General features: G+C 37.2%; 1 protein-coding gene across 1 annotated transcript; it reads right to left on the bottom strand.

Annotated features, from left to right (window-relative positions):
• Nucleotides 1–23,157: 23,157 nt before the first annotated feature.
• Nucleotides 23,158–28,361, bottom strand: MSTN (myostatin). The gene is made up of 3 exons (XM_082658960.1): nucleotides 27,883–28,361; nucleotides 25,622–25,995; nucleotides 23,158–23,567 (listed from the first exon to the last, which is right to left on the bottom strand). The coding sequence occupies exons 1-3, from the start codon at nucleotides 28,253–28,255 to the stop codon at nucleotides 23,187–23,189; spliced, it is 1,128 nt and encodes a 375-aa protein (XP_082515086.1). The 5' UTR covers nucleotides 28,256–28,361; the 3' UTR covers nucleotides 23,158–23,186.
• Nucleotides 28,362–68,451: the final 40,090 nt, after the last annotated feature.

Genomic DNA, 68,451 nt, shown 5'->3' with positions numbered 1-68,451 from the left:
AATTTCATATCTAATTTATGAGACCAGCAAGAACTGCCTGCTTTTGTTTAGTAGAGTGTTAAAACAATAATAAAAAACCACTATTTTTCCTTTATGTCCTATTGCTTATAGTTTTCTGTTAAGGAGATTTAAAAAACTGAACACTAGGCATTTTCTCACATTTCAAGAATAGTACTAGAATTGACATAACTTTAAATTACATTATAAAGGAAGCTAAAGAACATATAAATCATGCCAAAAATACTTAGGATTGGGAGGACTGGATGCCTCAGGGAATTGGTAATTTGATCCAAAGCCTGTCACCTGTTAAAATGTATCCTGGGTCAGTACTGACTGAAAAATCATCACGACCTGACAGGTGTTCAGGATTGTGTGTAAAATGAAGTGGCAGGCTCAGTATAGTTCCTATTTGACACGTGTATGCATTACTGAAACCACTGCAACATTAATTGATAACTATGCTGGCAATCTTGATTGAGGTGCCAAGGACTAACTGACCTGAACTCTCTTCACCCCTACTAATGTTCCTTTTTAAATAGGCTCAAGTGTGCTTGTGTAGTAGAAAAGTGTCTTTGGGCCTGCTCCTTTGACTAGATTACTTTACTCCTAAAATTGACCATGTGTGGTTTTTCACAGTAGAGTCCTTTATTATTACATCTGAGGTTTTTTTTGTTGGTGAAATGTTTTGTCTATCTTTTGAACCATCAAATAATATAAAGCATCAAGTTGCTACTTCTTATCACCTACAGGGATTAGTAGACTCATTCCTCTAATTTATTCTCTCCTTGGAATTTAATTTAGAAGCATCAAGATGCTCTTAAATGTTTAAGAATTTACCTCATTCATAATTAAATATTACTGAAAGAATTGTCTTCCAGTGTAGTTAACATTTGTCATTCAAAGATTGTTGCTTTAGATAATAGAGAGTCAGAAATAATACCAGCCCACTTAATCCTCCCTAGTTGGTAGCGGGTGAAGGAGAGGAGAAAGAAAAGTGTTCATCCTCACTGGTATCATATAGTGAAAATAATTCTTTTTCCTCAGTAAAGGAGCATGATGGTATGCGGGGCTATATTCATGAATTTAGTCTCAACCCTGCCAACAACAAGATTTTAGCTGGGTGGAACAAAGAAGCCAATTGGTACTTTAATGCTAATCTAATAATTTTGTCAGTTGCAAGTTTCTACTCTCATGATTGTCTGCTTAGGAAGTGACTTAGTAGTACTCCTAGTTAGTGGTTATGTAGTCTCTTAAATTTAACTAGCAAATTATTCTCTCCTTCTACAACTCCTTCCAGAATGCTAAGGAAAGGCTAAGAAGAACAAATCTTAAATACATGCATTCAGAGGCAAAAATAATGATGGCATGAAGTTTTCATTGGTTTTCCAACAGAGGCAATAAATGTATATCCAGAGTCTTGCCTCAAGGTTAGTAGCATACTTTCATAGACTAGCTGACAAGAGTTGTGGACAGGGCTTCCCTGGTGGCGCAGTGGTTGAGAGTCTGCCTGCCGATGCAGGGGACACGAGTTCGTGCCCCGGTCCGGGAAGATCCCACATGCCGCGGAGCGGCTAGACCCGTGAGCCATGGCCACTGAGCCTGTGTGTCCAGAGCCTGTGCTCCGCAACGGGAGAGGCCACAACAGTGAGAGGCTCGTGTACCGCAAAAAAAAAAAAAAAAAAGTTGTGGACATATCTTGTGACCATGGGACAAAACCAATTTATCTGTGGAATAAATTCATGAATTCATTAGCAATATGCACTTATAAATTGCACAGTTCATGGACTTGACAGTAACAGATTGGGCTGATTATAAATGAATTATTCAGTTTTGCTTTGCTGCTTCTGTGTAATTACTCCAAGCAGTCCCCAGATGTGCTTTGTGCTTCTGACTTCATATCTCTCTAGAATCTGCTCCCTTTCTTTCTCCCTTCTTCCCTACCCTCCCATCCACACCTCTCTCCTGGCCAAGTAAAATTCTAGCTCAAATTTCTAGGTTTAGAGTGTCTGTAGATTCTTTTCTGGTCCTCTCACCATCTCTCCTCAACCATATCCACTCTGCACTCTAGGTAGTATTAATTTTTCTTTCCACACACTCAGCAATTGTGTTGTAGCTGGTTGTATTTTGTATTTATGGGTTCCTTGAAGGAGCTATTACTATGTGTTTAACATGTAGTAGACACTTAAGAGCTGTATATTGAATGAATGGTTGCATGAATAATTACAGCTTAATTCTTTTCATTTCTGTTGCATTTAAATAAATGTTTTGTGGGAGTTCCCTGGCTATCCAGTGGTTAGGACTTGGCTCTTTCACTGTGGCCTGGGTTCAATCTCTGGTCGGGGAACTAAGATTCTGTAAGCTCCACAGCACAGCCAAAAAAATAAAAATAAATATTCAGTAAATAAATAAATAAATGTTTTGTCTCATACATAGATGAATTCTGAAAGACCTGTAGGTAGGTTTAGATAGGTTTAAACCTACCTAGGAGGCAAAAGACCTATACTCCAAAAACTATATAACACAGTGATGAGAGAAATTGAAGACCACACAAATGGAAAGATATACTGTGTTCTTGGATTGAAAGAATCAGTATTGTTAGAATGACCATAATACCCAGGCAATCTACAGATTCAGTACAATCCTTATCAAATTACTAATGGCATTTTTCACAGAACTAGAACAAAAAAATTTTTAATTTGTGTGGAAACACAAAAGACCCTGAAAAGCCAAAGTAATCTTGAGAAAGAAGAATGGAGCTGGAGGAATTGGGTGTCCTGACTTCAGACTATACTATAAAGCTACAGTAATCAAAACAGTGTGGTACTGGCACAAAATCAGAAATATAGATCAATGGTACAGGATAGAAAGACTAGAAATAAATGCAGGCACTTATGGTCAATTAATCTATGACAAAGGAGGCAAGAATATACAATGGAGAAAAGAGAGTCTCTTCAATAAGTGGTGCTGGGAAAACTGGACAGCTACATGTAAAAGAATGAAATTAGAACATCCTCTAACACTATATACAAAAATAAACTCAAAATGGATTAAAAACCTAAATATAAGACTGGATACTATAAAACTACTAGAGGAAAACATAGGCAGGACACTTGACGTAAATTGCAGCAATATTTTTTTTGGATCCGACTCCTAGAGAAATGGAAACAAAAATAAACAAATAAAACCTAATTAAACTTAAAAGCTTTTGCACAGCAAAGGAAACCATACACAAAACAGACAACCTATGGAATAGGAGAAAATATTTGCAATGATGTCACCAACAAGGGATTAATCTCCAAAATATATTCAATACAAACAACTCATACAGCTCAACATTTAAAAAAAAATCCAATTAAAAAATTTGCAGAAGACCTAAATAGAAACTTTTCCAAAGAAGACATACAGATAACCAACAGGCACATGAAAGAATGCTCAATATCACTAATTATTAGAGAAATGCAAATCAAAACCACAATGAGGTATCACCTCACACTGGTCAGAATGGCCATCATCAAAAAGTCTATAAATAGGGACTTCCCTGGTGGTTCAGTGGATTGGACTCAGCGCTCCCAGTGCAGGGGGCCCAGGTTCGATTTCTGGTCAGGGAACTAGATCCCACATGGATGCCACAACTAAGAGTTCACATGTCACAACTAAGGAGACTTCATGCTGCAACTAAGGAGCCCACCTGCCACAACTAAGACACCATGCAACCAAATAAATAAATATTTTTAAAAGTCTATAAATAATAAATGCTGGAGAGGGTGTAGAGAAAAGGGAACCCCGCTACATTGTTGGTGGGAATGTAAACTGGTGCAGACACTATGGAGAACACTATGGAGGTTCCTTAAAAAACTACAAACAGAGTTACTATATCGTCCAGCAATCGCACTCCTGGGCATATATATCTAGAGAAAACTCTAACTCGAAAAGATACACATACCCCAGTATTCATACCAGCACTATTTACAACAGCCAAGACATGGAAACAGCCTAAATGTCCAACAGATTAATGGATAAAGAAGATGTGGTATATACATACAACTGAGTATTACTCAGCCATAAAAAAGAATGACATAATGCCTTTTGCAGCAACATGGGTGGAGCTAGAGATTATCATACTAAGTGAAGTAAGACAGAGAAAGGCAAATACTGTATGATATCACTTATATGTGGAATCTAAAAAAAATGATACAAATGAACTTATTTACAAAACAGAAGTAGACTCACAGACATAGAAAACAAACTTATGGTTACCAAAGAAGAAAAGGAGGAGGGATAAATTTGGAATTTGGGATTAACAGATACACACTACTATATATAAAATAGATAAACATGGACCTGCTATATAGCACAGGGAACTATATTCAATATCTTGTAATAACCGATAATGGAAAAGAAACTGAAAAAGAATAGATAAATATATGTATAACTGAATTACTTTGCTGTACATCTGAAACATTGTAAATCAACTATACTTCAATAAAAATGTAAAAATGAAAAAAAGAAATACATGTTTCAATAAAACTTTTTAAATCAACTAACTTAAAAAAATTTTTAGGGCTTCCCTTCTGGTGCAGCAGTTAAGAATCCACCTGCCGATGCAGAGACATGGGTTTGAGCCCTGGTCTGGGAAGATCCCACATGCTGCAGAGCAACTAAGCCCATGTGCCACAACTACTGAGCCTGTGCTCTAGAGCTTGTGAACCATAACTACTCACCGCAATGAAGAGTAGCCCCCACTCGCTGCAACTAGAGAAAGTCCACGTACAGCAACGAAGACCCAATGCAGCCAAAAATAAATAAATAAATAAATAACTTTTTTACAAAATTTAAAGACCTATAGCAATAAATATAGAGGTGTATTTACGTATTTTTGCCTCTAATGAACTTAATTTAAAAAATCCTGACCATAATTTAATTGACTGTGTCTTTTAAGGTAGTTTTCATGATTGTTAATTTGTATATGTGTGTGTGTGTGTGTGTATGTGTGTGTGTGCTTGTATATATATGTATTTGTATATATACATATACAAATGTTGAAAAAATAGCTAATGGACTTTTTTCTTTGATCAGTTGTGTGGGGTTCCACAAGTTTTATTCTTTGGCACAGGGAAAAGTGGGGCAAGATGATTGGAGGACTATAAATGACACAAGCCTAGCAGTCTATGGTGCAAAAAAATTTTTAACTGTTAATTATTGAAAAGTTTAAACATATTCAGAAGTAGAATAGTTTAGTGAATCCCCAGTGACCTATTACCCAGATTTAATCATTTCGGCCCATGGCCAGTCTTGTTTCATCTATTCCCCAACTCATTGTCCCTACCCAATTTTCCAAAAGGCAGATTTATTGAGGTCTTATTTGTATGAAATAAATGTACCCTTTTAAAGTGTAAAGTTTGAAGAGTTGGGACACACATACACAGTTGTGCATGTGTTTAAGATATAGAATATTTCCATTACCATAAAAATTTCCCTCCCGCCACTTTGCGGTCAATCTCTTTACCCACCCTCACCTTCTAGCAACCACTGATTTGTTTCTGTTCCTAGTATACTGCCTTTGTCTAGAATGTAATATAAGTGGATTCAAACAGTATGGAGCCTTTTGTGTCTGGCTTCTTCCATTTAACGTAAGAGATTATGTTATGAGATTCCTCCACGTTGCTGCATGTATCAGTCATTGTTCAGTTGTTCTCTGTTTTATGGATGTACCACAATTAGTTTATCCTTTCAGCAGGTAATGGACATTGAGGTTGTTTCCTGTTTTAGGCTATCATGAGTGAAACAACTTTGAATGTTCGCATTTGGGCTTTTCCGTAGATATGTGTATTTATTTCTCTTGGGTAAATGGAATTTCTAGCTCATAGGATGAATAAGTTTACTTTTATAAGAAATGGACAAACTGTTTTCCAAAGTGGGCACACCACTGCAGTGAAAAATTCAGTGCACTTCAGTGCAAAAGTTTAAGAAAATTATCTAATTTTTTTGAGTTTTACATTTCTGTTATAATAAATCTTTGATCTAAAGTGCTTGGTTATTTTTATTACTCCAAGCAATAAGACTCACTGAGGCAACTATCAAGACATATTGCTGCCTACTGCTGGCAAGATCCTGGCTAGAGTTGTCTTGGACAGAGCACAGTGCAACCTGGCCAACTATGTGCTCCCCAAATCACAATGTGGCGGTGAGCCACAGCACAGCGCAGCTGACTTGATCTTTGTAGCGTGTTTGGATTTAGGAAAGTCAGGGCTTGCATCAGGCTATATCCTACAAGACTGCAGAACCCAGAAGATTCATTTTTCTGGTTAAATGAAGCTGACACTGAAGAAACAAGCCTTATTTGTAGCGTTAAAATAGGTTCTTTTTACATTAAAAACTATCATTTTCATTAAGTATTTTGGAAAGAAAGTGTAAACAGTGGCATCCTAGTACATTATCCTTTGACGTGGTGAAATAATTTGATTAAGTCAAGAGTTCCAGATTCTTGACAGTATTTCTTTTTTGTCATCAAAGTTTTGAAAGGTCCTGGATTTAAGACTATGACCTATTTTCAATTTTATTAGAAAATTAAAAGTGCTTTATTTAGTTATTCCTTTGGTATGGTGTAGAATGGATTCAGATGTATTATTATTAGCAAAATTTCATTTTCAACTGCCATTACTTGAGTACTACAGACCATAAAACCTTTGCAAGATCTGTATCTAGTGTACCTTCTAAACATAACAGATAAAATTAAAACTGCTGGAACTGCAAGGTGAAGCATTATTTAATCTGCAATATAAACGCACAGGAATTACTCTCTGCTATTAAATACATTTTGGCAATTTATAAAAGAAACATTTATATATTATATCTATCTTTGAAATCCATAGCACAACGCAACTGTCAACTAAGAAGGTATGAAGTCTCATTTTATTTTCAGAGAAGGCCAAATGATTCCTTTAACTGAGAGAAAGTTCCAGTGAGACCTGAAATGACTCAACCCCCAGGGATCAGACATCCTTGAAGTCTACCCACAGAGTAATCAGACTTGATTGGCTTTCTAAGACTTGATCTGATTCTTTGCCATAGCTACATAGACTGGAAGATGGACACAGTCCCACAGTAATATTTATTTACACCAAATGCTGTAGTCATTTAGAACCTCTCTAGGATGCCCAAGATTTTAGACACAGCCTACATCTGCAACATAGAGTGATTATAAATCTTAGAGATCCAAGTCATCCTGAGGCCAGGGCCAGAAATTTGGGGGAAAAAAATCCTATGGGGAACTTGGACCTTTGCTTGGACACTGCATTTTCAAAGTATTGAGACTTTTTGAGGGGGAAGGCAGAGACAGCTAAAGTCTTAAATGCAGTGAATTGGGACATATTTAGAGAATGAATTCCAAAGCAAGGGTAGAAGGAATACCTACAGCTAGTAATGTGGGAGTTAAAAAACAGTTTAAAAGGACTGAAAAAACGATAGTGGAGCTATGTTAGCTTCACATGAGACAGGGCTCAGTGATATTCATGCTGCTCTTGAGCCTGAGAGTCAAGCACCAGAGTTTGATGAATCACTTTCTTTCTTAGGGTCCGTGATGTGACCCCACATCTAGTGGGCTAGAGTTGTAATGTCAGAAACTGGGGTTGAAGAGATGTAGCTTTCGTTATTTTCTTTATCTGATCTCATCTTGCTTTTAAACCTCCTCTCCTTCTAATGATGGAAAATGCTTAAGCTTGCCAATCAAAGTTACCTGTTTTCTAGGGAAATTTTTAGGCTTTTTAAAGATAAGTACTGGGGACTTCCCTGGCAGCCCAGTGGTTAAGACTTCACCTTCCAATGCAGGGGGTGTGTGTTCGATCCCTGGTCGGGGAGCTAGGATCCCACATGCCTTGCTGCCAAATAAACAAAACAGAAGCAATATTGTAACAAATTCAATAAAGACTTTAAAAAAAAAGATAAATACTGTATGATTCCACTTATACGACATATCTAAAGTACTCAAAACTCATAGAAACAGAAAGTAGAATGGTGTTGGCCAGAGGTTGTAGGTGGTGGTGGTGGGGACGGTGATGGGAATAGGGAGTTGTTCAATGTGTATAAAGTTTCCGTTTTTATGAGATAAAAAAAAATTCTAGAGATCGTTGCATAACATGTGAATATAGTTAACTTTACCGAAATGCACAATTAAAAATGCTAAGGTGGTAAATTTTTTTAAATTTAATTTTATTTATTTTTTTATACAGCAGGTCTTTGTTAGTCATCCATTTTATACACATCAGTGTCTACATGTCAATCCCAATCTCCCATTTCATCCACCACCACCACCCTCCTCTGCCGCTTCCCCGCCCTTGGTGTCCATAGGTTTGTTCTCTACATCTGTGTCTCTATTTCTGCCCTGCAAACGGGTTCATCTGTACCTTTTTTCTAGGTTCCACATATATGCGTTAATATATGATGTTTGTTTTTCTCTTTCTGATTTACTTTACTCTGTATGACAGACTCTAGATCCATCCACGTCTCTACAAATGACTCAATTTCGTTCCTTTTTATGGCTGAGTAATATTGCATTGTATATATGTATAAGGTGGTAAATTTTTTTAAAAAAATATTTATTTATTTATTTTTGGCTGTGTTGGGTCTTCGTTTCTGTGCGAGGGCTTTCTCTAGTTGCGGCAAGCGGGGGCCACTCTTCATCACAGTGCGCGGGCCTCTCACTACTGCGGCCTCTCTTGTTGCGGAGCATAGGCTCCAGATGCGCAGGCTCAGTAGCTGTGGCTCACGGGCCTAGTTGCTCCGGCATGTTGGATCTTCCCAGACCAGGGCTCGAACCTGTGTCCCCTGCATTGGCAGGCAGATTCTCAACCACTGCGCCACCAGAGAAGCCAAGGTGGTAAATTTTATGTTACGTGTTTTTTTTTAACCACAATTTAAAAAATACAACTAAATTAGACATCACAAAAAATTTAGGGTTTGGGGGGGGCTTATTACTTTTTCAGTGTTTCTCACTTCAGAAGGGCTCTCCCCCTCCCCCTATTCTGCTTTTCTAAATGAATCTGAGCAGAGAAGCTCACCCAGCTTCCTGGCATTAAAGAGTGTTTTCTGGTCCTCCCTCCTAGCCTTCTTCTTTACATGGTTTGTGTTGCCTGGTCTCAGGGCCTCATCTTTTCCTCTTGCATCTGCTTTAATTTAGCTGGGCTCCCTGGTGACTGAGCATCCTGTATGTATGGGCACTGATATATTGCTGTTTTCACCTGGTGTTTGGAGCATTGTTCTGACACGTGTTATTGATGACAGTACTATTGACTTCAGTTAAGACGCCCCTGTACTTTGTCATCCTCATCTCTACCTAGCAACCAATCCAGCAGCACATTCAACAAGCTGTCCTCCCCTGGAGACCTGGTGGCTCTTGGATACTTTCTCACAAACTATCTGGAGAGTTCAGGATCAAATGTGGATGCCCTTAGTCTAGGTACCTTCTTAGTCATTGCTACTCAACTGCTCTGACATCACATTAGATATAGGACCATGTCAAGCAGAGGAATTCTCTTAAAGCTTTCTGACCTTCCATTGCTACATAGGAATCAGGGCACCAGCCCCAACGTTCTTTGATTCTCTCAGATTTGTCTGGATTTTTCTACTCTACTTACCTCTTTCAGCCAATTTTTGACCCCCAAAAGGAGCAAGCGTATTTGGATGCGATTTCTCCCTTTTTCACTGCCTTTCTCTCTCCTTTGGTCCAGAAAAAAAATAATATCATATCTCAATTTCCTAGTTAGTATTTTCTCGACTTTTCCAGGAGCAATAATCCTTAGCCTCATGATTTACCCTTAATGCCTAAATGGGTGAGGGGAGGGAAGGATTACCAAGAAGGAAAAAAAATGGGTGGCAAATATTTTTACAATGTCCCCACTTCACCTGGACTTCTCTGTAGATTCCCCTCTCTCCCTCCTTCTCTGGGTCTTGTTCATCCTATTTCCCATATGCTTCTAATTCATTTTCTACCACTATTTCTACTGCCCCAGTAGTGGATAAGAGTGAGGTTCTGGAGTCAAATTATCCCAGTTCAAAACCTAGTTCTGCTACTAACTAGCTGTGTGAACTGAATAAATTTCCTTAGCACTCTGTTCTTCTGTCTCTTTGCCTGTAAAATACAGGTTAATAATGGCCCTAAATCTGTAGATGAAATACCATATAAAGCACTTTGAACAGTGCCTGGAATATAGTAATTGCTCAATTAATATTAGCTATTACTACTCATACCATCATCACTTCTCCTCTAGACTAGTCAGATAGATTTCTAATTGAATTCATTGTCCCTATTTCCACCCCTAGACTCCTTAATTTATACTATTGTGTAGAATTCAGAGGATCTGAGAGTTGGATGGGAAAAATTATATCTTTATTTTTGCTCACATTTAATTAAAATTTAGTATTTCTTTCCATTTTGAATATAGGCTTGAAAGCACAAAACTCTTCATAATATCTAACACCATGTCACCAACATAAATCACAAATATTTCATATCAAATTGTAGCTGTTGCAGGTATCTCATATATGCTCATCACTACTTTTATTTATTTAATTTATTTATCTTTATTGAAGCATAATTGATTTACAATATTATATTAGTTTTAGGTGTACAACATAGTGATTCAGTGTTTTATAGATTATACTCTATTTAAAGTTATTATAAAATATTGGCTATATTCTCTGTCTGTGCAATATATCCTTGTAACTTATTTCTTTTATACATAGTAGTTTGTACTTCTTAATCCCCTACCTCTATCTTCCCTCTCCACCTTGGTAACCACTAGCTTGTTCTCTATATCTGTGAGTTTTTCTGTTTTGTTATATTCATTTGTTTGTTGTATTTTTTATATTCCACATACGAGTGATACCATACAGTACTTGTGTTTCTCTGTCCAACTTATTTCATTAAACATAGTGCTCTCCAGGTCCATTCATGTTGTTGCAAGTGGCAAAATTTCATTTTTTTTTTAATGTCTGAGTAATGGTCTATTGTATAGATGTACCACATCTTCTTTATCCATTTATCTGTCACTGGACACTTAGGTTTCTTCCATATCTTGGCTATTGTAAATAATGTTGCTATAAACTTTGGGGTGCATGTATCTTCGAATTAGTGTTTTTATCTTCTACAGATATATACCCAGGAGTGGAATTTCTGGATCATGTGATAGTTCTATTTTTAGGTTTTTAAGGAACCTCCGTACTGTTTTCCATAGTGGCTGCAGCAATTTACACTCCCAACAAACAGTGTGCAAGGGTTCCCTTTTCTCTACATCCTCACCAACATTTGTTGTTTGTGGTCTTTTTTACATCTTTATTGGAGTATAATTGCTTTACAATGGTGTGTTAGTTTCTGCTTTATAACAAAGTGAATCAGTTATACATATATATATGTTCCCATATCTCTTCCCTATTGCGTCTCCCTCCCTCCCACCCTCCCTGTCCCACCCCTCCAGGCTTTTTGATGATAGTCGTTTTGACAGGTATGAGGTGATATCTCATTGTGGTTTTGGTTTGCATTTCTCTGATGATTAGCAATGTTGAGCATCTTTTCATGTGCCTGTTGATTATCTGTATATCTTCTTCACAAAATGTCTATTCAGATCTTCTGCCCATTTTTTAATTAGGTTGTTTGTGTTTTGGATGTTGAGCTGTATGAATTGTTTATGTATTTGGGGTATTAACTCCTTTCGGTCATGTCACTGCTTTTCAATTATTATGGTTATTCAACTAACTACTAGATGTTGTTATTCATTTTAGTAAGTTTCTGTGCTATCAGATTTTATTATATGACACATTTAAAATATTTTAAAATTATATACATAATTATATATTATAATTTAAACGATTTATTTAAACAATTAAAAATAATTTAAATCATTATTCTGAGGAGGGATATATAGGCTTCATCTGACATTGAAAGGGAGAGACCTTGGCACAAAATATTGTAAATACCTTATTTAAAGTGGGTTTTTTACTCTGGCTCTTGTCTTCCGTGTTCTCAGGACCTGTGGGTAGACAGACAAAGCTTGATGATTTCAGAGCAGGTACAGGCCAAGAAACCATGGCATTGAGTGTGCTGAGTCCAGACAAATGCTATTTATATACACATCCAAATTTGAAGAAAAAATGTATTTCATTAGGTTTCAAACACTGTAATAGATATAAAGCAAAAATAAAAACCTGTTGCAAAGTTCAAAAAAAATGAGTTTAAAAAAAAAGGCACTTCTAACCATGTTGCTCCCTATGTAAAAAGTTTCACTAGCTCTCGTCACTGACAATATCAAGTACAAACTCCAAAGAAAGACATACAAGGCATGTCCTGGTTCAGTCTATTCAGTCTTCCCCTAGAGCCTCATTGCTTGTCACTCACTGCCCAAGGCCCTATCCATCCAACCATTCTGAAATACTCACAGGACCTGGCAGGCATCATGCTCTTTCATGCCTGCATTCATGTGTATGTGTGTTGGAGGGGGCGGCCTTGCTTTGGAATGCCCTTCTTCCTTTTTCTTTCTCACTTATCTTATTCTCCTTACTCATCCATCAAACTTTTATTCATTATTAAAGACATTGCTAATGTCACCTTCTCCTTTAAGTCTTCGGTGAACTCCCAGTGTGGCTGAGATGACTTTCCTCTTCTCTCCCACAGCACCCTGTGTAAACCATTTGTCACATTTTAGTAAAGTTGACTGTGTGCTTTTCTGCTCTCACTAGACTGTGAGTTCCTCGAAAAAGAAGCATGATTTATTCCTCTCCTCTCCTCTCTCTACAGTTCCTACAGTAGTATTTAGGACTCAATGAATGGGTAAAATTTGATAGGATATCACACAACTATGAACAGAATTACTATGTTATTTCAGAGGAAAAGTACCAGAGACATTCTGAATAATTTTCTTGCCCTCCTCTTCTGATGACAGTGGAGGGAAAAATATTGCTCCTTCAGGAGGCTGAATGATATATTGGGTGGCGTGACTGAGAAGTCTTTGTGACTGGGGGAGGAGGGATGTATACTTTTTCCCTGGAGAGTAGGGCTCTTAGCTTCAGGAGAGGTGAGGGACACTGTCCTGGATAGACTTGGTTGTTGTGGGCTAAATGTCCCACACCTAAAATGAAGCAGGAATTAAAATATGACAATACCAGACTCTTAAAAATTTTGATGGAATAAATGCGTGAATATGAATATGCATGAATACATCTGGTCATTTTTGACTGGACAGAAAACCTGTTATCATCAATCATGCTACTGTTTTCATATTCATCTGTACTGATTGTAGTTAGATTTCAAGAGGATGACTGATTTGACCCTAGGCATCCTCTATTATTGCTAAATTCTATAAAAATGACTTTTTGCCTCTAAGGATCCATGTGGTCAGGGTAAGTGGCCAGTTAGCACCATTCCACATTTCAAATCACTAGGGGAAAGATAGTATTGTAAATGGTGACAAATGGATAGTCATCTGAAGAAAAATAAATTGGATTCCTACATCACACTATGATGAAATAAGAGTTGAGATGGATTAAAGAATTCAAAAGTAAATAACAAGCCGTAAATGTATTAGAAGAAATTATAAGATACATTAAAAATATAAACACATAGTATAAAAAGCTCTAAGTATGGCAAAAGAAATGGAAGCCAGGGAATTCCCCTGGCTGTCCAGTGGTTAAGACTCAGCACTTTCACTGCCGTGGCCCAGGTTCAATCCGTGGTCTGGAAACTAAGAACCTGCAAGCCACGTGGCATGGCCAAAAAGAAGAAAAAGAAAAAAATTGGAAACCATAAAAAAAGACTAAAATATGTAACATCATACAAACATTTTAAATTCTGCATTAAAAAACAAGAAACCACAAAGTCAAAAGACAGATGAAAATCTGGGAAGAAATAGTTGTAGCTAATTTTTTTTTTTTTTGACTGGACCCTGGGGCTTGTGAACGCTTAGTTCCCCGACCACAGATTTAACACGGCCCCAGCAGTGAAAGTGCTGAGTCCTAAGCACTGGGCCACCAGGGAATTCCCCAATAGTAGCTAATTTCCTAAGAACATATATATATAGGTTTTGTTTTAATATTAACAACGTAATAGAAAAAATAAGCAAAGGATAAAAGCAAATAGTTAACAGAAAAGGAAATACAGATAATCCTTAAATATAAAAAGATTAATAACCTCACTCAAAATAAGAAAAGTGCCGTGAAAATCGTGATCATTTTTTACCTATCATACTGGAACTAGGAATGATGAGGGTGTGCGGAAATAGGTAACTTCATACATTGTTAATAGAAATATAAATTGGTACAACCTCTACAGGGTACAAATTGGCAATATCAGAATTAAAGATAATCATATATACCTGATACATGTATGTACACATATGCTATACACATGTTTATTTATTTGGAATACTTTCAGCTGTAAATAATAGAAACCCCAATTCAAATATGGCTTAAAACAGTAGAAAAATCAATTATCTCATATAATTCCAGATGTAAGGCAGCTCTAGGTAAAGTAAGATCAGTAGCTCAATAATATCAGTGAAGACTTAGATTCTTTCTCCCTCTCTCTTTCATCCTCCTGGTGTTTACTGGGCCCTCAGGTTGACTTTAAATTTTAATATGCTATTGTTACCTATCATAATCAATGTAACCATTCCTTATTGTTGGATACATTATTTCCAATATTAAAAAATAGTAAATAACATTGTGATTTTACATAAACATTTGCATCTTTGTTTCTTTGCATAAAATTTTAGAAGTAAAATTACTGTAGAGAACCTTTTAAGGATCTTGTTAAATATTGGAAGGCAACTGGTCAGGGCCTTTCTATAGGCAATATTATTTAGAGTGTTCATTGCTGATCACCTTACTAATAACAATAGATATTAACATAAAAATTTAGTATATTTGTAGATGAAAGGATAGTATGTAATTTTAATCTACATTTTTATTATTAGAATGAACACTGTGATTTATTAAAAGGTTACATTTTTCCAGGAGGTACTTTTCAGATCAGAATCAGGAAAAAAAAGATAGTAGTTTTAACAAAATTTTAAGTTCAAAGGTCTAGGGTTCAGGTATGAAATATAAAGTGTTAGTAAATAGATCCAGATAGCCGGAACCTATTCCTATATCTTCTCACATAAAGATCTCATGAGCTTATGATAGGAGTGAATTTGATGGGAAGAGAGAAGTTTTAGACAGTGATCTTTTTTGATGCCCTACTTCATAGGCTGAGCTGGACGTAAAGAAGAGAGACACATTACACTCCTCCTCTGAGTTTGGAGACTTGAGGATAAGGGGATATCGTTCATCATTTTCTGGGTGAGATCCATGGACATGACAAGCATTATTAGAGCAGTTCCCATTGACATGACAGTGCCTCTGTAAAGTAGAAATGGTGATACAGCACAAATGGGCTTGAGGTAAAAGCTGATGTCAGTTCTACAACAAGTAGAAAATTACATTTTTTCACACCTGAACTAATAGCTGAAAAACTGTACTTCTACATTTGGGGTTTTTTTTGGCTATTTTATTCTATTTTATCTTTTTTAAATTGAAGTATAGTTGATTTACAATATTATGTTACTTTCAGTTGTACAGCGCAGTGATTCAGTTTATATATATATATTCTTTTATATATATATATACTTATATATATGTTCCTATATATATATATTATTTTTCAGACTCTTTTCCCTTATATTTTATAAAATATTGAGTATAGTTTCCCATACTATATAGTATGTCCCTTTTTAGTTTTATTTATTTACTTATTTGCTTAGCAAGGAGAGTAGGTCCCTTTTTAATTTTTACTTTTTTAATTGAAGTAAAGTTGATTTACAATGTTGTGTTAGTTCTACATTTATATGTGTATTTCCCCCATCATGTATGCACCTGTCTTAGTCACTTAATTACAATCATCTCTGAACCTCAATTTCATCATTCTAAAAATGGAGATATTAATATCTATGTAATGCGCTTTTCCCTTGTAAGTAAATGCTCATGCTTCTTGTCCAAGGTCCAACAGGCAGTTTATTTCTTGCCAGTCTGAACAGGATATATGAGGCCCAAGGACACTAACCAGGTAATGTACCTGGTTAACAGATACATTGTATCAACACAATATGTGTTGTACCAACAGATATAAAGCCAAATTCCAGCCTTTGGCACAAATTCTGAAATGACACTTCTCTCTTTGGCCAATACCAGGATTCTTTGTTCAAACCTCTGGCAAAAGCAAGGTGGGGCTCACTATTCACAGTCTACCCACCTCTGTCAGCAAAGGAGAGAGCTCTGCTGGCACTGCAGTGCAGGGCTATTCACCCAGGAGAGTCCCAGTTGGTGCAAGGTATTTCAGTCATAGGGAAGCATCCTGGCCTGAGTAGATGGGAACCTAGCTAGCTTCCCATCAGTCCTATGCAACTTCCTTGGAATTTTTTCTGACTCTGGAGCTGTAAGGAACTTAAATTCACTAACGCATAAAACATAGGTCCTGATAAATTTTAGACTTGCTGGGACAATTTTACTTGCTGCCAGGGAACATCTACAAGTGGGAAGCAGTACTGCCATTTGTTCTTTTTTGCTCTAGTTTCTATCCCATGGCACCTGGCCTGATTCAGAGCCCAAGATGGCTAAGTTTCCTCAGTAGAATCCTTTACTTAGGGTGCAGGCAGCCACATAACTCATGCCATTTCTTGAGTTGCTGAGAAGTATGCAGCTTTTCAGGAAGATATTCTTGCAGCTCAAGCCAAGCAGTTGCCTCAATGACTGCCTGATTGTTTCCATTTAACGATTTGGGTTTTCTCCCACAGTCACTTTAGTGTGCTCAGTAAATTGGTGTTTTATGCTTGATTTTCACTTTCAGAATTCTATCTCAGCATTATGAGGATCTGATGTCATGATGTAGGCGGACGTTCCTGTATTGACATGTTTTGTTTTTGGCTAGTGGAGAGGTAATGCCAAAATTCTGAGTTCCATGGGAATAGAGCCAAGAGACGTTTGGCTTCTTAGTCAGAGTTAGTGTCCGTGGGAGCGGATCTGGGAAAGTCTTGTGGAGGATCCATGGCCAAAACCGCATAATCAGATTTTGTTCTGAATAGGGTCCTTCATAAGATGTTAGAAAAAAAAAAGAACATAACATTATAGGAAGAAAGTTTTCTTAATCAAATAATCTTGAATGGTTAGGAAGACAAATTAAAAATGTGAATTAGTAGGTTAATCTCTTCATATGTTTGGTTTAAAGCTTACCTTTAAGATTAATTGAATCAAGTTTATCTGTTGGCCCTTCTCAGGAGAACTCTCCAACAGATCTCATTAAGATCAGAATCTGGGAATATGTTTTAGATCTCTGTAAGTTAATTCCAGTGAATAGTGTTTTGCCTATAGTGAGTATGCAGAACTAATAAAAGAAAATGTTATTAAAGTCAATTTTTCAAGAAAGTAAATATATGTGTGTTTAATAATCACCTTTATTATAGAATAAAAATAATAGCATCATACTGTTAAAAAAACTTTTCTATCTTATAGTAATCTAAAATTATAATCAATGAAAACTTAATACGTATTTTTTTGCTTCATTGCCAAACTGTGTATTTCTGTATCAGGAATACTTAGTGTAATGTTAAACCATAGCTGAAGTGAACTACTCAACCATTGTAACAGAGGATTAGGGAGTTGTCTATCATTATTATTACACATACATTTTATGCTTGTCGGATAAATTAGGCAGTTTCATATGTCAAGTCTTACATTCAAGAACATCCTGTGTTCTTGACAGGATGTGGTATTCATTGGAGTTTTTGGTAGGTAATCTAGTAAAATATATGTAAATAATCCCTCTATCTAGTGTTTTAAATTGTAGCAAAGATAATCTTGCTATAAATGAATGCTATCTAATGAAAATGTATTAATTTTTCAAAGACTTCCTCTGCAAAATTCCACCTAGGCATGAATGAACTAAATTTAGTACCACTTCTCATTGCTCGACATCGTACTCAGGGATGACCAAAATTAGTATAGTTTAATTTGATATGTTTTGCAGTGTGTAAATTGGAACTGAATGACCATGCAAATGAAATTTCAACACTATACGTCATGTGCCAGGCAAGTCATGACTTGCTTATCACATTTTAGCCTATGGTTTAATTTCTTAGTTATATTACTGGATAGTATCCATGTGTCTTATTTTTTAAAGTGATCATTTGATATTTTAAATGGAAGTTTTTTATCATGCTACATTTTTAATGAGTAGTATTGGAATGAATGATCAAACAAGTGTAACTATTTGATTTCTATTTCTTTTTTTTTTTTTTTGCCGTACACAGCCCTCTCACCACTGTGGCCTCTCCCGTTGTAGAGCACAGGCTCCGGATGCGCAGGCTCAGCGGCCATGGGTCACGGGCCCAGCAGCTCCACGGCATGTGGGATCTTCCCGGACCGGGGCACGAACCCGTGTCCCCTGCATCGGCAGGCGGACTCTCAACCACTGCGCCACCAGGGAAGCTCACTATTTCTATCTCTTATATAATTAATGTACAAATATAAATGCTACATTTCTTTGGGCAATTTGATTAATTTAATTTAACCTCAGTTCCCTCTATGAAATGGGCATAATAATAATACTTCCAGCATTATGAAGATAAAATTACATCATTAATGTGAGGGGACTTTGAAAGTTATTAATTATTATTTCAATTTGTATTACTGTACACAGTAAAGTAGTGGTTTTAGTCACATACTACCATAGATTTCCCATTAGAGTCTATTTGTCCAAGATAATCTCCAGGCTGATAAAAGATAGATGTGAACTGTTATAATCCTACGGACTTTTAGTTAGTGCCCAGTATTGACATTCCCCAGCTGACAAACCATGACTCAGAGCTTTTTTTTTGTTTTTAGCTCTCCTGCATTTTGTCTTTTGGAATCATTCTTCTCACTCTGACCCACCATCCACTCTACTCTAGCATTTCAGAACTCTTGTCTCAGTTTTTGAACCAATTCACTTTATGACTTTGGGCAACCCTCTCTTTAGACCTCAGTTCTGTCATGTGTAAATTAGATGATCTCTAAGGTCTATTCCATCTGTCACATCCTATGACATTGACCCACTTCTATCTGTTTGTACATTTCTCTGCTTTGCTAATCACCTGCTCTTCTTCCACCTTCTCATAATACCAACTCTAACCTTCCTTATTAAAATGCAGCCACACAACATTTGCAGAAACCAATGCTGAACATATATAAGGGTATATTACAAATTATACATTAAAAAATATAGTTTCACTCTTTCATTAGGACTTGTTGAAGAATTGGTGTAACCAGAGCAATGAATCATTGTGTTGAACTGCTCTGAATTCAAATTCAGACCAGCCACTGAGGTATCTCCTATTGTCTCAGAGTTCTCTTCTGTAAACTGGGGACAGTAATGTCTCCTACATTGAGTGTGTCAGGAAAGTTCCTAGCACAAATCTGGTGCTCAGTAAATATTATCATCTCATACCCTCCTAATTCTGACATCCAGACATCAGAAGCCCTGATGATTTATGATTTTGGTTTTGACACATAAGAAGAATGTGAGTTCATAATTTGAAGTGCTTTTTATTCAGTTGTCTAGTTTAATCTATCACAGACTTGCCAGTTGATGATTGGATGATCTTTAAGAAACATAGAGGGTTTCCCGGGTGGCGCAGTGGCTGAGAGTCCGCCTGCCGATGCGGGGGACACGGGTTCGTGCCCTGGTCCGGGAGGATCCCACGTGCCGCGGAACTGCTGGGCCCGTGAGCCATGGCCGCTGGGCCTGCACTTCCAGAGCCTGTGCTCCGCAACGGGAGAGGCTGCAGCGGTGAGAGGCCCGTGTACCGTAAAAAAAAAAAAAAAAAAAAAAAAAGAAACATAGAATGTTTTGGTAATTAGCAAGTGTTTTAGCCATGTTAAGACATCCAGGCCGATTTGATACTTATTTTCCTTTTCAAACATTCAATTGGTTAAGGATTAAAACTAATTAATTGGGAAGCAGGCCCTTATAAGTATACTTTATTACTTCATAATTTTTATCTTAAGAAGGAAAATAAACTAGATTCTATGAATGAGCTCTAAGAAGACCCTGAGCTCCTTGAAATTATATGCAAAATTTTGAGTTTTCTTTTTCCTGGTGAGAGTGTCCCACAAGACCCAAAAGGGTCATTGACATTCTTAAATGAGTATATGGTGGTTTAAAGTGAAATAGATTTGTTTTCGTTTGGGGTATAGAATAATTGAGTTCTAATCTAGCTACTGTCAATGTCAAAATATTGCCTTTTTATTTTAAGAAAATAAAGTTTTCTACAGAAGTGCGAAAACCAACTTGAACACAAAAGGAACCATAGAGTCTGAAAGGGTTTTTTTGTTTGTTTTTATTTTTTACTGTGTTTTTTTTAACTAACATAGGTTTGTGGGAAGTATGAGAAGTATTACAAAACATTCAGAATATTAAAACTGATACACTACATTGAACTTTACATAATGTTTTCTGAAAATTTCAGGGATTAGTGTCACATATCACAAGTGAATATTCTTGGGGTGCTGAAAATGAAAGTGACATGCCCATAGGCAGAATAGCAGAGCGCCTTTGCCATTCCTAGGACCTAGGCAAAATAGAAAAAGAAATGCCTAGGTCTTGTCACAAAACAAATTGGTCCTGATGCTTTCTTTCATGGTCATATGGGTTTTGAAGTGGGCCACCAAATGGAGAGGTTAGTGATGTGATCCTGGGGCTCCATGGTAAGGGTGAATATAAAGGTTGGGGAATCCTGAAACTGGGTCCTTGGAAACGGAGGGTGTTCCTTCCTCACAGTTCCCACTGTAGGGATCAAGGTCCCCAGTTATTTGTGCTCCAGAGCCTAAGGTGTGTTAATGGGCCTGCTGATCCAGACTTTAAGGTCATGTATATTCATGGCCCTGGAAGAAGTATGTTCTGATATGTGCAACTGAAAAGTGGCCTTACCCCGTCACCGCAGCTGGCTCCTCCCCGCACAGGGTCAACTCCCTTACAGCTCCAGCCTTGTCAGTGTTAAATATGTCAGTATCAGAATTAGAAAAAGTACTGCACTTTGTTTGTATGAGTGTAAATTGCTGTAATATATTTCATGGTTATAATAAATTATTTATTTAAGAACCATAACACTAAACAAAATTTTAATCGCCTCCCCATTAGACATAGTCACTGCTTTAGAGCTAAGCTATTAAATTGGCCAGGGATGGATTCTAGGCACTTTATAATTATTTTTCAATTCAGTTTGAAAATCTGTGCCCCCAAAACTCAGATAAATGTGCCAGTATCATTAAGTGCTAGGAAAAAAATGCAGTTTCCCTGTGTCCCTGTGGCTTCAGTAGAACTTGTAACTCTAGGACCATATACCCTTGCCAACTGCAATGCATTTGGAAATTGAACCTATGAAAACATATAAATAGTTTTCAGGTCAAGATAAAGAGAAATGAAACAGATGTAACTAGCCCTTGCTTTTGTATGTTTAAAGCAACTTGACCAGAACCAATTTAACAGGAATTTCACTCATGAGAAACTAGAGTAGCAGACCTAAAATTTCTAAACCAAACTTTTGTGCTAAATCATTAAACTTTTACAATAAAGTGAAAACCAAAAATCCAGAATTAATCATTATAACATAAAACTGTTGTGTCTTTCAAAAAACATGAAAACATTTTAATATAATTTATATTGTTTCTACACATTAGATGTAGGAAATAATTTTACTTAGTCATAAGTATAATGTATTTGATTAACAAAATCCTAATTTACAAAATAGAAGTAAATATATGTAGAAATATATTCATTATCAAATTATAAAATAAAATTAACAATTCTTAAGATATCATCAGTTTATTTTTCTGATTTCAGATAATAGAGTTAAATCATTTTGGTATGCTTAATAATATTTATAAGTATTAAAATAATGGAACGTTGAGATTTGAATACAATGATAGTAAACCCCTGAAATTTCACATTCACATTTTACAGCCATCATGAATCCGTAAGTGAATGTTAATAATGTAAAAAAATATAAAATGATTGTAATATAACCATCTAACCATTAGCATACGGAGTTTTAAGACCACATTTAATCAGCTAATTTTCTCCGAAATATAAGCATTTGCTTTTCTGTCATACATGAAATGTCTCTGTGCCTTAATACTTAATTTGAAATGTGCTTACTGTAAAAATATACCAAAGTAAATAAAAAAGGAGACATTTATTTACAAAACAATATTGTATACATATTATATAAATGCAATTGTTTCAAAGTCTTTTTATACAATATTGATAGAATCAGTCATTTCCATTATTTCATCATAAAAACTGCAGTGTTGCAAAGGCAGGCTATAATTTTGAAATTTTGATAAAAATGAATACTTTTTGGCTGCCTTGTAAATGCAGTTTCTCCAAGTATGCTACAGAATTGAATCCAGACCTCTAGAAAAATGATTTTTCTTTCATTAAAGAAAATCCATTCCCCATTTGGAGGAGTATGAAAATGCACCTGAAGAAAGGAGAAACATTACTTTACTGAATGTATTTTATTTGATAAACCTGATAACATCAGCCATTCAGCCTATTGTATTAGCACCATTGGCATGAATTGTTAATGCACTGTATCAATCGGAATAGGAATGGGAACTTGCACATGGTGTACCATCCCTATTTTTGTGGAATCTTATCTTACCAAGTATGCTATCATACAATATAAATTCAAGTGTTTAAGGATGATTCAAATAATGGTATATAACAATCCTGCATTTTACCAATACTACATATAGATTTTTCTGTAAATATTAAATGAAACTGTAAAGAAATAGACTTTAAAGCATACTCCTTTAATTCACCAGAACACAAGGAGAATTGCTTTCATTTACCTGCATATGTTATGATATATATGAACATAAATGGAATTTGATCTCCAAGTTAAAAAACTCCGGAAATCATAAAACTTTTTATTGTATGATTTGTTTTGATGGTTAAATGCCAACCGTTGCATATATTCTCTCTTTTAGTTCATATACTGTAGCTTATGCGTAAGTGACTGTAGCATGCTCTAGGCTTACAGCCTGTGGTACATAATTTCACAGTTTCAAAATTGTTGAGGGGAAGACCTTCCACTTTTTAGGAAGTTATGAAACAAGTATAAATCTCATGAGCACCCACAGCGATCTACTACCATGGCTGGAATTTTCCCATATATTATTTGTTCTTTGCCATTAAAATATAGCATATTAATTGGAGACATCTTTGTGGGAGTACAACAGGGGCCTGCTGAACCTCTGGGGTTTGCTTGGTGCACAAGATGGGTATGAGGATATTTTTGTAAAAATACAAATTCACACTCTCCAGAGCAGTAATTGGCCTTATATCTTTTAGGTGCAATAATCCAATCCCATCCAAAAGCTTCAAAATCCACAGTTAGAGGGTAACGACAGCATCGAGATTCTGTGGAGTGCTCATCACAGTCGAGTCCAAAATCTCTCCTGGATCTTTTTGGTGTGTCTGTTACCTTGACTTCTAAAAAGGGATTCTGTATGAAAAGGAAAGAAGAGTTAGTAATAGATCCTGAAACACCTTCCTACCTCAAGCAGTCGTTGTTGAAGAAAGAAACTAATCATTTTGCTTCTGCCACATTTGTTTTTATGTTTTAATGTTGCCACAGCATTAAGGAATTTTCATTTATACTAGGCTTGATACTTCCCTTATGGCTCAAAAGACTATAGCAGCAATACAGATTCCCCTGTGGTCAAATCTTTGTCTTGCTTATTCTTGTTTTCCCCAGTTTGAGTATCTGAATGCCTGGCACATAATAGATGCTCTGAAAATATTGACGGCAAGAAAGGGAGAGATGGAGCAGAAGAGAGAGGGAGGAGTGAAGAAAGGAGGAAGGGGAAAAGCTAGCTTCTCTCTTCCTGCTTGTTGGTTAAATATGGTGGCTAAATATGTCTGATGACTCCTGGAGGGATAGGTATACTCATCCATCCTCCATTCACTAGATCTTATTCAGGGATCCTCGGATATTAACACCAAACCAAAATAGTTACCACCCAGCACTGTACAGATTGTAATGGGAAAAAGGAAGGTAGGGTGATGAAGGTAGTGGTAGGTATATTGGGTTGGAACAACCAACTCCAAGAGAGGGAGGGACAGATTCAGAAGAAGATACGATAATATTTCCTTTATTCTTTCACTGAAAAATGTTGCTGTTCAGATATTTAAACAATAATTTGCTAATCCTTCCCCCACCCCAATCTTTTCATGCATTTGAGACCTTTTTCCTTTTATATGGAAAAGTCTGAGGAATACATCTTATTAACCATCTGTTTAATAATAAATAAAACCTCTGTCACATCACCAACTTTGATCATTAAAATGCTGTCTATAAAAAAGAACACATTCCTAAATAATTAATAGTAGTTTTTATCCTGTATCAAAATCAAAATAGACCTGGTAATTATTGGTATTTAAGATTATAAAAAATAATAACATCATTTTGGGAGTCAGTAACATTTTATGTAGCATATTTAAAGAAAAATAGATCACTTGGAAAATTGTATAATCTCTTAAAGAATATGTTTTCATTTAAAGTAGATATGACTTACTAATTATATATTCTTTACAAACAAGACCATTTAAAAACTGAAAAGCTAACACATTGCTTACAAGTATAATCTTTTGTTGTAAATTATATCAATAAATGGAAGTAAAAGATATGGTCACATTAAATAAGTTTTTGAAAACAGAAGTAAACACAAGCATAGATAAGCCAGAAGAGTGAGTAACTCTAAATTTATACTAGGTTTTAAATGGTTTTTATTAATTTTTATAATATATAAGGCATTGTCTTCTGTTTGACGTGATATTAAATTAGTTGGCATTACCTAAGTAAACTCTTGCAGAAGAATAGTAAGACAGTTCAGAAATAAGCTTGTTGGTACAGGTTAACTACCCCAAAATTTTAAATTTTATTAGGGGTAATTCACAGAGTAATCCACATATACATCAGTGCATTAACAGCCTAGAAAATAAGGAACATTTATCTTGAGGGATCTTAAATATACTATATGTAATAGCATATAAGTCTAAACATATTGTATTTAGTTAGTTGCTATAATTAAAAGCATTTTATTTCAATTATAATTTTTAGAGTTTATTTTTTCCACTTTATTAAGCCAAAAAAAATGTTAACACCTTTGGCACTCTTCTAGGGAAAAAAATGTTTTTTGGGGTATGTCCTAGAATCCACTATGAAGACTTCATGTTTTTATTTATATAATCATATAGCACATCAATGAAAAGCACTTTATATTTCATTCCCAATTCAAAATAATTCCTTAAGAAGTTAAGGACTATGGTGTAACTTTTTTCTTTAAGTCCTCATGCAAACTAAAAGTATCAAGAGAGTGTTTCATAGGATATGAAATTGGACACCTACTTTTATTGGGTACAGGGCTACCATCGGGGTAAGATACCTTTGTCCGGCTTATGAGCATAGGAAATTGGTAGTTGTTTTCCACTACTATTCATTCACATTATGAATAAAAACATAAGGTTTTTAGAATGTTATTTTCAGTAATCACTTACCAGCCCATCTTCTCCTGGTCCTGGGAAGGTTACAGCAAGATCATGCCCATTCTCATCTAAAGCTTTGATTTCAATGCCTAAGTTGGATTCAGGTTGTTTGAGCCAATTTTGCAACACTGTCTTCACATCAATGCTCTGCCAAATACCAGTGCCTGGGTTCATGTCAAGTTTCAGAGATCGGATTCCAGTATACCTTGTACCGTCTTTCATGGGTTTGATGAGTCTCAGGATTTGCACAAACACTGTTGTAGGAGTCTTGACTGGCCTCAGATATATCCACAGTTGGGCCTTTACTACTTTATTGTATTGTATTTTAGAGCTAAATTTAAAGAAGCAACATTTGGGTTTTCCTTCCACTTGCATTAGAAGATCAGCTATAAATGAATAAGAAAAAAAAGAGTTACTGAAATCATTTTTCATGACAGATGCATGAAGTCCTCCATATTAATCAATGAGCATGTTTATTGGAATAATGTGTGCACATTTAGTCTTTTAAAATGAAAAAAAATCTGTAGAATTTCATTCATAACTCAGAAAACTATCAAATAAAATAATTACTATAGCTTTTCAGATTTTCTTAGATGTATGTTTTTTCAGCTGTTTAGGAGGAACCTACTTCCTCTCCAGAGAACTGTGGACTAAGGAAAATTCTATTAAGGAATGAAAAGTGGATGAAATTTTAAGATGATGATGATTAGAGAGAACAAGAGAAACTGTGGAGGAACATCCACTTAGAATTCTTTGGGAATCTGAGTAGTTACACTTACTGAGCAGCTGTACCAATCAGTCTGGAAGAAGGAACCCTTCCCCCAGGCCTGAATTACCTGGGGACAAGACACTGAGCAACTGAGCCTCAGGAATTAGTAGAAAATATAGTACATCTGTTATGTTTGGGTGCTGGGATAGCCTTTTAAAGGAACAAAACTAGCAGGTAAGTAGCACCAAAATCTAAATGTTGCATTCAGGCTATCTCAAAACTTAGAAAACACTGTCTTTAGGGCCAGGCTGTCATTGTAAGCAGAAGCACTTAGAAATTTCTTTCCTTTTGGTTTTCCAAGATTGTTTATAAATAAGGCAGATCTACTCCAGGATTATCTGATAGCACAGTCTTAAAGGAAAATTATTCGTTGCATTATAACCTAATTACTTAATAAGAAAAACAGTATTTTGAAACTGTTTTGAGTCCAGTTTAAAGTGGGTAAACCACTCTATAAAGCAAGATCACAGACATATGGCACAAAACTCTTTCTTGTCATGCCTTCTCTGTTGAGGTGCCTGTCCCACTTTCCTTGAGTATAGTTTTGAACTGCCTGCAACAGGAATGGTATGACGTATATTATCTTCCAGAAGCAATGTAGATACTACAGGTAATAGTCCTCCCTCCTATGAAGAGTAAAATAATACTTTAGGAGGTTATTAAGCATGTGCCTGCCTGGAAATATGCAGATCGGGTACTTTCAACAATAGTACCATGGTCTAGTACCATGGTACTAGACCATACCCCCTCTGGTACTATTTGACCAATAGTACCATGGACTTTGTGAGCCATAGCCTACTCAATTAAAATGCTTATTTCTTAGCATTTTCTGATAATTAGCTCATGATTATTATTATGCTATGTTTACTTCATCATTGCTCTTAGTAATACATTAAATTTATAAAAAATATTTTTTCATATTTTCCAGTGTTGTAATAGCTTTCAAAATTAGATAACTCTAATTTGTGAAGAACATAAAGACACTGTGAGAAATAGTTTTGAATAACAGAAGTCATTCTAGGTGTTCAGCAAATGCCCACATAGGCTTCAACATCTACAAATTTCTTTCCAGTTCTCTTTATTATGAAAAAACCTGTTATTATAAATGCATATTTCAGACAACCAAATGCAGTTATGAAATTTCATGTAGTTAAAAAATTTCAAGTTTTTCACGTTGCTTGTAGTATCTCCCAATCCTTACCTTGGTGTATTAAGCTGTGAAAGCATAAGCATGTTATAGTTGTCACATTAAACTGTATAACATTAATGCTATGCAAGCATTTTATTTTTAGCCTTTTAGCTCTCTAAGGAAACAAATTATGCAGCAGCTTTCAGTCTCATTAGTATATTTCTCATGAAATCTCGAAAAAAAAGAAACTCTTTTCCCTCCTACTTACATACAAGCCAACAGCTTGTTAAAAGAGCCTGAAAATAGATCGGTTTCTCATAAACACTAGAACAACAGTCAGCAGAACTGTTGCTCTACACTAATAGGACTACTCACACTCTGTGGGCATGGTAATGACCGTTTCCGTCGTAGCGTGGTAATCATCATCTTCCAAGGAGCCGTCACTGCTGTCATCTCTCTGGACATCGTACTGATCAATCAGTTCCCGGAGTGGAGGAGCTTTGGGCAAAAGTTGTCTTATAGCATCTTTGCTGATGTTAGGAGCTGTTTCCAGGCGAAGTTTACTGAGGATTTGGATTTTTATGGCTTCTAGTCTTGAGGATTTAGTGTTTTGTCTCCACATACATGCATTACACAGCCCCTCTTTTTCCACATTTTCCTTTTGCTCGCTGTTCTCATTCAGATCCACTGGACCAGCAACAATCAGCATAAATAGGTAAATACAAACATAGATTTGCAGTTTTTGCATGATTTTAAAATCAATACAATCTTTTTCCTTGTTCTTATTTCTTCCTTTTACTTTTCTTTTGCTTTTGAGTAATGCCAAGCAAAATGTTAATGCCTGCACAGTCTGAGAGACAACTTGCCACACCAGTGAATCTTTTATACTGTATTCCAAGTGGCTTTTTATATTCCAACTTTGATGAGACAAGTGTCGTCAGGATCTATGATTGGCTCTTGCTCCACAATGAATCTCGCTGTCAGAGGTTAAAACCCTGTCTGTCACAAGTCACCAAACAGTATTTTGTTACAGTCAAGGGTGAGCTGATTCATTTGACTACTTCATAAAAGAAATAAATCTACAAATAATGAAAGATATATGTGACATTTGAAAAATTAAAATCTATTTTAACAATAATATAAACTACACTTAGATCTTGTTCATCTTTATATGTGAAACTTTAAAATTATAATTTAAATAAGTAAATCTTAATTTACACTTCATACTTAAAAAGTTGAAATGTCTTTTCCTCAAAAAATAAAATGATTTTATATTATTTAGGCAAGGATTTGAAGTAAAAGGATTTTTATTTGTTGTAGTAAATTATTTTTAGTACTGTGTAATTAGGGAAATACAGATTTAAATTTAAAGTTAAGATAGTGATACTAGTAAAAGATTTTTGGCTATAATTTGAGAAACTTGTTTTCCTGAATAAATTCTTAACACATAATGAAAATCATACTTACTTTAATATTAAACTGCTCATGAAATTATTTTTAAATAATTTAATATCTTTTATTCATATGAAAATTGTGTTCAGTTTTTGACTGATTACTATTATTTCCTATCCCAAAGTTGCAGATTAATATTGCTTTGAGGATGTGTTTTTTCGTTGTTTATTACCAAGAGGATAATGTCAGCTATCTGAACTTAGAATAAGCTTAGAAGAGCTTAGAATAAGCTTAAGATAATGAATTTTATGACTGGTAATGAAGTTTTCCTCAGATTTCCAGGGGTAAAAGAAAAACCATAGTATCTACTCTCTATAAATTATATCCAAATATTGTGGACACATAAAAGGAAAGGAGCACCATAATAAAGGGTGCCCATTTTTCTATTTCCCAACTGTGCTAGGTTTGCACCCCTTTGCCAGTTTCTCATTTGACCAGAGGGCAGACACCTGGCAGGGATTTGGGGTAAGGTCTGGGAGCAGAGAATAGAGCTTTTTGTTCTCTAAATTTAAGTGGCCTCTGTAGGGATCAAACTCTCAACCTTAGCTTTGGGAGCCACAAGATCTAATCAAATGAACTATTAAAAAGCTAAACAAACATAGCCAGCGAGAAACAGAAGCTGTTTCCAGGCCACAGGAGATTTATTCTTCCTACTTCTTTTGGGGAAGCTAAGGACTCCTGAGAGAGTTAATCCATTACTTTCTTTTCCAAGAGAATGCAGTGGTTCATATCAAATATTCATTTTTTTAGGTCACTACTTTTGCACATTGTACACTAATTTACTGCCTCAGTGCACTAAAATGCAACTCAGTAGCCTGAAAAGTTAATGCATTTTCATCAAATTCTTAAGAGGTATCTACATCTCTTGAGAAAAAATGGCCTTACATAATGCATTAGATTTGCCCATCATTAAAGATTAAGGAAAACCAGACACAAACCAGATGCCCTGAAAGGTTTCAGATATTGTTTGTTGTGGAGCAGTATTAGATCAGGCTTATAAAGTTTTATTTGTTTGGTAAATTTATTTTTCAGCATATAAATCTTTGTAATGTTATAATGATTGTAACATATGCTTCTATATACTTCTGAGTAAATCAAATCTTTTTTTTTTTTTAACTCTATTAGAATTGCATAGCAGTTGGGACCTCAGGTTCTGCAGTCAGATAGACCTGAGTTCAAATCTCAATTTTGCCACTTCTAACTATGTAATAATGGATGAGATACTTAACTTCTCTAACCTTCAGTTTCCTCATAGAGTTTTGGAGGGGATGTAATTCAATAATACATGTAAATTGCTGAGTATTCTGCCTGTCACACAGTAAGTGATTGATAACTAGTACTTGAGTACTTGGTCTTTGTTTCATGCAGAGGGGTTTGAGACTATGCTTAAATTTATCCTCCACATGAACTAGAACTGCTTCAGTTTGTAGCTGCCAATTATCAATTCACGTAGGCTAGCTCTCTAGTAAAATGTTCTAAGGCAGCCCTATCACAAGGCACATTTCAGCTGTTTATTCTTACTACCTGGAATAGAGGAAACAAAGGTCATCATTTCCACATGGTCGATGCTTATTACTCACGGATTCCATGTTTGCAAATTTGTCTCATTGCCGAAACTTATTTTTTACTCCGTAATCAATACTCATGGCGCTTTTGTAGTCATTCACGCACATGCACAGCGCAGCAAAAAATTTGAGGCTTCCAACACACAGGATCCCAGTTCAGGTCAACCAAGGCAATTCTCTGCCTTGTTTCAGCACTTATGCTTAATAAGTGCCCTTTTTACAATCTATATAGCACCATTTTTTTTCACATTTTTGCATGGTTTTTTGGGGGTGATTCTGCGTTCAAAGTGGCCCCCAAGCATAGTGCTGAAGTGCTGTGCTCCTAGGCACAGGGAGGCTGTGATGAAAAGTAAATAGAATGGTGGTTGCCAGGGACTGGAGGAGGGGTGGGGTGTGATGGGGGAAAGCCACTGTTCAATAGATACAGAGTTTTCAATTGGGAAGATCAAAAAGTTCTGGCGATGGCTGTTGCTCATGGTAGCACAACAGTGTAAATGTACTTAAGGCCACTGAACTGTACAGTTAAAAGTGGTTAAATAGTCAATTTTGTTATGTGTATTTTACCACAATTTTTGAAAAAGAAGGTTGTGATAGAACTTTGGGAAAAAATTTCCTTATGGAAAAATATGTGTGTTATGTAAGCTTTGTTCAGGCTTCAGTTATAGGGCTTTTGGCTGTGAATCCAATGTTAATGAATCAGCAATATATATTAACTAAGATATTTTAAAACAGAAATGCACCTAAAGCAAGGTTATATATTGATTGGTTGACGAAAATGTGACCAGATGCTGACAGGATGTAACCTTGTGTTTACCCTAGGAGCAGTGGCTCAGTAATCACTCATTCAGTGTCAGCAGTGACTTGATAGAACGTAACTACTATGAATATTGAGAATCAACTATATTCAATCAACGCCTCTAGACATCAGTAATGAATGAGTTAAGAGGTTCTCAAGAAGTTTCAAGAACATATACGCCTTCTCCAGTGTCAGTGACAGCAACCTTCCCAAGGCCCCAGAGCAGGAAGGTTCGCCAGCAGTAGGAACCTTCACCGTGGTCTGACTGCTGGAGGTCTGGCTCTGGCTGCTTTCATGAAGACAGGACTGTGTCATTAGGATGAGTGAGTAGAGAATTCCTTCTAGTTGATGGGAGGGCATGGCCGACCAGCTTTTTGGCTTTGTCTTAGGTTTGCCATCTTTGAAAGCAGTTTCTCACAGGAGTCAATTTAGGTGGCCAGTTCACCTCTTCACAAGACTTGTATTTTTCTTTCCCACTGTGCTTCTTTGTACTGGGTGGGCCTTACATTTCTGTAACCATAAGTAAGATAGGAAGCAAACTTCTCTCTTCTCTCTTACAAATACCAGGGGGGATGTTTCAAAACAACTTTGAGAGTACAAGGCATATTTCCCAAAAAACATTTATGGTTTTCCTCTTTGCAGTCTGGGAACTACTGAGTGCATTAACGTAAAAGCTTGCCAGAAGTTTAATGATGTGGCCAAAGAAAGGAGGAGACTAGGAATTAGAATAAGAATGAATCATGAAAAATTCAACTCTGCTGTGGGAAAAAACCAGAAAGTTGTATTTTATCTGATCACTCTTGCCACTTCCTTGTGATGATAGCCCTTTGGTAACACACTGTTCTGATTATGCTTAAGGCCAGAAAAAAATTGTCTAGTGCTCAACTCACATAACAGCATGAGAGAGGTAGTCATCTCACAGGGGCAATACCTGATTATCCATGCTTTCAATAGATTACAGAACAAAAGTGAACAAAAACAAAAGTATCCTTGAGCCAGGGAGTAACAGTATAGGAGTAGCAGACAGGAGATCTGGAATATAGTTCTGGATTTGTTGCTGACATTTTATGTGACCTTGAATAAGTCATTTGGCAAGGCCTTCACTTATGAATGCATGTATGCATGTATGTATGTACTGTGGACCCTTGGACAACACGGGTTTGACCTGAGAGGGTCCACTTATATGCACATTTTTTGCTAAATGTGTACTACGGTACTACACCATCTGTAGTTGGTTGAATCCTCAGATGCAAGAACCTTGGATACAGAGGGCTAACTGTAAAGTTATATGCAGATTTTCAACTGGAAGACCAGTTGGCACTCCTAACCCCTGCGCTGTTTGAGTGTTAACTGTATTAATTCATTTATTATTTTATGAAACATTCTAATGCCTATTGTGTGCCTGGTACCATGCTAGATTCTGAGGAGAAAACAGTGAGCCAGACAGAAACAGTCACTGTCTTCGTGAAGCCTACAATCTAGTCTCTTCAATATAAAACAGGAAGAAATTTGATGAGCTGTGCCATTTAACTTGAGGTGTATCACCTAAAACAGTAGTTCTCAGACTTCTTGGTCTCAAGATTCCTTTACTCTGAAAAGTTATTTAGGATCCTCAAAAGCTTTTGTTTGTGTGGGTCATATCTATCAATATTTAACGTATTATAAATTAAAAATGAGAAATGTTAGAATACAGATACATGCAAGCATATATTCTATTTGCTGACAAAGTGATGATGCCGTCACATATCACGGAGCCTCCGGAAAAACCCCACTATACATATAAGAAAAAATGAGAGTAGCAAGAAAATATTAGCATTGTTATGAAAATAGTTTTTACTCCACAGACTCTCTGAAAGGGTCTTCACTCCAGGGATCCCCAGACCACACTTTCCCCCAAAGTAATACATTTTATATTGCTTCAGTTGAATTTTTTTCCCCTCTAACTTGAAGTCCTCTCATCTTAATATCTATAATTGTACTTTTTTTTTTTTTTTTTTTTGCGGTACACGGGCCTTTCACTGTTGTGGCCTCTCCCGCTGTGGAGCACAGGCTCCGGAAGCGCAGGCTCAGCGGCCATGGCTCACGGGCCTAGCTGCTTCGCAGCATGTGGGATCCTCCCAGACCGGGGCACGAACCCGTGTCCCCTGCATTGGCAGGCGGACTTTCAACCACTGTGCCACCAGGGAAGCCCCTATGGTTGTACTTTTAATGAGACCTCAAACATGGTTATTTTTAGACACTGTATTTATTTACTGATATATAATTATTGCCAAGAGCAGAAATATAAATTTTATTGTTTTATAATCACCAACTACTAACTTGTAGGTTCTCTAGAGGACATTTGCACAACATTTGTCAGTTCTAGGGTGTAGGCTGCAATCTGGTCTTGAGGGATTTCTTTAGTTGGTTTTCAGGTCAGTCTTGAGGTGATAACATTCATATTATGGCAGTGTGTCATAATAATGTCCCAGTTAACAAAACGTTTGCATTCCATTATCCTTTAGAGGTAGTATTAATTCAGGAAAGCTTCAAAATGTGCTTTCTCTCTTCCTTCCTTTCCGAAGTGGGAACTCTAGTTTATTCATTATACATTTGAAATACAAAGAATAAAAATTAAGTTATAATTTTGCTTCCTCTTTTTTCCATTGAAAAGAGACTAGACTCAAAAGACTTAGTGTTAATTATATAGATTATTACAATTCTCAAATGTGTTTACTGATAACGGAACCAATAAATGAATGAATGTCTCCTTAAATACAAGAAAGTTCGACTTTCTAATTTTTCAGTAGGTATAGTTTTATATTCATAATATATTGTTATGTTTATATTTATAGTCTTTGTAAATGGCTCTTGTTGTGTTTTCGGGTTGCTCTGTGGTTCATAACATTTCTATTGGGTTCCCTCTTACTCGCCCTCGTAGAGAGTACCAGTACTGGGAGGTCCCTGTGTGTCCTTGCCACCTCTAGCAGTTCTGTGCTAGCGCACCGAACACTCGAACATTCCACTGGAACTTTTGCATTCAATGATCTGTGACTATGCAGAGACACTGTGTAACTATTAACAAGACCTTGCTAGGGAGTGCCCATGCTTGCTGTGATACCACTATTTAAGACTACCAGAGCCCTTACCCAACACAGGTTCTATTTAGTTCAAATTGAGTCAAAAGCAGCCAGAGAGCAGAAAAGAAATCTCAAAAGGGCAGTGTGTGTGTGTGTGTGTGTGTGTGTGTGTGTGTGTGTGTGTGTGTGTGTGTGTGTGCGCCTGTGTAGGCAAGGCAAAGGCCGAACAATCTTCTTGGCCTTGACCTGGTAGGGAGACTGTGAACTGATTATACGTGTTACAGTCTCCTCCTTATCCATATTCTTTGTTGTAAAGTACTCCTTCTCTCCCTGCTTTCTCCTTATACCAGCAGGAAGGCATTTTCCCCTGTAACTGGGATAGAGTTTATTGCCTCAGTTTACCCCAAGGCATAGCTCCTTGAATAGCCAACCCAGGTGGGCCAGAAATCAACCTATTTCCCAGAATGCTCTTTCCAACCAACCTTAGCTTCCCAGGGGTGTCTATGAGTTCCATAAGTAATTTCAAAATGTATACTTAGTTTTTAAAATTAATTTTTATTGGAGTATAGTTGACTTACAATGGTGTGTTAGTTTCTGCTGTACAGCAAAGTGAATCAGTCATACATATACATATATCCACTCTTTTTTAGATTCTGTTCCTGTATAGGTCATTACAGAGTATTGAGTAGAGTTCCCTGTGCTATACAGTAGGTTCTTACTAGTTATCTATTTTATATATAGTAGTGTGTATATGTCAATCCAAATCTCCCAATTTATCCCTCCCCCCCTTTCCCCCTTGATAACCATAAGTTTGTTTTCTACATCTGTGACTCTTTCTGTTTTGTAAATAGGTTCATTTGTATCATTTATAAAACCTAGTTTTTGATGTATATTCTGGATCATTCAGATAACCACCTTCTATTTTTGATGTCTTCATTTTATACAGTGGCTACAAATACAATGTCTACAGTGTTATTTTCAAAAGTGTTTACAATTGAGTTTTTTACTATACTCAAGTTGGCTTCAAGTGTCATCTAAAGTGATAGGGGTTGACTTTTATCTATGAGAGTTCTCGAAAAAATTGTTTTTCCTTGAGAATGAATCTTTACATTATTCAATCTTTGAGGACCTGGCTCAAATAATTTCTTTATTCTATTAATAGAAAGTAAGCATAGCTACTTAAGTCCTTTGCCCAAAGGCAGTGGCTGGTGTCTGGAAAAAGCCCGTGATTCACTAATTTTAGCCCCTTTTCCTGGACTTGAATTTTATTTTTGTTTTTGTTGAATGTACATGCAGTGAGATAGCATGCAGGGATGTCTCAGATTCCTTGATATAATATATAGCAGTCTCTAGTTGGGCTTTCAAATTTGCTATACCTACATGCTCACTTTTTTTTTTTTTTTTTTGGTACGTGGGCCTCTCACTGCCGCGGCCTCTCCCGTTGTGGTGCACAGGCTCCGGATGCGCAGGATGCACAGGCTCAGCGGCCATGGCCCACGGGCCCAGCCACTCCGCGGCATGTAGGATCCTCCCGGACCGGGGCATGAACCCGTGTCCCCTGCATCGGCAGGCGAACTCTCAACCACTGCGCGACCAGGGAAGCCCCTACATGCTCACTTTTGGTCTAAACTTCCACACCATTGCCCACCTCTCTGGATTAAGAAGGCACAGAAACTTCTGCCTGCAGTTATACATTTGTCCCCGAGTTTAATGAAGTAAAATTTTAAAAATTTACAAATGAGAAACTGAGTATAAGAAGTTCATTTTCATTATTTTTGATGACTGATTTCCTTCATGATGGTTTTATTTATCTTAGAACAAGCACATGGTTTCTGGAGCAGGTGACAATATAGATTGAATTGGCACAATTACACCTTTAGTTTTGAAATATTTACCCTCCCTTATTATTAAGATAAGCCTTCCAGCAAACAACCACTCCCCAAGAGAAAATCTTGCAATTTTCAGGGTTTTGTTCTGGGGGAACTTTGTAAACCATTGACTCAATACAGAATATGTTTCAGCACATAAAAAAAATGTTTTAATTTGTTTTAGAGTTAGATTTTAAAGTCTTAAAACACTTTAAAAAAATTAACTCCCTCTTTACTCAGTTAGTGACTTGGAAGTAGTGATAGCCATGAAAGAATTCAGTTCTTTTCAAGAGTATTCAGAAAATGTTTTCTTATTTCCTTGGAATTGCCTAAAGCATTGTTTTTCATAATTCGCAGAAGATTGGCTTTCAAAGGCATTCCGTTTCCAAATTCTTTTGTAAATTCCTAGAAAGACCTCTCTAAAAGTTTATTCATTTGTTTATTTATTCATTTATTTGTTCATTAAACATTTACTGAGCACCTGGTTTGTGACAGAGACTATGCCAAGAACTAGAGACAGGAAAAAAAAGATGCTTTTTGTCTAAGGAAAAAAAAATTGAATTTTAGTAGATTATCATATCTAATGTACTCCTGAACAGATGGAGAAACTGAGGTCCAGAGAAAGGTTACATGACTTAAATTAGAATTAAATTAAAAACAATTTATTTGATTCACAAAGGCAATTTGCATTGAAATACTTTGGAAGCACCAGTACTTCTCTTATATTGAGTTAGGAAGTTTTTTAATATTCTAAAATTAACAAATAGGGTCAGTGCCCAATTTCCTGGGTCAACGCCACAGTGGTGCCCTTTGTTCTTGGACCCAGTCCATAGTCTGGCTTGGCAACTGAAAGACCCAGTGACCTGAGTTTGGCAATTAGTGTAGGAGTTTTAGTGTCTACTGACTAAAAGTACTTTGTATACCTATTTGCTCAGATATTAGGGGTTAGCCTTTTGTTACAGAACATTACTACTTCTGTCAAACTCATTTTTCGCTATTTTGAATTATATATTTACATTCTTGAAATTTTAAATTAATAAGTCAGAAGTTTTTAGTAATTTTAACTATAAAAAGTTCTATCTGACTTTCTTATTGGTTTAAAAATAGATACAATCTTGAATTACAGTAAAAACATTGTCATTTAATGTGAATGTCCATAAACATGAACATTCTGGCCCCTGCTGGGAGCTCTAAGAACTACATCACCTGTACTATAAATTTTTCTAAGGGACTTCAGGTTAAACCTTGAATTCAATTTTATATATCTTCCTTCTTTTTTTATAACATCCCAGAATTTACTGATAAAATCCATAAGTAAGGCATTACTATTATTAAGAATCAAAATCTGTGTTAAATATTGGACATTTTTACATGTACAATGAATTTATATCCACTGTAATACAATCAAATATTCTACCTTAATTTTAAATATGAATAAATCTAATATTTTCCATCATCACTCAGACTCAGAGGAGAAATCCAATGAGAGAACAGGTGAAATTTATTTATTTATTTATTTATTTATATTGGGGTATAGTTGTTTTACAGTGTTGTGTTAGTTTGTACTGTACAGCGAAGTGGAGTTCCCTGTACTATAGAGCAGGTTCTTATTAGTTATCAGTTTTATACATATTAGTGTATATATGTCAATCCCAATCTCCCATTTCCCGCCCCCCCCCCCGCCCCACTCCACGCTGCTTTCCCCCCCTTGGTATCCATCGGTTTGGAGCACAGGTGAAATTTAAATACTTGATAAAATGTGGTAAAGACTCTGCTTAGAATTTCATTTCATCACATATTTATTTAACACTCACTGTTTGGTTGTGGGTAGGCGCTGAGTATATTTATGTACAACATTGCCCTACCCCTAGAGAGGAGTGGGTAATAGTTATAAACAGCACTTGAGCAAGTGCAAAGTTATGGAATAGAGTATGGACTAAGGGCCAAACCAACCGTTTCTTGGGTGTAGCTGGAATGGTAGGTACATGGGATACTTACTAGTACAAAGTGGAGAATAAATAGGAGACTGGAAACAAGATTATAAAACCTCCCCTCTCCAAAACCTATGAATAAATAAACACATTTGCCAGCCAGTAACTGTGAGCTCTCTGACTTTGGACAAATTAGGAAACCTTCATTTCCTCATCTGCAAAATGGAAATGTTAGTCAAGTTGTGAGGACTACATGAGATAATAGTGTAAAGTACCAAGAACAGTGCCTGGTGCCAAGTAAGTGCTTAATATATACTGAATATTAAAATCATTATCAATATCTAATAACAATAATACCAGTAGTGCCTAACAATATTCATATCACTAATACTGATTTGTATTAGATATATTTTTTAAATTGAAACTTTATAAATTTAACTTTTGTAAAGGGAGGGATAGGTATATATGATGTACTCAGAGGAAGATCTAAAGCAAAATGACTAGAAAACTAGAGAGAAAAAAGTGTGAAAAGGTCTGCCAAGCAAATGCTAACAAAAAGAAAGCTGGGGTCATGATATTAGTCAGACAGGATGACATTTAAGGCAGAAAGTATAATACAAGATGAAGGAGGAAATGTTATGATGGTAAAGGGTCTACAGAAAGGATATACCTTTCATAAATCTTAAATCACTGAATAATATTATACTAAAAATACATGAAGAAAAACTTCAGAACTACAAGAAAGATGATCAGAAACAAAATAGTAGTGGCCTAATTTAATTCACTTCATGAATCAAGCCATCAAAATTTGGTAAGGATGTATTTGAACAGTGAAGTCAGTGAGGTTGATGAAATAGATATCCTGTTAACTGAAAATCAATCTTATTTTTAAAAGCTCATGAAACATTTACCAAATTGACTATACATTGGCCTGCATACACACACACACACACACACACACACACACACACCCCTCAATTAATTCCAAAAATTAGAAATAATCCAGACCACATTTTCTGAAAACCATGAAATTTAACAAAAAAACGAATGACCAAAATAAAAATGAACATCTCCACTACTTGGAAATATGAAAACTATTTAAAACAACCTTTGGTATAAAGAGGAAATAAAACTGATAGTACAGAATGTGTACAAAATACTAATTAAAACATTACACACCAAAACCTGTAGAATATGACCGCTGTGTTCAGATAGTCATGGTTTCAAACATGAACACAAGAAAAAAGGAAAATAACATAGTATGTAACTCAAAAAAGTAGAAAATGAACTACAAAACAGACTGCAGATTAAACCTTAAAAAGCAGAAGAGAAATAAAAAGGTAAAATCAGAAACAGCAAAGCAGTAGAACTGATAATATGAACCTATGGCCTGTTTCCTTAAGGAGAAAAAAAAAACCCAATACACTAGCTAAGCCAGTCAATATTAGAAGTTCCAAAGAAGGCACAAATATTCTAAATCAGAAAGGAGAAAGAGAAATGATATACAGACTCCGTGAGAGAATTAAAGAATTAAAAGAGTATACTGCAAAATTATTATGCAAATAAATTTGAAGACCTGTGTGAAATTAATATATAGATTGTCTAGAAAAAAACACAAACAAGGAAGAAAATGGAATAATTACCAGAGAGCTACTCTCTGAAAAGCACCAGTGTATAGATGATTCTTCAAATGACATACAGTATTTTTCAAAATAGTGTTTTGAGATAGGCATTTTTTTTACTGAAATAGAATACTATAGAGTGCATACTCATAGAGCAAGTATTACTATTTGAAACTTTTGTTACAGTGCATGTGTTTATGCCAGATCTTCTTTTAAAGATGCATTTCTTACTCTGGGTCACAATAAAAATACCCTGAAAGCCACTGTTCTAGAATTTTAGTAAATTAAAGAGTAAAAATAAATTCAGAAAGCTTACCAAAAAATTTAAATTTAATTTAAATTTAATGTGGATGCTAACACCAAAAAATTTAAATTTAATTTAAATTTAATTTAAATTTAAATTTAATGTGGATGCTAACACCTGGCAATGAAAGCAAGAAAAGAAAACTGACCCAAAATTTTAAATTAAATATTAGCAAGTAGAATTCTGCAGTACATTGAAAGAACAATATACTGTAATGAAGACCAGTCATTCCAGCAGTGCAAACAAGGTTCAATATCTGAAATCTCTTTCAACATATTATTAGGTATTTAGAAAGGGGGGGAAAAAACAAGATCATCTTAATTTATTCCTGTAAAGCCCTTGATAGAGTTTAAATAGGAGTCCTTTAATTAGGACCATTCCTTATTTAAAAACTTTCAGTAAAATACTAGTAGATGGATATTTTCTTGAAGTGATAAACCAGCATTAATGCTAATGATGAAACACTGTGCATATTCTCATTAAAATCAGAAGTATGCTAAAGATACCCTCAGCCGTAACTATTACCTGTTACTTTTCTGGAATTATTAGCCAACACAAATACACAAGATAATGGAATAAGGCATACATATAGGACAAGAAAAGGCAAAGTTGTCATTATTTTTGCAGGTGGTATAATTTAATGCCTATAAAATATAAATAATTGACAAAAATATGTATATGAAATTCAGTAAGGTGGTATATTACAAAACTAATGCACTCTGAAATCATAGATTTTCTTTATACAAAAAGTAGTCAATTAGAAAATATAATGAACAAAAAAGATGCCATTCAAAATAACAGCCAAAACTAAGCCAAGGCAAGTGAAAACACCCAAGGAGAGACTTCAGCTAGAAGTATGCAGGCCCTACCTTGCTAGTTCTTAACGCTGACTGGGGTTAAGCTCTTAATAAATACAGAGCTCCTGTGCTCTACACCAAACCAGTTAAGCCTTTGCTGATGGGGCCTAAACATCTGTATTTTTTTAAACTGTCTAAGTGATTTTAATGTACAACCAGGGTAAAAAACCACTGCTCCATATGAAGAAAATATTACAACTCAAATAATAAATGGAAAGACATACCCTGTTCTTGAATAGGAAGACTCAATGATGTATAAATGTCGTTCTCTTTAGTCTATAAGTGCAAAGTAATTTCCAATTAAAACATCAGTTAATTTTTAAATGTAACAAATATTTCAGAATAGCTAGGTAAATGTTGATAAGAAAGAGGAATGAGAGGGAATTAGCACTAATGGATATGAAAACATTTTAAGGACCGGTAATTTAAAATAGCACAGTATTTATAGAAGAATAAAAAGAGAAGTGAAACAGAAAAAAAGAATGAAAAATAGACACCAGCATGTAAGAAAACTACTTAAGTGATAAAAGTGTCATTTTAAGTTAGGCCATTAAATAGATGGATTATGTATTGGCATTGGGACAGATATAGCCACATGGACCCCCGGCCACTAGATTGTAATCTCCAGGAAGATAGGAACAATTTCATATTCATCAAAAATTTAAATCTCAAAAATGAAACAGTATGAGAGTAAAATGTGAGTGTTTTTTAAATACCATAATGTAAATTTTGGACTGGATATCATATAGTCCAAGGATGTGTAGGTCCATGAGTTAGTTTGAGGTTTTCTTTGCCATGATGAAATTTAAAATTAGCTAGGCCTGTTTATCAATCTTTTCTATTGTAACTTGGTAAATGTGCCCAGATAAAAGTTTAAATTTCAGCATGGCAAAGAAAACATCAAACAAATTCATGCACAATACAAAATATTTTCCAATTTTCTTGTGATTATTTCTTTGACCTCTTGATTATTTACAAGTATGTTGTTCAGTTTCCAAATATTTGGAGATTTTCTAAATATATTTTTGTTACTGATTTCTAGTTTAATTCTATTCTAATCAGAGAACATACTCTGTATGATTGCAATCCTTTTTCATTCTTTGAAGCTGGTTTTATGGCCTAGCAGATGGTTTATCTGGATGAATGTTTCAGGAGCACTTGAAAAGAATGTGTATCCTGTTGTTGTTGAGTTTAGGGTTCAAGGTGTCAATTAGGTCAAGTAGGTTGTTTAAGTTATGTATAACCTTACTTATTTTCTATCTACTTACTCTGTCAATTACTAGGAGAGGAGTCTTGAAGTTCTGTCAATTTTTGCTTCATGTATTTCGAAGCTCTGTAATTGGATGAAATACATATCTACAATAGTTATGCTTTCGTGATTAATTAAATTGACTTTTTTTGTGGTTATGAAATGTCCCTCTTTATATCTGGTAATATTCCCTGTCCTGAAATCTGCTTTGCCTGGTATTAATATAGCCACTCCAGGTTTCTTAGGATCAGTGTTTGCATGGTGTATCTTTTCCCATCCATTTACTTTCAACCTATCTGTGTCTTTATTTTTAAAGTGGGTTTCTTGGGAGTTCCCTGGTGGTCTAGTGGTTAGGATTTGGTGCTTTCACTGCCATGGCCTGGGTTCAATCCCTGGTCGGGGAACTGAAATCCTGTAAGCCATGTGGTGCAGCCAAAAAGAAAAGAAAAAGAAAAACATTACAAAAATAAAATAAAGTGGGTTTCTTGTAGACCAGATATAATTTGGTCTTGCTTTTTAAATCTAATCTTGCAACCTTAGCCTTCTATTGGGAATATTTAGATTATTTACATTTAATGCAGCTATCAATATGGTTTAAGTCTAGCACGTTGCTATTTGTTTTCTATTTGTCACACCTGTTCTTTGTTCCATTTTTCTTCTTTTTCCATCTTCTTTCATACTAAGTATTTTTTAGTGATTTATTCATTATGCCTGATTGTTTCATTTATGTAGTGGTTGCTCTAGAGTTACATAATATGCATCTTTAACTTATCACAGTCTACCTTCCAATTAATTATATTTTACTGCTTAATGTATAATGTAAGAACCTCATAACAATGTACTTCCATTTCTCCTGTCCCATCCAGTTGTGTAGTTGCTGTCATGCATTTTACCTCTACCCGTGTTATATATTCCCTAATACATTGTTACTATTTTTGCCTTTAACAATTAATTTTATTTAAAAAGTCTTTATGTCTATGCATATATTTATTAATTCCAGCACTCTTCATTCCCTTGTGTAGACCAGGATTTCTCACACTCAGCACTATTAACCCTTTGGGCTGGATAGTTCTTTGCTGTGGGTGGCTGTCCTATGCATTGTGGGATGTTTAGCAGCAGCCCTGGCTCTACTTATTAGATGCCAATAATAACTCTCCCCCAAGTCATGCTAACCAAAAATGTCTCCAGACATTGGCAGATGTTACCCAGGGGACAAAACTGTCAACAGTTGAGAATCACTGGTGTAGATTGAAGTTTCTATATGAAATCATTTTCCTTCAGCGTGAAAACATTTTTTGAACATTTGTTTTACTTCAGGACTGTTGGTGAAACAGTCTTTCAGGGTTTTTTTGTCTCAAAAAAAGGCATTTTTCACTTTTATTCTTGAGGGATATTTTCACTGGGTGTAAAATTCTCTATTACCATTATTTTCCTTCAAGTATTTTAAAGATGTCCTTTTATTGTCCTCTACATTGCATTGTTTCTGATAGACATCAGTGGTAATATTTATCATTGTTCTTGTATGTAGTATGTCTTTTTCTTTGACTACTTTTAAGACATTTTCTTTATCATTGGTTCTCAGCAGTTTTAATATGGTGTGCCTTGATGTGGTTTTCTTTCTGTTAATTCTGCCTGTGGTTCATTGGCTTTTCTGGATTTGGGGGTTTAGAGCTTTCATCAGTTTTGGAAAAAGTCTAACCATTATTACTCATATATTTTTTCTTCCCTATTCCTTTCTAGGACTGTAATTGTACATATATTAATTAGACAATTTGATGTTGTCCCACAGGTCACAGAGGCTCTGTTAATGTATTTTTCACTCTCTTTTTCTCTGTGTGCCTCAGTTTTGACAGCTGTTTGCTATCTTTCTGGATCATTGATTTTTTTTTTCTGCAGTGTCTAATCATCTATTAATCTCCTCAAATGACATTTTCATTTCAGATATTGTATTTCATCCCTAGAAAATCCATTTGGTTTTTTTTTATATCTTCCATTTCTTTCCTTATTATGTTCATGTTTTCTTTTAAAACTTTGAGCATATTTATAATGACTTTTAAAATTCTTATCTCCAAATTCCATCATCCATGTCTTTTTTGTGTGTGTCTATTATATGGATTGTTTTTTTCTCCTCATTTTAAGTCACATTTTCATGCACATTTGTATGTCTGCTAATTTTTTATTGGGTGTAGGGAATTGTAAATGCTATGTTATAGAGTGTCTAAATATCATTGTCTTTCTTTAATGGGTGTTGAAGTTGGTTTAGACAAGCAGGTAAGTTACTTGTAGATCAGCTTGATGTTTTTGAGGCTGACTTTCAAGTTGGCTAGGGTGGGTCTACAGTAGCCTTTAGTCCAGGCCTAGTTTAATCTAATTAGGAACATATGACCTATTTGAGGTCATTTAATGCCCTGGATACTCAACAAGCCTTCTACTCTGGCTGGTCAGAACTTGGAGCCCTTTGTGACCTTGCAGAAATGTTCAACTTACAGTTCCCTGGTTGTTCTTTGCCTGGCCCATAAAGTTTAACTCTATTTATTTGCAGCCTGTTTCAGATTCAAGGGAACCCTGTGCAGATTTCTGGAGTCTTCCTTTGAATAGCTCCCTCCTCTCTGGCACCCCACCCCACAACATCCAGCGTCCTCTGCCTCCCCTGTTTCTGATATCTGTTTCCCCAACTTAGCAAGATTATTGTACTTGGCTTGGCTTCACTTCTCCGTATTGTGATCCAAAATGTGCCTCCAGGGCAATTTTATGGATCATTCATTTGTTTCCCTTCTCTTAGGGATCACAGTCTTATTCTGTCTGTGTCCAGTTTCTGAAAGAGTTGTTTTGTATATTTTATCCTGTTTTCTAATTGTTTACAGCAGGAAGGCAAGTACAGTACCAGATAACAAATGTGGCCTGATGTAGAAGTCCCCTTGGAAGACAGACATTACAAAGAGGGGGAAATGAAACACTTATGAGGGGAAGAAGGCTAAATTTCTCTTACCTTCAGTTACCCTTAAGAATAAGAAAAAAGTTAACAACCCATTAGAAAAATGACAAAAAAGAAATACAAATTTCCAATAAACCCATGAAAAGATGTTCAGCCCCACTCATAAGTAAGAATAACATCAAAATGTCAGTGAAATACCATTTCTCATTCAAGTGCTAGAATAGCAATGGAAAATAACCCCCTCTCTCCCTCTTGGTGGGGGTGTAAATGTTAATTTTTATCCACTTTGTAGGGCATTTTGACATTCTCTTTCAAAATTTTAAATGTGCCATGCCCTTTGACCCAGCAATTATGTTTTCTAGGATTTTCCCCTCAGATCAACTTGCACAAACTCTCAAAAATATTTGTAGAGTATATAATATTGAAAAGTTGAAAATCCCTACATGTCCAATAATTAAAAATAAATTAAATAAATTGTAGTATATCCAGGCAAATCTATGTGTATATACTGATGTAGAAAGATGAATATAATATACTAAGTAGAAAAAGCAAAATTTAGAACAGATTTTATAACTATGAAAAAAAGAAAAGTTACATTTAATATATGTATGCTTTCTCCATAGATATTTCATCTAATCCTATGACTTTAATATTAAATATTTGCTGATGTTTGCTCCAGACTCATATTCAACAGTCTGTTACAGCCCTTTTGGATAGTTGATACGAATTTCTAATTTAACATGCCCAGTTACCAATACTCTCCTCCCCACCCAGTCCTCTCCATTTCACTACATGGCACCATCACTCAACCACTTGCTCATGTCAAACATCTGGGACTCGAGGAATTTTTCTTGATAAGTTCCCAGCTCCACACTGTTCAATGGCAATAAAGGAGTCAGAAAGCTGGAAGGTTAATAGACTATTTCTTGGTTGAGGGATAATAAAATAGCTACCACTTTTTTTAGCAATAAATTAGTCACTGAATCAGATACTTCATATACATTATTTCATTAATCCTCACTACATCTATAAGGCAAGTGTTATTTCTCCATTTTATAACTAGAGTTTAAGATTTCAGGTGATAATGCTTTAATGAAAAGTGAGGGGTATGTGTGTGTTAGTGTGTTTATGTAGAAATCCTCTCATGTTTCTCTTTCTTTGTTGCAGCCCATAGGTCCTGCCAGAAGACAGTTACCAGGTACTATAGATATCCTGAGAACACCAATATGGTCCCAAGGAAGGTGCTAGTGGAAGCATATCAGGCACTTCCTGTGAGGTGCTGATTCTCACAGCTGGTGTGTGCAGATAGGCCTCAGATCTCACTCTTAACCATTTCAAATTCTGTGATTCAGAATTCATTCTTCCTCAGTTATATAAAAAGTTGTCCTTCTTCCTCAGTTATATAAAAATATCAGCTGGCTCTATGTGTAGAAGGATGTCATTTTTTAAAAAATAAATGTATTCAGCATGACATTATTTAGTCAGCAGAGTTGCAAGCGAGTTTTGAAAATTAATTTCATCAGATGCTGTGCTAAGTACCACTAACAAAAAAAAGTAATAAAGACGTGATGCCCCTGATGACCTCACATTCCAGTGGGGAAGACAGACTTGTAAACAGATATGTTAAAGTAGAAGGTGGTAAGTGCTCTTCTGAAGCTTGAGCAAAGAGCTGTCAGTGCAAAAGCACAGAGAGTCAAGAAGGTTTAACAGAATAGGTGACATTTGAGCTAGATCTTGAAGGATGGGCAAGGATTTGCCAGATGAATGAGATGATCTCTATATAAAGTGCCTAGTACAGGGCCAGGCAGTTGGGAGGACCCAATAAATCGTAACGTCTAGTTCCAGTCAGAAAAGTGTCCCAGGCAGAGGACACAGGTCAGTTCAATTCAAGAAGCATTATTGAGTACTTTGTATATGTCGGGCACCGTTCCAGACTTCTTAGCCCTTTGTGCCAGGCACATCCCGTGAAGACAAATAATTACACAAGAGTCTGGTGTGAGCCATGTCCAGATCTACTATTTATAGACTTTGCTCTCAAGTTGGAGCAGGGATGTTTGTTTTAACACCACTGACACGTTCCATCTTGATTGCAGCCCCCTACGGCAACACTGACAGCGCTGAGACATAAGCGGCTAACGGCTGTTCCAGGCCCAATTTCATGAAGGCAGTCATGACAGTCTAGTCTGGCTCCCCCCTTGTGTTCTGGGCCACTTCGATCTGTACTTGGATCGGGTAACAGCTCTTCCTCATAGCATGGATGGAAGAGTCCAGATGCCTGCATTTCTGTCCCAGCTCATTGGCCCCATGGGCTCCACCTGCCCTCTCTTCAATAAGCCCCTTTATCATACCCAATCCTCAAATCTTGATGCTTTATTCTTCAGAGCAGAGTATGGAATAGTATAGAATAAACAGGATCTACACTGTTATTTGTTATACTAAACACAGAATGTATACATTTCCACATCTAAAACAGAATATTTCTAAACTTAAGGAACATTCTGTAACTGTTTTCAATGGCTGTTTTACTAGCATAGATTACAGACAATGGAAGGAATGTGCCAGCTGTTTCACAAACGTTTTACTTAATTCTCACAATTCTATGAGATAGGAATTATTATAACTGTTATACAAACTAAGAAACCAAGCCACAGAATATTTAACTTATGAAAGACTAAAAATAGTAACGCTTGGATTTGAAATCAGTTCTATCCAACTCCAACCCCGCTTTCTTTTCCCTATAGCAGTGTCCAGTTTTAATGCTACCATTTATTGTGTTTCTACTACTTGCCAGACACAATGTGAGGTGCTCAAATACATTCTCTCTAACATGCATGAATTTTTTAAAAATATAACACTAAGTACCTTGCTAAAACAGCCAGCATATTATAGCTCTCAACTTCAAGCCTAGGTCTGATACTCAAACACCACTGGTTCTCAAACCTGGGAGTGCATTGGAATAAAATGGGGAACTTAAAAAAAAAGCCCTACCCCCCCATTCTAATTTAATTGGTCTGGAATAGAGCCCAGGTGACTTTAATGTGCTGTCTGCTTTGAGACCATAACTCTCAAAAGTGAATAGGAAGCTTGAGGTAAGGCATGCTTTCATTTATCAGGGTAAATTGGTGGGAAATGTGTCTGGTGGACTATTTTTAAAGTGAGTGTATTTCCTAGAAAGTACTAAATAACACTGAGGAAGGAATGTGAGCTTTGGAGTAAGAGAGACCAACTTTGAACCTTAGCTTTGATACTTTCTTGCTGAGTGGCCCTTGGCAAGTTATTTAGCATTTTGTCAAGTACTGATTCTGAAAGAAGTAAAAGGTGTCTTTGAGAAGAGGATTCTATCTTGGAACAAATGGAGTGAACGCTGCCTCTGGTAGCCTAGTACTGGGGGGCAGTCTGCACACAGTGCCTTGAGAAGGCCCTCTCTGCCTCCCGTGCCCCCTGCCGATCGCTCCCCAAGCCAGCAGGGATGATTCCTTAACTGTCAGGCCACATGGCATTGTTGAGAGGTGACCAGGAAGGGAGGATTCCCTTTTAGCCTCAGATGCCAGGGTATGGTATGTATGCTTAGGTGGGAGGGAAAGGGGAAGAATATTTTTAATGTTTTATATTAGATCTGAAATATATTTTACAATAGAAACAATGCCTGGATGGTAATTAGGCTTCCTGGTTATTCACTTAAAGCTTATTCGTAATTTTGCCAGAAATAGACTATATTTTATATACAAATAGCACTGTACTTCAATAACCTTTTGGGGCCAATAGGCTTTGAAGAATTAGTGTGTAAACATAGCCATCATTTACAACATTATTTCTATGAGAAATATGGGTCTCTACTTGGGACTCAAAGAAACTGCTTCTTTCCTCTCTAACTCAGCTTAACAAATATTATGCCCATTGGTCATCTAGCGAGAGGGAACGAAGCAGCTCAAAGAATGCTGTTTTGCCTTCCAGAGTTTAGCAGAACTCTTTTAGCTACTGATTATAAGATCACAACATACTTGAGGTCAGGGCCCATTTCTTTCCTTCATTTGTATCCCGTTTCCTCCCAAGCAACCTAGCATGTAATATGAGCATATAGTGTACGTTAACATATACATAGGTTAGATTTGAAATCAGTAGTGATCTCACTGTCAGTGGCAGACAGGACACTGGTGGTCCATTACCCTGCAGTGACAAAATGTTCCTCAAATGATCACACTGTTTCCTGGAATTGGGTGCCTTTTAATGACAAGAATTTAGGAGACTTCGTGGCTGTTACAGTGGAAATTATAAGAGCTGTGGGGTGGTTCTGATTGCACTGGAAAGCTTATTTAAAGGAAGTGACAGAATCAGAAATTTACATTTTTAATTCTGGGCACTGTCAGAGAATCAAAAATCTTCCTTGACTACCTAAAGAAAGTCTTATTTCAGTGGGGCTGAGGTACGTAAAAGACAAACCTAAGTTTGATTCTGCAACTTTATGCAGGCTTTCTAGGCATTGATTAGGAGAGTGGGATCCTGAGAACGGGAATACTTGGATAAGTTCTAACAAATCCAGCTGCCTTGAATCGCCAAATCCCACTGAGTCTTAATTGTCAATAGAAGCAATCCTTCCTCCTCTGTCTGATAATCTTAGTCTCTCTCTGCCTTATAACCTGCTTTAATATTACCTGAGGTAGTCGATTTGTCAGAGTTTAAGGAATCTCCTCAAGGTCAAGCTCACTGCTTCTCATGGCTTCCAGACCCAGGCCTATTCCATAATTAGATTCAGATACTGAAGACTTCAGGGAAGAAAAGGAAAAGAAAAAATATATATGCCTGATGATTATAGTCCTTATTTCTACACAGTTTATGGGCCATAGTTGGTATTTGCAAGTCCCTTCGTCCACTACCTTTCCCCTGTTCCCTTTGTCTTCAGATAATACTTTAGCTAGTTGTGATTGTCAGTTAGGGTGACCTAAACTTCCATCCCTGAAAAAGCTGAACCATTAATGGTTCTTGCTTGGCTTGGGTTGCTCTAATCTAGTAGATTTTACCATGGACATGGGAGTACTAAGAGTTGCCCAGAAAATCCCTGGGCTTCCAGACATAGTCCTCCCTCCCTTTGCTGTGTAGTACTAACCCTTCTCCTACTTTATGATTAGAATTAATTGCCCCAGCCAATACAGTAATCCCCTTTTTTGCTTGCTGGTTCGGTGGCATGAAGAACTCAAGTGGCTGATGTGGCAGTCTCAGCTCCCATTCAGTGGAACTCTTCTGGTGTTTCCTAGAAGAAGTATTCCTCCCTTGGAAGCTAAGAGCATAACATTGTGGGGCTGGAGTTATGTGATTAGGTCATTAGCAGTTATAATGAAGGGGCCACAACTCATTATAATTCTATATTATAACTAGCCTGGCTATGGGAGAAATAGCATTATATATTGGTTGCTGGCTTAGAGAATTCAGTATAACTTGGAGGACAGCTCCCCAGTCCCACAAGTGGTAACATACGTGTGTTGTCAATAGATCATTCCACCATTCTATCAAGGCAGCTTCTCCCTATGGACGTGAAACCATGTCTTCAATTCTTATTCTTTTTTTTAAAAAAAAATTTATTTATTTTTGGCTGTGTTGGGTCTTCGCCGCTGGGCGTGGGCCCTCTCTAGTTGCCGCGAGGGGGGGCCAGTCTCCGTTGTGGTGCGCGGGCCTCTCATTGCCGTGGCCTCTCCCGTTGCGGAGCACGGGCTCTAGGCACGCGGGCCCCAGTAGTTGTGGCACGTGGGCTCAGCAGTCGTGGCTCACGGGCTCTAGAGTGCAGGCACAGCAGCTGTGGCGCACGGGCTCAGTTGCTCCGCGGCATGTGGGATCCTCCCGGACCAGGGCTTGAACCCATGTCCCCTGCATTGGCAGGCGGATTCCCAACCACTGTGCCACCAAGGAAGCCCCCAATTCTTACTCTTTTAATGGAGTTCCTTAGTCAAAAGAAATATTTTATGGGGCTCTAGGAAAGTAAACAAAGCAGTTTACTCTAGCAGAAACACTATAGGCAGAGAAGGCAAATCCAAATCCACGTGGTGTCTTTCCTCCATGACAATAGAGGTTCAGTGTAATCCGTCTGCCATTAGGTGGCTGACAAGTCCTAGAACTGATGCCATTTTAGGAGCTCAATGTGGATTTCTGATGTTGATGAGAGTAAGTAGCCAGATCAGCCTGGGTGAAGGGAAGCCTATATTCCTGAGCCCACACTCTTGCCAGGCCCATTACCAAGCACCAGGGTGACTGATATCCACAAGATTGGTCATACTGTTTACTTGATTACTGAGGATCTTTTTCAACGGATACCTTTTAGTAAGCTTCTTTATACGACACAAATATCCTCACGCTGCCCACTCTGAGAGGTCCATCCGTATAACTCTGCTTCAGACTTCCTTTTAACCAATCTCCTAATCCTGTTTCTTCAAGCCCCTGACTCCTTAGCCGATGTAGATTTCTACTTCTGTCCATCTCTCTGCCAAGCAGAGTAGACAGTCAGGTTTTGTTGTTTGTTTTTGCGGCACGCGGGCCTCTCACTGTTGTGGCCTCTCGCGTTGCGGAGCACAGGTTCTGGACGCGCAGGCTCAGCAGCCATGGCTCATGGGCCCAGCCGCTCCGCGGCATGTGGGATCCTCCCAGACCGGGGCACGAACCCGCGTCTCCTGCATCGGCAGGCGGACTCTCAACCACTGCGCCACCAGGGAAGCCCAACAGTCAGGTTTTAATATCTACATCATGAAATCTTCTACCCTGAGGTGTTGCCACCTTCTCAGGGGCAGCCTCAGAGCAGGCTGTACGGTGTGAAAGCAATAAGCCTCTATACCCTTTCTAGTCTGAATGGAACAAACTTCTATCTTGTTCTCATTGCTTAAATCCCTCCTCTTCCTTCCTTCTCTAGGGTTCCTAGCATAATCTTTTCTATAAAACATAAGAGGAAATTTTTAAACCTCAGATAGCTTAAGTTTGCCCCATGCAAAAAATTCCCCAAGTTAAAAAAAATAAATAAGAATCTGGCTATCTGCTTGAATAGTTGGAGAAGAAAAAAATTACAAAGAAAATAATAAAAATAATATCTCAGAAACTATCCTATACATAATTCTTTGTTTTTTAAAGCTCTTTCAAATACTTTATCTTATTTGAACCTCACTGAAACACTGTGAAGTAGATATAGCCAATATTGTACTCATTTAAAGATCACAGAACTAAAAGTGTAGAAGGAGAAAAGTGGCTTTGCCCATACTACCTAAGAATATAAGCAGGGACCAGGAACTTGCCTCCCAGTACAATAATAGGAGAATGAATGCACAAACCCCATGGTCATGATATGTCTTGGGAGCTCTGATTTATGAAGTGGAGGAAGAGAGGTGTTTATTGAAGGGAGAAAGATGAAGAAGCAGAGCACTCAGGAACCGGTGACCCCAGCGCAGTGAGTAGAAGGTAAGAGTCAGAGTCAGGCTTTCCAGAGAATCCTGGTGTAAGAACAATTCCCATATGTGTGATTTTATTTTTGTCCTTTTTCTTAGTATAATAGCAGGAGATTTTTACAGATGAACAACAGGCAAGGACATAAAAAGCATACTCAAGCCCAAAGAAATATTTCAAATGTATCAAAACAGCCGGGGTGGGGAACATAGGACAGAACAACTTAACATTCCAAAAATACATTTGATTCTGATATGATGTTGTATAAGCTCATAAAGCCCAAAGAGGAAAGATAAAAAAATGAATGTCATGTTAGTATGGATTAGAAATTTCTCTTTTCAGCAAAACTGAGTCTTAGCTAACCAAATCAAGTGAATAGTTTATTTTAAAGTCAGTTTAAGTTCCTGAGATTTTGCTTGGCCTCCTCATTTTGTGTGTTTTAGATACTTTTATTTGTTGTGACAGAAAACTCCACTTGTATAAACAGGCCCAAGAACTGGGCAGATGTCTTTATTTCCCGGTAATCCCAGCTCTGTGACCTAAAACAAGTCATTTAAACTCTGTGGGCTAAAGGCCTGTTTCATCAGTTATGAAATAAAGAGAGAATGCTAGATGCTCTCTAAGCCTTCTTCCAGCTTTCAAACTCAATTATCCTGTGAAAATTGTAATTATCCTTACACAGGCCCTGACTTGGGTTCTTGAGTTTAAAAATAAAAAGATAGGCTCCAGCAGGGGTCACTATAGTCCCATCGAGTTCTAAGTCTGAATCTCTTTAATGTAGTTTATTCTGGACATCACATCTACCCTTTGTCTTGATTTTCTGTTTGAGGCCACACAGACCCTCTCTGCACCCAGGTATTATCTCAAGTGATCTTCAAATGTATTCAGAAAACCCACTGCAAGTGTTTTCTTCTTCTGTTTCTTTTCCTTCATTGTATTTAATTTTCCAGTCACAGGAGATCATTTACCTCCATTGATGTAGAGGTCCTTCAGGAGAATTTATTTTATTTTAATTAGCTATGTCAGATTTTTCACCTCTTAAAATTGTGATGAATTTAAAATAGTATATATTTCTTTAAATATATGAGATTATATTAAAACAAAGCACAAAATTCAATCCTATTTTTTAAAATCTATGAACACCTAAGAAAATGCATTCACCTTCTCTAGAATCCACCCATCCCTGAGAATTCTAGAAGTCTATTCATTGGTTATACTCCCCCATAGTTATTTTGCTATATACATAAAAGGACGAGTTCATGTATCCAAGAGTAGGGTAAGAATTTCAATGACAGCTCTAATTTCAAGTACCCTGTCCATTGTCAGATTATACCATATGTTTTTGCTCTGAAAACGTAGTGACTGTACATATAACATAGAGAGTCAGAGATCAATCACTGTGTCTGAGATGCTGAAAGGCAGGCATCCAACAATGTCAGTGTTACTCCCAGAAAGTTTTGCGATTAAGTCCTTAGTCTTAAATCCTAAATATTAGGACTCTTTAGAGCTATGATTCAAGTTAGGACTACTCCAGAGGGGTTGAGTCTTCCCTAAGGCCTCTCCCCAAACTCTATGCAAAACCTGACAATGGCTCCATTGTGCCAGGAACCAAAGAAAGCTAACTTCTTATACCATGAAACGCAATGTCTCTGGTCCGTTGGCATGATGTATGTGGCACCCTTATCACGACACTGCTTAGCCCAAAATAGTTCTTACAAATGTATGGTAGGCACATTTAACCTCATCTCCCATTTCGCTTCTCATACATACCTGCCTGCCTCTTTGAGAAAGATTGACATTGTGCCTCTCAGGGGCAGCGCTAGCTACTGCTGCCATTTCCAATATTATTATTCTAAAGTCCTAGTCTAGGCAGATCATTGTGTTTCTTTCCCCCTGTTACTAAGTAAGGAAAGCCTTCCGTAGTCTCCTTCCACAGTGAATCAGGGATGACCTGGTGACAAATACAGTGAAAGTCATGGTATGTGACTTCTGCTACAAGGTCATGGAAGGCATTACAGCTTCTACCTGGGTCTCCTGGATTGCTCGCTGTGGGGAAGCCAGCTGCCATTCCTCAAGCAGCGCTGTGGGGAGGAACTGAGGTCTCCTGACAACAGCCAGTACCAACTTGCTGACCACATTAGTGAGCCATCTTGGAAGCAATTCTTCCCAAGTGGATTGAGTCCACTGTCCTCTCCAGACTTCTGCAGGGCAGCCTTCTTCTCTCCACTTGCATATAACCTCAGACTACCACCTTGGTTCTGATTTTACATGATCATACTTATTTAGCTGCCACAGCTAACTGATAAAATTCACTCCGGAGGAGTTCCAGCCTGGGTCAAGTGTGTACCTCTTGTCCAGTCATCCGTGGCCTGGGTTGGAGGTACATAGTATAGATAAGGCTGGGATGCAAAGGTAGAAGGCAGTTCCCAGGGAAAGGTGTGTGAGCTGAACAGGTCCTGCAAAGGGTTTCTACCAGTGTGCCATCCAACTTCTCTCCTAGCACTAGCACTTCCCTTAGCATAGTATTGTACTCAGCACACTATAATCTCATTGCCTGCTTGATTTTAGGAATACACTCTAGCCCATAGGAATATACTCTGTCCTACTGCAGATGTATCCCCAGCATCTAGCACAGTACCTGGCACATATTAAAAATAAAAATAGGGCTTCCCTGGTGGCGCAGTGGTTGAGAGTCCACCTGCTGATGCAGGGGACACGGGTTCGTGCCCCGGTCCGGGAAGATCCCACATGCCGCAGAGCGGCTGGGCCCGTGAGCCAAGGCCGCTGAGCCTGAGCGTCCGGAGCCTGTGCTCCACAACGGGAGAGGCCACAACAGTGAGAGGCCCGCGTACCGCAGAAAAAAAAACAAAAACAAAATAAATAAATAAAATAAAAATAAAATTAGTAGGTAAAAATAAAATTGTGTCATAAAGATATATCCTCTGTGAAAAGACTTGGGTATTTTTACTGTACAGTTGCTACCACATTGGTAGAAGAACCACCCACATAATTGAGAACTGAGTTTTTGCCTAGTATTTCCAAGTATAGAAAATGCCTATGAAAATTCAACCATGTATTACGTTTAAAAAGAAATCTTTTAATGTGTAGATCAGATAACCTCTCAGTGGTGTACGTTTGCATTCAGGGATGGAAATAGAAATTCATTTTAAGTTTAGTTCTAAAAGACTAAAAAATTATTAGCAGAATTTCCAGTTTGACATCTTATATATGAATTTATTTCAGAAAGTCTGTTATCTCACCGGAATCCTAATGCTGTGATATTTTGATAACAATTCAAAGGAATTTATTCAAGCTGTACTGAAATATGTCACAAGTGACCTATTTATCAAGGTAAGAAACTGTTTCTGTCTCTTAAAGTAAAAGATAATTTATTTTTATCAAACTAGTAGAGTTTATCCTCTTTTATTAAAAAAAATCACGAATGGCCCAAGTGAAACCATTTTAAGGACTAAAGAGGCCATAACGTATATTGGTGATTACAACAGCCTAATCGATGGTGTAAACTATGTCTCTTAAAATTCTAGAGGCCAAATGTTTTTTGTACCAGACTATCCCTATGATCCCTTTCGACTACGCAATTTCATGATTCTAATAATAAATGCAAATATAAATATATTCCATAAATTTATTGTCATAATTTATTTTATAGCTTATGTGTTTTTGAATAATTTTCATAAACCAATATAAATACGCTTAAAATTCTGGGTTTCTAAAATGGTTTTTAATACCTGACAGAATATGATTTTGAAGTAATAACATATTCATCATGGAAAATTATAAAATATAGAAAGTACAACAATAAAATAAAAACCATTCATAATTCCTTCATTTAGGAATAATTACTGTTAACATTTTGGTTTATCTACTCAGTAAATAACTAAAACTAACTGACTACAATGTGAATATTTTCCCAAGTCACTAAATATTTTTATACATGATTATTTAATGACTATATATATTATATCATATTACTATTTGACTATTTAATCAATAATCTACTGTAAGACATTTAGGTTCTTTGAAATTTCTGTCATAATAGCATTTCAAAACATATCCTTGATGGTAAATCATTTTGTAAATACACACACATATATTTTTAATAAATACATTTTTAAGAATTAGAATCATTTTTCCAAATTATCCTTTAGAAAGGTATGTTGATTTAGGTGTCTAGCAGGAATATTCAGAAGCGGCTGTGTCCTCCAAATCCTTGACAACCCAGAGTAATAGCCTTTTAAGAACTCATTGTCTGTCTGATCTATAAAAATGTTTTCTCCTTGTTCCGGAGATAGCGCTGTACCTGATCAGAGGAGAGGATTGGCTGTTAAAAGCAGAATTCTATTGTCTAATTGTAACTTCTGTGAATAGAATTTCACTTACATTGGGCTCATTGCTAGAAAGGCTTTGTTGTCGATTTTTCATTTTTAAGACTATAATAATGTCTCTATTCATAAAGATGATGCTCTTCTGGATCACACATCTACAGAAACCTCAAACCATAGGTAGAAATATATATATATATAGGTAGACATATATGTACAGATGCATATCAGGGCATGTTTACAGCTTTTAAAAAGTCATTAAATCCTAACCTAAAGTAACAATAATACATGTGGCAACAATCAGAAAATAAATATTCTTGGATGCCTTGTAGCATAGTTAGGGGGAAATAGAGTTTTGTTTAAGGTTATAGAAGTAAAGGTTTGTACCCTTGGCCCCAGACTTTTTTAAACTATTGTCTGCAACAGGATAATGTTTTGTTTTCATGTCTTCCTTTCTTCATCCAGAATTTCACTCTATTTGGGGGTCATTTTAATTTATGTGATCTCTTCATTTTCATTCAGTCTTTTGGGGATAAGTTTCCTGTAATCTCCAGGTCAGATTTGGCCCTGTGTCTCATTGTGTTGTTAGTAGATTCTAAACACAGCTGTCAGTGTATTTTCACTTTGGGATTTCCCTGGCTTGGCAACCTGACCATGGGAACTTACAGAAGAAGGTGGGAAAACATCTGGAGGCAGTCAGAGAGGAAAGCCATCTACTCACCCACTCACCTCCAAACTGGGCCAGGAAGGGCCTGCCCTCTTTCTGTCTTCCCCTGTCTGGTGACCGGGCACTCAGTGCAGCTACTTAGGTAGCAGCTCTCTGACTAAGGATGAGGGCCTTGCTTTCTCTAAAGCTCTAATTCCTGCCAAGAGCTTCCATCTTCCCCCAGCCATGAAGAGGGCAAGCTCCTACATTGCTTTAGTTTGACCTCAGATTCTGTAGACAAAATTTGGGTGAATGTGGATCTTGTGGCTGGAAAGTAAGATGAACGGGCTTAAGCAATTGGAAAGTATATATGCACTAACCTGTAGGGATTTTCTAGGACATCATTTTCAGAGATATATATTTTTCAAAGGTATTAACAAAGGGGATGCATGTGCTATTTGGGGTGTTTAATAATAAAAGGTAGTGACCCCTAGTGCCTTTTATGTGCATATTATCTATATCTATATCTATATCTATCTATCTATATCTATTATCTATATCTATCTTATAATCATTATAATATTACATATTATCTCTAATCTTTTCTGCAATCCTATGAGGTTGATACTATTACTGCCATTTTGTAGATAAGAAAACTGAGCTTCTGAAAGTTAAATCATCAGCTTAAAATCACAGAGCTACAGAATGCCAGAACCATGATTTCAACCCCGGCCTATCTGACTATCAAATCTCCCACTCTTTCCATGCAGTTTTAAATTTTGTTTAAAAGTGGGCCCAGAAAGTGGAGTTCTAAGTTTACAAGTGTTTGTTCTTATGTTTCTGGCTGTATGTGCAGGATTACTTCATTTTTTATTGTGAACCATGTTTTCCAGCAATCAAAGGATTAATTACAGGATGTTTTCTTGCCAGCAAAGTCTATTGAGCTGAATCATAAACATTGCCTTCTGTCACTATTCATAATTTATTCATGGATCACTGGTTCCTTTTTAGCATTGTATCCGTTATGTATTTTGAATGATCCTTTCAAGGCTTTTGGGAGGGTGTTAGAGGAGAGGTGAGGAGAGGCGTTTTAAAGATAGCTTTAAGTAGGAAACAAATGATTACTTTCTGAATGAGTCATTCACATTCTGCTGATCCAATAAAAATAGTATTTGGAGAAAGTGAGGGATAAAAGAGTAAATGACCAGGGTAATAATCCATGAGAGGCACTAAATATAATTCCTACAAATCGCAGGAGTTGAAAAGAATTTTTGGTTAACATCAGAAACAAATATGATGGAAACTCAAGGGTTCAGAGGAGCGGGGCATCTGTATACATATACATTATCTTGTTTATTTATTAAAGTATAGTTGATTTACAATGTTGTGTTAGTTTCAGGTGTACAACAAAGTGATTCCGTTATATATATTTTTTCATTTGTTTTCCATTATAGGTTATTACAAGATATTGAATACAGTTCCCTGTGCTATACAGTAAATCCTTGTTGTTTATTTTTTATATAGTAGTGTGAATCTGTTAATCCCATATTCCTAATTTATCCCCCATCCCTTTCCCCTTTGGTAACCATAAGTTTGGTTTCTATGTCTGTGAGACTGTTTCTCTTTTGTAAGTAAATTCACTTGTATTATTTTTCAGATTACACATGTAAGTGATGTCATATAATATTTATCTTTCTCTGTCTGACGTACTTCACTCAGTATGATAATCTCTAGGTTCATCCATGTTGCTGCAAATGCCAATATTTCATTCATTTTATGGCTGAATAATATTCCATTGTACGTATGTACCACTTCTTTATCCATTCATCTGTTGATGGACACTTGGTTGCTTCCATTGGCTTGGCTATTATAAATAGTGCTGCTATGAACATCGGGGTGCATGTATCTTTTTGAATTAGAGTTTTCGTCTTTTCTGGATATATGCCCAGGAGTGGGATTGCTGGATCATATGGCAACTCTATTTTTAGTTTTTTGAGGAACCTCTATGCTGTTTTCCACAGTGGCTGCACCAGTTTACATTCATACCAACAGTGTAGGAGAATTCCCTTTTCTCCACACCTTCTCCAGTATTTATTATTTATAGACTTTTAGCTGATGGCCATTCTGACCAGTGTGAGGTGATACCTCATTGTAGTTTTGATTAGCATTTCTCTAATAATTAGAGATGCTTAGCATCTTTTCATGTGCCTGTTGGCCACCTGTCATATACATTATCTTATATCATATCATATTGAAAGTATTTATTACAGGGATTTGACCTTGCTTAATGGGGGAGCTAGTTAAGCAGTCTCTGTAAGGCTGTTGTCTTCACATCTGAACCTGGAACTTGAAGTCCATGGCAGGCATATGGGAAGGAAAGATGGATATAATGTAGGAGAGAGCAAGAACGAGCCAGAACCCACAGCTTGAGACGGAGCCCACAGGATGAACCTGCGTCAGCTCTTGTTGCAGCTGCCCCTGGTAGGGGGCGTGGCCTGTAGAAGCCGGGTCTTTCTTCACGGAGCTAAACACCCACACCTGGCGCAGGATTCGGAGAAGCGGAAGAGCCAGAGGAAGGTGAGGCCGTTTCAAGCAGCGTCCTGGGCCTCACGCCATTGAGGAGAGCCAGAAGGTAAGTGACCCGCAGTTGAGCTGCTCCTTCCCTCTGCCCTCCACATCGCCCACAAGAATCTCTCTTGGGGGGACTTCCCTGGTGGCCCAGTGGATAAGACTCCGCACTTCCACTTCAGGGGGCATGGGTTCATCCCTGGTCAGAGAACTAAGATTCCACGGGCCGCAGTGGCCAAAAAAAAAAACAGACTTTCTCTTGGGGCCCACGCTAATCTACAGGAAAGGAAACCCAAGAAATTTAGTTCAGCTAGCCAGGTTAGCACATCACAAAATCACCACAGAAAACAAAAAGAATATTATGGGTATAACACTGGAAAAAAGGACAAAGTACTATTGGCCAAAATAAAATGAACTCTTCCTGAAGCTAATTAAGGTGCCTCTGACTAACAGCACACAGCCATTCTCCATGGGGGTCTCGCTGTCTCCCTGCACGTTGCCAGGTACGAAGCACAGATCACATAACGCTGTTTCAGGGAGTTTGCTGCCTGCCTCTATATTGGCTTTTCTCTCTGCTATTAACTAATCTCCATGTTCGATGTATGCTTGTGCTCTGATATTGCTTGATCTTTCCTCTTCCCAGATAATTTCCTCCTCAAACTTAAAACTCTCAAAACTTTTTCTGTGCCCTTTGTATTAGTTTCCTACTACAGCTGTAACATATCACTGCACAAATTTATCTTAAGAGTTCTAGAGTTCAGAAGTCTGAAATGGGTCTCACTGGGCTAAAATCAGGGTTTGGGCAGAGCTGTGTGCCCTCTGAGGGCAGTAGGGGAGAAGTCACTTCTTTTCCTTTTCCAGCTTCTAAAGATGGCCCACATTTCTTGGTTCATGGCCTCCTTCCATCTCCAAAGCCAGTGATGGCCAGTCAGGTCTTTTCATGCTGCATAAGTCTGACACCGACTCTTTTGCCTCCCTCATCCGTATTCACAGATGCTTGTGATTACATTTAAATCTCCTTAATTTAAGGTCAGCTGATTAGTAATCTTAATTCATCTGCAATCTTTTTTCCCCCTTGCAGTGTAGCCTACCACATTCATGGGTTCCAGGGATTAGGACATGGACATCTTTGGGGGAGCCATTGTTCTGCCCCCCACACCTTTCCATTCTTGTCATGGCCTAGACTATCTGTAGACTAGAACTTAAGAGTAGTGTTTCAGGTCCTTTGCTTCCCACCTTGCCACAATCCTTACCTTGAGGCAATGAGCACAAACTAGCTCTTTATAGGGACAAACACAAAAGGGGAGAAAGAAATACAAGGAAAAATATCAATTAATATTCAGAAATAATTTCCTACTACCCAAACAACATTCCATGTTTATGAAGATCAGCTGGGTGGCAATTCTTATCTCTCCATAAGACTTTATTGAGCAATAGTCCTGGCTCCCATGAGGTCTAATGGAATGGCTGGATTCCTGTTGCCCAAGTGATAAATTTCTTTATTGTTTCCAAGTGCATTCTGCTTGGCACTTGCTTCTCCACCCAGGGAAAAATCCCACTTTTCTTTAAGACTCACCATTCAACTCTCTTCTCATTGCTGTCATTTACCAGCTTGGAACTGCCCGCCCCCTTCACTGAAGGCTATAGCCCCTCATTCAGTTTTCCTTTCTACCACACTCCAGCAGTCATCAAGGATGACATTCCGTAATCACTTTATTTTTAATCATCTCCTCCTTCATCCATCTCAGCTACTGTGGAGAGACATTTATTGCTCACTAAATATCCATGTGCTCTTTTAAATTTCCCAGCCCCACTGCAAATAGATGGGGCCATATGACTACTTCTGGACAAAGGATTGTGAGCTGAAGTGACATGTTTCGCTTCCAGACCAAAGCATGTAAGAACTCAGTACAGTTTTTTCATCCCCTGCCGTAGAAACCTGGAAGCTATATGTTGAAATGGCAGCATTTCAAAATAAAACAGCATGAGTAATAAATAAAGCTTTGTTTTACTTGAGATTTTTATCTGAGATTGGAGTCAATCTTTTAATGCAGAATAGTTTATATTATCCTGACTATTACAGCCACCATTCCCAGATTCAAACTCTGGAACTCATCACTGGAAAGTTCCACCTTTGAAACCACTTCTAGAAACTTCACATTCTTAGTTTGTAGACTCTGATCTTTTTGGCCTGCTCACTTGGATCTACCACTGCTTCACTTGCAACTTTCAGTACATTGACTATTTGTCTTTGTTATTGTTACTATAACAAAATACCACAGACCAGGTAGCCTATAAACAACAAAAAATTATTTCCCACAGTTCTAGAGGCTAGAAGTCTGAGATTAGGGTGCCAGCATAGTTGGGGGAGAGTCTTCTCCTGGGTTCATAGCTGGCACTTCCTCTCTCTGTGCTCACAAGGTGGAAGGGGCTAGGGAACCCTCTGGAGTCTCTTTTATAAGGGCACTAATTCCATCCATGAGGATCCCATCCTCATGACTTAAGCACCGCCCCCCCCACAAAAGCCCTACTTCCTAATACCATCATCCAGGGGTTAGAATTTCAACATATGAATTTTGGCAGAACACAAACATTCAGACCCTAGCACCATTCTACTATCTTCCTCTCATCATCTCCTTCCTATATTTAGTTTCCTCCCTTATCCAGTGTATATTCTATAAGCCATCATATTGGCCAATTTCCTGTCAATATTCTAATTTACCTTACTTCATTGTCTTTTTGTGGCACCTGTCAAAGCCTCAAGCTGACAAAGCCCAATCTGAATGAATCCAGCTACGTGTCTTCTCTGTGTTTGTACCCAGACTGAAGAACACTAGTAGAGAAAAGTCATATAAACTAGCCGATTTCTGAGCTGTCAACATTCCCTGGAAAGCCCAGTGTGTCTTTATAGTCAGTTCAATCTTAAACTTTCCTCAAGCCTCTGCCCTTCTGCCTACCATATTACAGGGAGCAGATGAACTCACCTTCTGCTTTACACAGAAAGTAACACACTATCAGAGAACTACTACAACCTTTCAAAAATCAACTTTACAAAACTATCTGCATCTGTCCCCATTCTGTCTTCCTTCCCTCTTGCTACAGTGCTGCCCGCTGTCAAAGACCAATTCTTTTACCTCTGCCCTTAATTCCTATCCCCTTCCAGCTTCTCAGGAACTTTATGTTGGCAGTTGTCCTTCCTCTCATAGTGACTTCAGTCTTCTCTTTGATGTCCTTCCAATCATCAAATATTCTCAATCCATTCCTTCTTTTTTTTAAATTTATTTATTTTTGGCTGCATTGGGTCTTTGTTGCTGCGTGTGGGCTTTCTCTAGTTGTAGTGAATGGGGGCTACTCTTTATTGTGGTGCACGGGCTTCTCACTGCGGTGGCTTCTCTTGCTGCGGAGCATCGGCTCTAGACGCACGGGCTTCAGTAGTTGTGGCACGTGGGTTCAGTAGATGTGGCTTGTGGGCTCTAGAGTACAGGTTCAGTAATTGTGGCACACGGGCTTAGTTGCTCCTGGCGTGTGGGACACGGCTCGAACCCGTGTCCCCTGCATTGGCAGGCGAATTCTTAACCACTGCACCACCAGGGAAGCCCCTCCATTCCTCCTTTAGGAGAAAAAAGCTACCCTTGTTATAACATTTCCTTCCAGCTGTTCTTTTCTTGGCTCTTCTTTACCTCTACCCTACCATTAGGTGATGGAATTCCTCAAGGTGGATTACAAACCCTCTTCTCTTTTCAGTCCACACTCTCTTGTTTTTGTTTATTTCTTTGTTTTATTGAAGTATATTTAATTTACAATATTAGTGTCAATATTAATTTACAATGTTAGGTGTACAGCATAGTTATTCAGTATTTTTACAGATTATACTCCAGTAAAAGTTATTAAAAGATAATGGCTATAATTCCCTGTGCTATATAATATATCCTGTTGCTTATCTATTTTATACATAGTAGTTTGTATCTCTTAATCCCACACCCCTAACTTGCCCCTCCTCCCTTGTCTCTCACCTCTGGTAACCATTAGATTTCTATATCTATGAGTCTATTCCTGTTTTGCTATATTCATTCATTCATAGTTTTTGATTCTACAGATAAGTGATAACATACAGTATTCATCTTTGTCTGATTTATTTCACTAAGAATAATATTCTCTAGGTCCATCCACGTTGCTGCAAATGACAAAATTTCTTTTTATGGCTGAGTAACATTTCATTTTATGTATATATATATATATATATATATATATATATATATATATATATGTCACATCTTTTTTTATTCATTTGTCTGTTGATGGACACTTGGGTTGCTCCCATATCTTAACATTGTAAATAGTGCTGCTATGAACATTGGGGTGCCTGTATCTTTTCAAATTAGTGTGTTCAACTTTTTTGGATAGATATCAAGGAGTGGAATTGCTGGATCATATGGAAGTCTATTTTTAGTTTTTTGCTTCTCCATACTGTTTTCCATAGTAGCTACACCAATTTACATTCCCACCAACAATGCACAGCAGTTCCCTTTTCTCAGACTTCCCTGGTGGTCCAGTGGTTAAGACTCTGTGCTTCCAGTGCAGGGGGCACGTGTTTAATCTCTGGTCAGGGAAGATCCCACATGCTGCATGGTGCGGCCAAAAAAAAAAAAAAACAAATAGTTCCGTTTTCTCTACATCCTCGCCAACATTTGTTATTTGGACACTTTTTGGTGACAACCATTATGACAGGTGTGAAGTGATATCTCATTGTGGTTTTGATTTGCATTTCTCTAATAATTAACGACAGTTGAGCTTCTTTTTATGTGCCTGTTAACAACCATCTGTAAGTCTTCTTTGGAAAAATGACTATTCAGGTCTTCTGCCCATTTTTTTTTTGACTGGGTTGTTTGTTTTTTGATACTGAGTTATAGGAACTGTTTATATAGTTAGGATATTAACTCTTTTGGTCATATCATGTACAAATATTTTCTCCTATTCCGTAGCTTGTCTTTTCCTTTTGTCAGTGGTTTCCTTTGCTATGAAAAAGCTTTTAAGTTTAATTAGGTCCCATTTGTTTATTTATTTTTGCTTTTATTTCTTTTGCCTTAGGAGCAAGATCCAAATATTGCTACGATTTATGTCAAAGAGTGTTCTACCTATGTTCTCTTCTGGGGGTTGTATTGTTTCTGGTCTTACACTTAGATTTTTAATCCATTTTGAGTTTATGTTTGTATTTGGTGTGAGGAAATGTTCTATCATTGTTTTACATGTAGCTGTCCAGTTTTCCCAGCACCACTTGTTGAAGAGGATGTCTTTTCTCCACTGTATATTCTTGCCTCCTGTCATAGATTAATTGATCATAGGTGTGTGGGTTTATTTCTGGGCTTTCTCTCCTATTCCATTGATCTATATGTCTGTTTCTGTGCCAGTACCATACTGTTTTGATGACAGTTAGTATTGTCTGAAATCTGGGAGGGTGATACCACTAGCTTTGTTCTTTTTTCTCAAAATTGCTTTGGGAATTTGGGGTCTTTTGTGGTTCCATGTGAATTTTAGGATCACTCTACCCTCTCTCTTCAGGGAACTTCATCTACTCCACAAAATTCAGTTTTCTTTTCATTTCCAGCTCAGACTTATGCTCTGAGTCCCCAACCCAAATAGCCTACTTCTTACTTGATATCACCACTGGGCTGTCTGCTGCCTTAAACTCAACATCCCCCAAACTGAACTTGAGATATTTTCCATCAAATTTGTTCCTTATCCTTGTACTTTCTATCTCATTAAATGCCATTAACAACCACTCAGACACTCAAGCCAAGCACCTGGGATTGATATTTGACTCATCTCTCTCCCTTCCCCAATTAAGTCCATAAGCAAGTATTACTAAATCAATTACCTGAATATCTCTTAAGTCCATTCACTTTTATCTGTCCTCACTGTCCAGTTTAAGCCACTGTCATCACACACTGAACTATGAACACTTCCTCCCACATCTATTTTTTTTGGGCTCCAATCCATTCTCCACTATGCATTTTAAAAATGCAAACTTATTTTAAAATCTTTCAATAGCTGCCCTTCTGCTCTCAAGAAAAATCCAGATTCCTAACATAGTTTTCACAACTCTCATTCTTTATCTCATGCCCCTCTCCCCTCACTTTCTGCCTTTCAGTCCTGTAATCCTTAGAACATCGTAGGTACTCCATAAATATTTTTTGGATGAATGAATACTTTTTTAAAACAGTTTCTCAGATTTACCATATCATAACATGAGCTGATGCAAAATAATTCTTTACTCTTCTGGTCTAAACACAGAATAAAATATGGCTAAAACTTCTTTAAGTATGTGTCTCAGCTTGAAACCAAGAGAGTCCCCCAAATGTCCGAATTAAAGAGGAAACTTCAAGTCAGGGTGCTAAGCAGACTCTTAGGCCCAAACAGCTTATAGAATTGTTGGAACCAGATACAGGCCTTACATGCTGGAACTGGTTCCAACAACTAACTGCAGTGGAGGGAGGGTCCGTGCTCCAGACCCTAGGAGGAAAGCTTGAACTGAGCTATTTAGATAAATCTGGGGGTCACAAAGGTTGTGCTGACTTTGAAATGAAGACTAAGGGAACTCTTCCCATTAGCCCATATAAACAAGAACGTTTATAATATTCCAGGATCACAAATGAGAAAAACTCACCTGCAAGAAATCAAAACCCCAGGTCTGTGCCACACACAGATGGAGAGTCTAAATCGCATTCCCTGTGTGAAGGGACCTGAATCTGGGAAATCAGCCTGAAGAGAAATCTGATTCTTTTGCTCAAGTTGAGACAGAAGAATAGCACTCTGTAGACTACTTCCCCATAGAGAACGCTCTTCTAATGACATCATAGTCACAAATTATAAATCATACCATAAAACAAACAACTATCCATGAGAGACAGCAGATGAAAGAAATAGCCAAAGCTTGAAAGAGTAGAACAACCTGAAAGAAATGTTTACAAAGTATGTTTTGTTTTATTTTTTTGCAGTAAGTGGGCCTCTCACCGTTGTGGCCTCTCCCATTGCGGAGCACAGTCTCCGGACGCGCAGGCTCAGCGGCCACGGCTCACGGGCCCCGCCACTCCGCGGCATGTGGGATCCTCCCGGACCGGGGCACAAACCCATGTCCCCTGCATCGGCAGGAGGACTCTCAACCACTGCGCCACCAGGGAAGCCCACAAGGTATGTTTAAAATGTTCAAAGCAATGAAGGAAGGAGAATAAAACATAAGAGAACAACAAGAAAAAAGATGATAAGGATTTTTACAAATCTATTAGAATTTAGAAATCAAATGTAATGTTCTTTCCCATCCCAAGGCCTTAGTAAACGTTCTTCCCTCTGCCTGTGCACTCATACCTCACTTCTCCGCCTTCAAACTCCTACTCATCTTTGCAATCTCAGCAACCCTTTGCTGACCTCTGGGAAGACATTGGTTTCCTGTGTAATAAACTCTCATGGCTCCTTCACCTCTCTTTTCAGCAACATTCATCCCAGTAATAATGTCTTGTTCAATGTTTATCATTCCTATATGACTATAAGCTCCATGATGATAGGCACAATTTCTGCCTTGTTTTCCACCTTACTCCCAGTACCTAGCACAATGTCTAGCATATGGATTATTGACAGGGCAACTGGGCATCCTAGGGTCATTCCAGTTTACACCTGCTGCCTAGAGTAATGATTAATAATTTCTTTCACTTCCTTTTACTGTTAGAGTAATAAGTTTTATGAATACCCTGATTGTGGGCTGATTGATTTATTGAACCAAAGTGCCTAATTCACTGTCTCCCTCTGTTCTGGTCCTTAAGATCTCATTGAGACCTCTGGTTTCTTTGATCCTTCTTCTTTTCTTCTGATCTGCAAACTCCCCTGACCTCTTTTAGCTTTCTTTCTTGCCTAGCTACTTTAGACTGAGCTTTTTCATGAAAAGTACCCCATATTTCTTGATCCCTTTTTTTCCTGTCCTACCTACCTTGCAAATCTCTAGGTCTCTTGTAAATCCACTTGGTTTCCTTGCTTTATGACTGATGTATTTTGTGGTTTTTCTCTAGCAGCAGAGTGAGTTGGTGCCACTGCAAATTCAGTCTCCATTCTCAGTGGACCCTCAAGGCTTCCTAGTAATGTTGCCATGCTACTCCTGTCTCTAAAATCCTGGCAAACTGCAGGTGTATCTCTGCCCTAGCATTTTCACACTGTATCGGGGTTATGTGTTTGTGAATCTGATTATCCCAGTGAATAGAACTCCTTGGCGATGGGGAGTTACTCATCTCTTACTCTAGCATCTCTTACTCTCTTACTCTTACTCATCTCTTCCTCTAGCATCTAGC

The sequence above is a fragment of the Grampus griseus genome (assembly GCF_964374135.1).
Source record: "Grampus griseus genome assembly, chromosome: 7".
Classification (NCBI taxonomy): Eukaryota; Metazoa; Chordata; class Mammalia; order Artiodactyla; family Delphinidae; genus Grampus; species Grampus griseus.
Note: the sequence above shows the minus strand (reverse complement) of the source record. Positions and strands in the feature narration are given on the sequence as shown.

Bases quoted from the DNA above. Each gene is read 5' to 3' on its own strand.
- MSTN (XM_082658960.1), bottom strand. From the start codon at position 28,255: ATGCAAAAACTGCAAATCTATGTTTGTATTTACCTATTTATGCTGATT. The intron at 25,996-27,882 runs GTGAGTAGTCCT...ATTCATTTATAG, and splicing joins CATTACCATGCCCACAGAGT to CTGATCTTCTAATGCAAGTG. The intron at 23,568-25,621 runs GTAAGTGATTAC...CTTTTCATACAG, and splicing joins GACCAGGAGAAGATGGGCTG to AATCCCTTTTTAGAAGTCAA.